At 36.1% G+C, this 63,297-nt stretch overlaps 2 protein-coding genes and 3 pseudogenes across 2 annotated transcripts in view; 2 read left to right on the top strand and 3 right to left on the bottom strand.

Moving 5' to 3' along the window:
• Positions 1 to 2,565: 2,565 nt before the first annotated feature.
• Positions 2,566 to 14,102, bottom strand: LOC113099546 (neuronal membrane glycoprotein M6-a-like; annotated as a pseudogene).
• Positions 14,103 to 20,816: 6,714 nt separating this feature from the next.
• On the bottom strand, positions 20,817 to 26,366 carry LOC113099549 (spermatogenesis-associated protein 4-like; annotated as a pseudogene).
• A 254-nt stretch (positions 26,367 to 26,620) lies between these two features.
• On the bottom strand, positions 26,621 to 32,298 carry LOC113099552 (ankyrin repeat and SOCS box protein 5-like). Its single transcript, XM_026264414.1, has 7 exons — positions 32,079 to 32,298; positions 30,243 to 30,322; positions 29,879 to 29,986; positions 28,624 to 28,777; positions 28,377 to 28,511; positions 27,039 to 27,230; positions 26,621 to 26,960 (listed from the first exon to the last, which is right to left on the bottom strand). Exons 1-7 carry the CDS (start codon positions 32,275 to 32,277, stop codon positions 26,833 to 26,835), a joined length of 996 nt encoding a protein of 331 aa, XP_026120199.1. The 5' UTR covers positions 32,278 to 32,298; the 3' UTR covers positions 26,621 to 26,832.
• A 1,488-nt stretch (positions 32,299 to 33,786) lies between these two features.
• LOC113099536 (endonuclease 8-like 3) lies at positions 33,787 to 38,992 on the top strand (annotated as a pseudogene).
• Positions 38,993 to 62,766: 23,774 nt separating this feature from the next.
• LOC113099542 (teneurin-3-like) overlaps positions 62,767 to 63,297 on the top strand; it is a 97,090-nt gene continuing 96,559 nt past the window's right edge. The window contains exon 1 of the mRNA XM_026264402.1: positions 62,767 to 62,791. The gene's annotated coding sequence lies outside the window, so the exon portion shown is untranslated. The remainder of the gene's footprint in view (positions 62,792 to 63,297) is intronic.

The following is a 63,297-nucleotide window of genomic DNA, read 5'->3' as shown; positions in this document are numbered from 1 at the left end:
ACAGCAAGAAAATTATTCATACATTTGTATGTCTATATAATTTGTAGTTCACTGAAAAAAAAAAAATGTTTATTAAACATTACATCTGAGATTTCTGCTGTGAAACCATATGGGAAAAAAAATGACAAGACCTTAAATTTATAAGGACTTTTCAAGTTATACAATAGTCTAAGACAAGAGAGATGTCCTTTTGAAGCCTGCCACCTTGTGGTCTGAGTAAAAATAACAGCTGTAGAAACAACACCTTTCAAAAGTTTGGGGTCAGTAAGATTTATTTATTTATTTTCAATAAATGAATATCTTTATTCAGCAATGACGCACTGAGTTGTTTAAAAATTACACTGAAGACTGGATTAATGGCTACTGAAATAAATTACCTTTTAAAATATAAAAATACAGAAAATAGTTATTCTAAATTTTAATAATATTTCAGAATATTACTGTATTTTTGATTAAATAATTGTAGCCTTGTTCTGCATACGAGTAAAAAAAAAAAGTTGCAAATACTGTTTTCTAATTAGACCTTTACAAATTACTTTGTGCATCCTCTTTAGTTAGGAGTAAAAACAATTAATTTAGGTCTTGCCACATAAATATAAATGAACAAAACATTTTTAGAGTGTGTGTGTGAAGTGAATAATTTGAACATGATACACATACTGTTAAGAACAACAACCGTAGAGTATTTATTAACAAGTACACCAGTGTAGTTTATTTACGCAAGCAGTTTGTCCCTACAGACCAGAAAAGCCACTGTCAAGCGCTTGGCACATTTATGTACAAAACAAATTAATGGTACGGCTTGCTACTAAGCATTATTTAGTGGGAGTACAAAAAGATTAGTAGACGAGGATAAAGAGAGTGAGCCAGAGTAAGAGAGAGAGAGAGAGAGAGAGAGAGAGAGAGAGAGAGAGGGTGAGGGTTCAGAGAAGGGCTCAATTAGGAATAGTATAGAAAGGTGAGAGGGGGACTCAGAGGAGTTAGAGAGAACACCACAAAGTAAACAGGCACAAATCAAACACTACCATCTAAGAGTAGGAGTTTCAGCAATGTATTCAGCATAGGATTCAAATTACTGCACATTATGAAGAAGGGAACGACCCAGCAAGACAGTCGCATATAACAAACTCATAAAAATGATGAAATGAAAACAGTTTTTCTTGTTTTATCCATTATTTTTTATCATCCTTTTTTATTTTTTTATTTTTTTTGATCCGGTAAAAACGATTACCACTGAATGCATGACCATGCCACAGATAACACTTAGGTTCACAGTCTTTACCTAACATTACAGGGGTTGACATTGCAGCCGGGAGCCCAATGCACTTACACCGAGAAAGAGCTCACAAAATGGTCAAATAAGTGCACGAGACTAGCTCTTAAAAACACTGACAGAACATGATTTGCAAGGCATTAAAAGAATGAAAAGACATTTCCATTGTCCAATATAATAATGACTTATTAGCAAGACAACGAGTAACTGTCATCGAGATAATAGTATAAGCTCTTTAAATATTTGTTTTCATCGTGATATTCCCCTTTGAAAAGAAAAAACCCACGGAAAGAAAGTGATCCGTCACAAAATATTACCCCGTCGCCTGGATTTTTCTTCTCCTCCAAACTTTTTTCTTGAGTTTTTAGAGGAACAAACTCTCTCCGCCCACCCTGTCCAGTCATGGAATGTGTTTTTCAATCTAATATGTGTTCACCTGAAATATAAGTGCTAATGTACAGTACATACATTTACAGAATGACTATGTACAAAAGATAAAAATCAAAAACGTCAAATAAAATCCCTGTCAGCTTAACTGTGTCTATATCTATTTGTATAGGAAAATAAAAAGAGGGGGTCATAACGCTGAAGGCTTGTGCATGTGTCGCTTGCTTCCAGTAAAGGGAGAGTTGCATTGTTGCTGAAGAGGGGGTCGTTGACACTGTAGGAAGATTTAAATGCTTCTCAGAGAAGTTACAACGCAATCTACTTTCACGATGTGGTCTGAAAACTGGACTAGCACAGCAAGCAAATAATAGCCATTTTGTCTTTTTGTAATCATCTTGATAAGTTACGCAATGACATCTGTAGAAAAATAATAAATAAACACTTTATGGTACATCTGTTATATCTTAATTTTGTTTTTTTTTTCTTTCCTGTCTCAGTTTCTGAGTTTTCTTTTACCAAAATAAAGCAGAATGAACGAGCCATCTGCTGGTCTTGGGCTTCATATCTTCTGATGACTAAAAAAAGAAGGACAGAAAGATAGGGAGAGGGAGAGAGAGAGAGAGAGAGAGAGAGAGAGATTTTTTTTTCCAAAATGTTTTTCATGCTTTAAGTCCTTGATAATGCGACCTTAAAAGACAGACACAAATGACCGACCCTCTACATAAGAGTGATTCATGTACTGATACTAAAAGGTGTTTAAAAAGAGAGAGAGAGAAAAAATATATATATGTATATATATATATATATATATATATATATATATATATATATATATATATATATATATATATATATATATTTCTCTTTAAAAACACCTTTTAAACACAAAGAAGCAGCAAAATCAAAAAAAAAAAAAAATGTAATACAATAATGTGAAAAAACTAAAACACTACTGCTAGCACTAATAATAATAATATTAATGTTTGTGTGAGAGGTAATGGGTTGGCCATGGGGTTGATCATACGACACACCACCTGGACTGCACCAGTGCCAAAACTCCCTTCAACAGGAAGTGAAAGCACTCTCGCCCTCACTGCTGCTTCCTGTCTTATGTGTAGGCATTGAGCCGTTCCTTGGAGCGTGTAGAGTGGATGTCATGCAGCTCCTGCTCCTCCTTGGACTTGCAGTCCTCGTATTTCTGCATTTTACAAGCATCCTTCACATAGGCCCAGTTGGCAGACAGCACCATCAGGTAGTGGATCTGAAGCAACACAGTATAATATTAAAAAGCAGCAACAGAGAGTCAACTAAATTATTCTATTATTATTCAACTATTATTTTTCAGTGCAAATTTATTATTATTATTATTATTATTATTATTATTATTATTTAACTAATTTCGAACTGGAAAGAAAGGTTTGCGAGTTGACAGCGGTCTGTGGTGATGACGCATGTTTGTCACTCTAATTTTAGCAGTGACACCAGCAGGAGGCAGCATTGTAAAGCAGCCAGAGTCCGCTCATAGGTGTGCTGGCAGCCTGCCTTGCTTAGGAGGAAATTCTACAGTCTACTTCAGATATGCATGAAAAACTCATCGATGAAGGCAAAGGTTTTACATGTGTGAATGAAAACAATATGTAATGGGTTATCTCACAAAAATACAGTGTGTTGGGTAATAAGCAGCTACTGTCTTGATATTATCTCAATTAAACACACACACACACACACACACACACACACTTATATATATATGTTAAGAGTTAATTATTGTCCTGCATGAGAGCATACACTATATGTTGTTCAGTGCATTATTAATCAAATCAGATTGACATTATGCATGCTGATTTAAATAGGGACACACCCTGATTTTCTCATCTTGACAAACGAAAAGCATGGTTATTATTACCCATCCCAGAGAGTGTGAGGACAAATTGTGTTTAACAATCAGTTACATTTGCTCTTTCCACAGCAGGGGACAGAAAAGCTCTTTCAATAATGTGCTACATCATCCCAGGCTAACAAGCACATTCTCTTTTTCAGAAAATGGTTCCTCGTAAATGACTGAGTGTGTTTGCTTCAAGCTCTAGGGCCTTTCTTCTCCCAGTTTCCATGACAACAAAATGGCATGCCCAGTGTCTCTCCGTGTATGTGTGTGAGAGAGAGAGAGAGAGAGAGAGAGAGGGAAACCGAAAACAGACACAAAGATAAAAGGAGGATTTAAAAAAAAAGGAGCTGAAGCAGGTGATGTCATTAATTCAGCTGGCATCATCATCATCATCATCATCATCATCATCACCCAAATAACATACCATTGGCAGTTTAAAAGAAGGAATTTCAAATTTGTTCACACCACAATTTGTCTAGTATCTTTGGTCAGCTTTTTCTTCTTTTAGTCATATATAATACGCTTTTCATTCAAAAATGAATTTTCCCCTTTTTCCATAAAAGAATGGTTCAAGACAAAAAACAACGGTCCCCTTTCAGCACTGCACCCATAAGTACAACCTCTTCTCTAAGTTGCATTGTATGAATTAATAATTGCATTATATTAATCAAAACTCACCATGGCAATGACTGCAGCTCCAGCCCCAGCCAACGCACACACAAACAAATGGAAAGTCATATCCAGCTTTCAGAAAACAAATATTGAGAGAGAAATTAGTCTTGGCTTTGATTTTCATTGTGGATATGACCTATACAATCATTTGCTAACACGGTTTACGTACCTCATTCGATTCGCACATTTTGTAGAACTTCTCTGATCCTGCACATACTGTCTTCTCCTCTCCAATGGGCACGACACCTAAAATTTATAGTTTTTGTGATTGCACAATCTGTGTTTTTAGGATATATGATGTCTGACTCTAAACATACCAAACTGGCGCGGGTCAAGACATAAACTTGCTCCCTCCAGAACGGTCATGTTTTGGCAAATGGTCCAGATGTTGAAATACATGAAGACAGGCAACGAAGTGAATGCTGTCACACCCAGCCAAGCCAACATGAAGATGTACGTCAACATGATGAACTGAAGAAAAAGATATCCAAATATCAAATCAAGAAATAAAAGATAAAATCATTAAGGATAAATCCGATTTAAAATAAGGAAAATTGTAAGCATTATAAATTGATATAAGTGTTATAAATTAATTACAGTAATTGCAACCACACAATATATTTCATGTTTCACTTGGCACAAATGAGAGGGAAATAACTTGCAGAGTTCATTATGTAGTGTAATCTTTTATAGCCTATAAACGGATGCCATATTTATGTGCGGCAGTTTCTCTTAGTGGCTTTGCTGTTGCCCTTTTCTAAATTACAATGTATGAAGCACTCCCAGTGATTTCTCACCCATGCACTGACACAGCGCCCACAGGTGGTGATCTTGAAGTCTCCATACAGGTCCTTGATGGCCCCCACTGGTAAAGAAGCCTTCGACCATCAGAAGAATGCCATAGACGAAGAATGCAGAGGCAATGCCATAGATCACATACTTGATAATGTCAATGCTGTGGAAAATGGAGGTAATAAACAGACACATTCCCGTTTGCTTAATTAAATAATTCCTTTGTAAAAGCCAACACACACCCATGATGCATAACAACAACGTTAAAAAAACACTTATTGCTTGTGGTGTGACAAAAATATATTTATTGTATATAAAATGTTTTTAATACATGTATATAATTGAAAATCTCAGTATAGTGAAAAATGTGTTGTTCGATATGTTGCTTACACTTACATTGTAAACACATCCAGACCATCTCCAGGTCCCTTGATCACCTCAAAGTAGTTCTGGAGGATGGTGACCGTTCCAGAAAGAGCTTCATGTCCACATCCACAGAAGAGCGCCACTCCAGCATACAGCAGGATGGTGGCAATCAGGGATGGATAAGGGATTCCTCCTAAACATTTCAGACAACACTCCGCACATCCTGAGAGGAGGATAAAAAAAGAGGTCATGTGAAAAGCTCATTCATCTGAAAGCTACGGCCGGGAAAAACAAGATGCGTTTTAATCATCGAGATCTTTAATATGTATCTTTAATTTTATGTGTCTGTATTTTTATCTATTGCTTTGGTTTTGTGGTTTAGGTTTTTCTGCATTTATTAAGTTTAACAGAGCAGTATTCTTACACAGAAAGCAAAGCTAGTGTAAGTAGTCTTCTGTGCTCTTCTTAGAGCGTAGCCTCTGCCTGACAAGACTAACAAGTACCCAGGAAGTAAATCTTCAATCCACTCACTCTGAGGGTCCAGTTGATTCTGTCTCCAATCTCCAATGATGTGCAAAATTGTCCCTGTGGCAGACTATTTACAATTCTCCCCTTGGCATCATATACTGTATCAGAGTGAATCATAACAGTATGATTCATGAATAAAAAAATGAATGGTAGTATAAGAGGAAGGAGTTTGACACTTAGTCATACTGATTTAGTTTTTTTCCTAATAATTGCCTTCATGTCTTTCATTATAGGACTATTTTAACTTTAGATTTCATATCTCTGCAACAGATGAGACAAGTGCATTATGTAAAAACTGTTTTGTTGTTGTTACATAGTTCTCACACTTATCAGTTATGAAATGTTTAAATGTTATGGTACAGTGACAATATTTCAGAATTATGAGCTAAATAAATATATATATATATATATATATATATATATATATATATATATATATTTTACATATATTTAATATTTGTAAATATGATATTTCACATTATTTAATAATTATTTATAATTATAATAATTATTTATAAATCATTATTTAAATTCATATAAGGAATATTAAATCAATATACATTTTCAGCATTAAAAGATCATTCCTATGTTATACTTACAGTAGAACACATGAACGCATAATAATTACTTTTTTTTTATTACTAAATTTTACAGTAAATTTACATGCATTGTCTTTTTTAACATTATAGCATTTATCACTTACAGTTAATTAATTAACTGTTTTTTACTGTAGCATTTCTATGCCATCGCTCTAAAATGCATTTCTGCATTGTGGGAAATTTGGCATATGTTCCCACTCAGTGTTTGTTTCCCAGTCCTTATAAAACAACAAAACAACTGCTGGAACTCGCATGATTTACACTGTGCAAGAGTTATGAGTATGGTTTGGTGGAGGCTCTGTTTCATGCCTTTGTATGTGAATTATTGAATACTGCCAAACACCACTATGATGATGCCGTAATGAACCTCAGACCTGGCTTTGGCAAGGGATCGACCTGTTGCTGTAGCAACTGCTGTGGATTGCAAGGAGTGAGAATACAGACTGATCTGATTCTTTGTACTGCTTTATAGATCTATAAGTTTTCTATGTCCAGCATAAGAAGAAAAAAAAATGTTGTGTTAAAAATGTTGCATTTAAATTTTTTAAAAAACACTGCTATTTTTTTTTTGTTATATTACTTTACTAATAATATATTTATATATTTTATTTCAAGTATAACTTAAATGTGTGTTTGTATAATTCTAAATAATAAATGTTCATATTATTATAATTATACTCAGCTACATAAAAATATTAGCATTTACACAATAGTACTTGCCCTTTTGATCCTGTTATGAGATTATTTGCACTGTGGAAACCACTGCATGACTCCTGGTTGGCTGAGAGAAATCATATGTACTGAATCCGCCACAAATTGCATTACATTACAATGCAGCCTTGAATTAATCCCTTAAGGGTGTTAGACCATGAAATGGCATTAGAAATAAATGCAGATTGCACACTTTGTTAAGGCACTGAATCTTATTTATGAAATAAATTCTCACAGGATAGCCTCTGTGGCAAGATTCACATGCAGACAAAATGTTGCAATCTCTTATATAGTGCAGCCAAAAGCAGAAATGGTTTAATGTACCAATGCATTAATGAAACCAAATATTAACCATTAAATCAGTGCAAACATTCTTGAATAGAAATGGCTAATGTCTAGCTGAAAACTTCCTTTCTTTCTTTTTAACAATACCAGCTACAACTCTGCATGTATTTTCTGATAGACATTTATCTCAATATGTATATGCATTCCAAAAAAAAAAAAAAAAAAAAATATATATATATATATATATATATATATATATATATAAATGTATTTTATTTTATTACGGGATGAAAAACTGATAAGCTTAATCTTCACAGTTCAACATTAACAGTTTGAGGAGCCAGTCTGACGCTTAATGAAATATACTAAACAATCTGATAAAATTTTCCTGATTAACTTTAAGCATTAAGTTGTTACTGTTAACTAAAACTTGATGTAAAACTGTTTAAAATTGTTTTTATTAACTATATATATAGGGGAAGTCGTGGCCTAGTGGCTAGAGAGTTTGACCCCTATCCCTAGCGTTGTGGGTTCGAATCTCGGGCCGGCAAAACCACGATTTAGGTGCCCTTGAGCAAGGCACTGAACCTTCAACTGCTCCCCAGGCGCCGCAGCATAAATGGCTGCCCACTGCTCCAGGTGTTTGTTCACAGTGTGTGTGTGTGTGTTCACTGCTCTGTGTGTGTGTACTTTGGATGGGTTAAATGCAGAGCACAAATTCTGAGTATGGGTCACCATACTTGGCTGAATGTCAAATCACTTTCACTTTTCACTTTCATATCTATAAAACATTTCTAAATATTTCTTATTTATTACAGCTTAAGCTAAAATTAAAATAAAATTAAACAAATTACAAACAAATAAAAGCTCATTCAGAATATTAATAAATAATAATATATAACAATAAAATAACAATGGCATTTGGAAATTGTTTTCAGGTGTTAAACCAAACATTATGCACGTAAAAGACAGGCCTAACCCTAACAACATAAACAAAAGCAATACCCTGGAGGGTCCTCTAATGATAAAGCAATCGCTGCTCCCACCCTCTCGCCCCTACACCTCCCCCCATGTCCCTCAATCACTCCACCCAATGCCCATCTGTCAGTCTGACAGACACAGTGCAACTCCCGCCTCGACTCGCCCCACCCCCAACCTCCAATCAATCCCTGGGACTGCGGGGTCACTGCGAACCAGTGGTCACCCTGATATCCACACATGTTCGGTGAGGAAACGTTCTCACAGGACTCTGACAAAGACTTTGCAACAAAACGCTAATCCGCACCACAGAAGGGAGAGAGAGAAAGGGAGAGTGAAGGGATAAGATGTTGCGACAGATGAATGAAAAAGACAGTGGGAGTCAGAGAGACAGTCAGATGGAGAGGAAAACAGATAAAAGTGCTGGTTAATATGTAGTGAAATGATTATTATTATTATTATTTTACCTTTTAAGACCCACTGTTAAACCCTCTCCATTCATAACCAGCTCACTCGGGCCCTCTTTGGCCTTTGTTTTAATAGGATTTGAATAATTTGTAATTTTAAAGTGATTAGCATTACATTACCCTGAATGCCATTTTTTCTGTCCAAAAAAAAGAGAAAGAATTCAAATTCAATTGAACACAATCACATCAAGCGGCTACATGAGGGGCGCTGTGTCACTATCTCCGGCCCCTCCCTGAAAGCGCGCGGTTTTTCATCACCGCACGTCTGTGTGACGAATCTGCACGTTTCATCAACCAGCTGGGTTGCTGCGGTGATGGAGGTGCAGGCCCTGAGAATGGGCCGGGCCTGTGCGTGCACCATGACCCACTTACAGCGCCGTGTGTCTACACATTCAGCAGCAAACGGACTGAATGGGAGACACATTTACAAGGATTACAGGGAGGAAAAGAGTCCAGCACCCACGCAGCATGAACGGCAAAGACTTCACCCAACCCTGCTGCTTATGCTGGGGCTGCTAGAAGATTCTAACACATCCCACAATCATCTGTAAAGGAACCCATTTAGACTCCTTAGTATTTTGTTTGTTTTTATCTGGATTTGAAATACACTGCATATGGCATTCTTGTAAATCTCTCTATACCATGGACATTTTGGACAAATATTTCCCCATGGAAGTTATTAAGGAGTTGTTTTTAGCAGTATTTTGAATCATATTACACTGTGATGTGTTTAAGGGTTAAACGAAATGTCTTTAAACTACCTTAAGAATCTGTTTCTTGTTCGACTGTCTGTTCGTATTGTCATTTGGCGTGTCAGAAACACTAGGGTGAACAATACTGCACAGAATTCACTTTCTATGAATAGCCGTGATTCAGTTTAGAAGACAATTAGTGAAACTTCAGTGTCCCTGAGAGGTTTGACTAGAGTGTGGGAACAATAGGAGTGTCCTGATTACAGGGTTGCCTCTGCATCACACAAGGTTGGGTAAATGAAAAAAAAATAAAAACAGGAAGGATGTGGGATTGCAAGATAACTTGCATCCCACAGAGGAATAGAATTCAATCATGCTTTCATTTGCTTTACAGATCCATCACACAGCTTAGAGAAAAAGAGGAGTACATTTGCACCACAGGATCAAAAACTGATGGGAATATTCAAACAAGTGCTTATAATCCTAGTGTAATGCATCAAGCAATCACAGTTTGCATTGGATTTGAATAACGAAACGGGTTCGTTACATATACTGGGCAGCTAAAAGTAGTATGAGAGGCATAACACCATGCAATGGTGGGCACAAAAATCTCTTATAAATGAGTTTGTATACATGCACAGCAGAACTAAATATAGTTAACTATTAAAAATCAGCTCAATACATTTTACATAGCAGAAAACGTTAACATAAGATTTTAAAATTGCTGAGTTTCTGACATCAGAACGTAAACAGACGGAAGACACAAGCACATTGAATTGGCAAGCAAAACAGCAGTGAGGTAATTGTCAAAAATCTTTGAGCTAATCCGTGTATCAACAATGCAGTTTTTAAAGGATGTCGATTGTTACACACATGTTAATGCCCTCACACTTTTTATATAAGCACACAATGCCGAAAATAAACTTTATGAACATCTCAAAATCTTTTCAGTGGATGATGTTACACAGTCAGTAGGGATTGATATGAGCTCATCTAACAGACTGAACTCTGTCAACAGTGGCACTGACAGAAATTTGCAGGAAAAGCCATAAATAAAAGATGGGGAGTGGGATGGAATCTGTGTTAACAGCCTAATGTCTTCTAATCCAATAATCATGAGAGGTAATGAAATGTCCATTCTCCCATCAGGCCGCTTAGTTTCCCACTCCATCATAGTGCGATAGGGTCAGCACAACAGTCAATATGTGAATACTACAGCTGGTTATGGTTTTCTTAAGAAAATTCCACTGCAGTCATTGACTCATTAGTAAGCATTGTGTGTTAGGTCTAATGGCACTGAATTAGGGAATTACGCATTATATGCATTGCAAAGTATTCCTGTAGCTAAAGTTCTCCCAAATGCAAAAATTTTAATATGTTAGTCACCTCAAATGTTTTACAATAAACATTTTCATTAAGTCTTGCTTTTTGGGATTCTTACGGACCAATTTGGAAATCTCACTCAGTACATTATATATAGAGAGAGACATACATCTTATCTTGGATTTGCATTCTTATCAACAATTTATTTAGGTACACTTTACGGACAATAAGCATTTCCTATATAAACAACACAATCAAAACATCGATTTATATGCAAAACAACTTAAAAATACAGACAAATTAATAACAGGAAAGATAAATGAATAACATGCTTTCTGCATTTCTATAATGTATTCCTGTAGTTAAATGTGAAGCATTCGTATATTTTTTTTTATTTTCTTTATGCATGTATAGGTAAATATTTATATATAGTATATTTACAGTATAGTCGAAACCTGTCAGTAGGTTAGTTGTTTATAGGTTTATACAGACGTGCAGTCTACCAATTACATCAGAGCGACAGCAGTAGAAACGCCCACAAGCGTCTTCTAGCGACACACAGCGAAAAAGTCGCTGGCAGTGTAAACGGGCTTGAGTCGTATTCTGCTGAAGTTAAACTTGAAGGAAATTGCTCTAAGTGACGCCCTGGCCATATTTATGCTCTATTATGCAGTGTAAGCTGTGTTTGCCTAGAGAGACCAAATAGCAGCTTATAACCTTCTTATAACCTACTTGCATCATTGCATTGGTGGTTAAAATTAAGGTTTACATTTTAGGAAAAGATTTTGCACAAATTAGGCAAAATAGTAGCATGTGTGATATATATTGTATGAAATAATATCATAATTGTTGATTTGCAATTTGACATTATTGGTATTTAGTCAAAAACAAACAAAAAAAAAACACTCATATAAAGTGTTGTGAGGTGTAGATTAGACTAGTGTGCGCATTTAGAGTGTGTTCTTGAATCACTGTGTGATTCAGTCTGTTAAAATGCATTTAGAAAGATCACAAAATTATAGGATATAGGGGCAGAAAATTCATAAATTCACATCATTTCACATAATAAAACTTAATAAAAGTTTTTTCCTCCAAAAATCAGCAATATTACATAGATATTTTTTTTTCTTTTTTACAACAGTTCAATAAACAACAAGTTAATCAAGAGCCTTGCTTTGAAAAAAACACCATATTTCCTGTTTTTGCTCTATTTCGACAAGAAAAAAATAATTCCAAGCACAGCCATCTGCGTAAATGACGGTGTTTCGTTCTTGAATAAATCCACCGTTTAAATGATTTGGTTCAATTGCAATGACTCACTTATTAACAGTGACTGTGACTTGCTGACACCACAGTACAGTACATTTAAATTATCTTTTGATTTATTTATTTATTTTCATATAATTCTAAATTAGTATTTACCATTTTAAGTCTAATATATCAAAACATTATTTCTGCATTTTCATGTTTGCAACTTTCATGTCCTACATTAAACAGGGTGTAAATACATCTAAATGCCACTTCAGTTGAAGCTTCTGTGCTTCTTCTGCAGTAAAAATATACATTTTGTTGATACTGTTTTTTTAATTTGCCTGGTAACAGCCAAAATGTCTTATTATTCTAAATAACCGATTCCTTTAATTAAAAAACAACTAATTTGAGATTTATAGGCCTATTTCAGGGGTGTCTTGGAGGGTCGCAGCCCTGCAGAGTTCAGTTATAGCCCTGCTCCAACACACATACCATGTCGTTTTCAAATAAGCCTAAAAAAATAGTTTAGCTGGATCAGATGTGTTTAATTAGGGTTATATCTAAACTATTCAGGGATGTGGCCCTCCAGGAACTGAGTTTGACACCCTTGGCCAATCCCATTTTTGCCTCCCTCCCACTGTTAAAATGTTATTAAGTAATTTTTACTCTGAGTAAATTTTAAATGAGCTACTATTTACTTTTACTTGAGACTGGTACTTTTACAAGTACTTAAGTAAAATTTCATTAATGTAATGATACTTTAGTAGAATATTTTCATACTCTTTCCACCTCTGGCTTAATATCACACAAGCACACTGACAGTTCAAGCACAGCAGACCTGACATGGCTGCTATCATCACACTGCTTTAGAAGGGAGGAGGGGAAATCGCTGGAGGAAGAGAGAGTTCTGAAGGCTATTATTTTGAGTATTTGTATTCTCTTTCTTTCGGCTCCTCACCATGCAGTCATGTCCAAATATTTTCTCTATAGTCCACCAAAGAAGAAAAAAGACACACAGTGATTTCCACCCTGAGCTTGAAACCTCAGCCCCTGCAAATGGTGGTATTATAAATAGCAAACTCCCTCTCACACAAAGAAACAAATGCTCCTGCACACAAATGAAAGAGCAAGCCAAGAAAATGAAAGGAAGGGAAACAATGGCTAAATTAGGATTTAGGATGAATATTTAAATATTCAGTGCATGCAGAAGATGGTTCTCCCATCTGTCTCAGCCTCCCTCAGACAGACTGACAGAAATGCGCGGCAAACAAAGACAGACCCATCAGATTGTTCACACACACACACACACACACACACACACACGTGTGCTCACACGGGATCCATCCCCTGCACACACCCCTCTATTGAAAATATGAAAATATTTTTTTTTTAAGAATGTAAGCATAATATGTGCTAAGCCAAGTTAATTGCATGTATTCAAGAACTAAAAATTAATGCACTGCAACACAGTTTCTGCATGAAATACATCAATGGGAATTCATAAATTGGATTTGAAAATTTGGCAGAATATGCTGCTTCTTCAATGGAAAAAAAATAATAATAACTTATATTTTGACAGTTTTCATAACCTCATTTTATAATCCACAAGATCAGACATAAATGAAAAGCAGTGAGGGATTAGGCACAAAGGTAAACAACACACTCGTAAAGATGGATGAGAGAAAAATGGAGAAAGAAGCATTCCATTACCCTTCTGGGTCTGTCCCTCATCCATGTCCTCCTCCATACTGCCTTGTCCTCTGATTTCGGGGGTCTCTACAGTGGTGACCAGAGTTGCGGCTGTGGGTTTAAAGTCCTCTGCTTAAACGCCTTCCTTTGCTTGCTTACCACAACAGAGGCTGAGGCTGCCTTTCAATGCACAAGTCTCTCTCTCCCCCTCTCTCTCCCTCTCTCAGACTCTCACTCCCTCCTCCCACTCCTCACTCTCTCGCTCCTGCTACCCTGTTCCTCACAGAGGAGAGCGGCTGTCAAGACCGATTTTTTTCAGTTGACTTCTCTTGTGTGAGGAGGTTGAGTGTGGCATCTCAGCACGGGCTCGTGCAAACCAGTGAGTGTTAAGACATTCAGACCTCTATATACTTCTATATATGTGTTTATACGAGGTAACACAAGCTCAAGTGTGGAATACAAAAACAACAAATCCACAACCACCCAAAACATGGAGCAGCACACTGGGTGAACAGAGAGAGGTGGGGTTTCAGTGGAGTCAAGCACTAAGCCAGTAAAAGCCTCCAAAGTGCACCCCTTCTCTAAAAAAAATGGTTAATGCTGGTTACATCTCTGCTGCATTGAACTCGAGATAAAAACAAGAAAAAATCAACAATTTACATTCTGTCTGGTAATAACCTCATACAAATTGTAGATATGCTGAGGCTACTTTTTAAGGAGACAGAACCCCAGTGATATTAGAAAGCTTATTAAAGATATGGGCAAAGTCTTTTTTCAAACCATGAATACATAAATGTATATTTTTTTGACATTTTGTGTACATACATACTCAGGTTCCTTTGGTACAACATTGCTAAAGCTCACTTTAGCATTTCTCGTAATTTTCATTACACATTTCCAAGTGTTATAGCAAGAGAAGCAGCTTTGCGATCAGTGGAGCTATCGCTTGTCACAGCTCATTCTAGGGTGGTCAGTGATAAATAAAGTACTTTGTATGCATTCTACGCAATTATTGACATTTACATATCAGCATTGGATGTATGTTTCATAGCATAATGTGAAAGGTATCTCTCCTACAGAATTATTGCTAATGTTTTCAGAGACACACATACTATACTTGTAGTAATAAGTCGAAGGGGTTGAAATATAATGATGACATCATCCTGAGTAGGTTTTTACAGCTTTGCTGCTTCGTGCGCAATATGGATGAAATATGAATGTATGTGATGAATATAACATCATATGGTGTGCTCATCTGATTCTTTATGTGTGTGTGTGTGTGTGTGTGTGTGTGTGTGCTGAAATATATTTATTGTCTGTCATTCCAGTGAGTGACAAAAACATAAAAGGCATAAAAAGGCAGTTTATTTGTAGTCTTATTCAGCCACTTATTGTTAACCTTCAATCTCGTACAGGTGCTATTAACATTTGATAACGATTATTGGGCTGTTTCACAAAAAGAACATCCTTCAACCTTTTTTTTACTATTGGACGAATTATGAATTTAGTTTCAATTACTTTTTTAATGCTTTTAGATAAATGTTTTTAGTCCATTTTACATTTATTTGAATCTTCAACAAAGAACATAATTTTCGAGCTGATGCACACTTTACAATTGCTGCTTGCCGGATTGTATAAGCATTAAGAAATCTACGACAGACTGTAGTACCAAAAACCTCAGATAAACCAAGATTGTGCACTCATATTGCTATAAATGAGAGAAAGGGCAACGCACAATATGGCCAACCTTTTAAATGAAAAAGCCAATCGCTAATTGGTAAAGTAATCCTGTCACTGCAGCTGCTGTTAGAAGCTCAGGTTAATACAGAAACAGTTAGTGTGTTGAGACACACACTAGGAATGGCTGGTTCAGCCTGAAGTAAATCTTTAAAATCTGAAGCAAGACTTTAAAATCCGCATGAATTCAGAATTGACAGTGTTGACTTTGTTATTGCACCTTGAGGCAAACAATTAATTCAAGATAATGCACAGAAAATAAAAATGTTTGTCTTTGTAATCTTTAATCAAAATCCGAACATTCACTTTCTCTCTGGAATAGCATTCCTTCTGTGAAGACATTAGTTTGGCGGCTTGGGTAGAACTTTCTTAACCTTCCCTCCAAGCGTTAGTTTGCTGTGAGTGAGAGATGGAGAGGAGGAGAGATAAAATAAAACACTGCCCTCTATTTAATATCCAATTTCAGTTGGTCACAAAATATGTCACAATATTGAAGCAAAGTAGGCAGCAACTTCTGGTTTACACATACTTTATATATGGTATTTATGTGCGGCAAGCCTTTTTTGACATTTCAGTATTTCCTACATCAAGCAGATTGGTCTTGGATGGCCAAAATAGCTGCCCGTAGGCATTGCAAATATGGCCACTCAAGTGAACAGACTTTCCTTGAAAGGGAAATTGGCGGGGGTAATTGGCTGTCTGTGACCATGTCTGCCAATTGTTTCTATGATTAAATAATAATAATAAACATTTTAACTCGAAATTAAGAAAACAGTCGTCTTCAATTCTATACAAGTATGTTTGACTACAATGAGTATGCATATCTAATTGCCTGCTTATAAAGCTCCATCATGTAATCATAATTGTACAAAATATTAATCACTAGATAATGTATTTAAAACAGCTTTTTTAAAGGGGGCATGAACTGAGAAACCAAATTCATTTGATTGTGTATTCTTTGCAAACATACTTTAACAAAAAGATACGGATAAACTGACAGTAATGCCACAACTTGTAAGTAATCATGTTAATTCTAATCATATACAGTCAGAGTTCTTTATGGCAAAATTATTTTTGCTGTTTACGAGTCAGTGAATCAAACCAGTGACTAAACAGTCAACTATTCCTCTTAGCAGCATGGAAATCATCTGTTATTAAATTGTGATCAAATTATGCACAGAAAGCACTCCTGTTATAATTGCTGGAACTGTCAATCACTTCAAGTTAAAGTATTCACGAGAGCGCAGAAATCGAGTTGCAGTGCATGGGACTTGATCTACAATGCTATAATCAACACTTTCAAGATTCGTTTATGTTGTAAGCTATGAAGATACAAATGTTGTAAAAGTTTTTTTGAAAGTTTAAGTTCAACAAACAATAAATAGCAGTGGGCATCCACATGAAATTTTGAGAGATGACAAATCAGAGGACTAAAAAGAAAATCTAATATATAAATTCTAATAGAGCAATGCCAGGCAATCATTATGGATATTTACCTGCAATATGGATATATTTATCAAGTTTTTGCTGACCCCATTACTTCAAAACTACTGGCTTATGATCTGCTGACACTTTGAAAGATGCATCAACATGTCCTGGATAAAATGCTGACAGATTTACTTTCGACCAGCAATTTTAAGTTCTAAAATTATTGTGAAGGCCGAACTGCTTTCTTATTTAGAATCCGAGAATAGCATCTAGCATGCTACTGAAAGTGTGTTAGGGGCCACTCACACAGGACACATTCTGTATGAACAGCCCCTAACTCTACCCCCAAAATGACTGCATGTCCTCTGACAATAACAATTTGTCTGATGTGTTGATATACTACTATGCCGTTTAACATTCCTTCCCTGATAGGGCTCTATTTCAGGAACAGCATCACTACACAGACATAAAACACCAAATGCAGACTAACATTTGACAATAGCATACAAGGCATTCTGTATTCTCACAGGGTGTTTAAGACAGTGTTTCCCAACCCTGTTCCTGGAGGCACACCAACAGTACACGTTTTCAAACTCAAACCCACCTGATTCAACTCAAGAGCTCGGTGGGGGACTCCAAGACCTCAAACGGATGAATCAGAAAGAGACATCCAAAAATCTGTACTGTTGGTGTGCCTCCAAGAACAGGGTTGGGATACAATAGTTTAAAGAACAGGCGGAAACACTTTATTTTACAGTCTCGTTGTTACACATCAAGTAAAAATACATGAAACTAACCTTACAGTAAGTACATGTTGCTAATTAATATTACTTAGTACTTAAATCTATAATTACACTTTAACAAGACAGCTTAAAGTGTAACCAAACATTCAGAATTGGCTGTCTGAAAAATGTAAATATATTTTTTTCAGTGTCAAATTATACTATCTATCTATCTATCTATCTATCTATCTATCTATACAATTATCTAATATATATATATATATATATATATATATATATATATATATATATATGTATTAATATGATTTATTACATGAAAATATCAAAAAGGTATTTAATATACAAAACTAAATATTTTCATAAATAACTAATATAGTAATAATAACTAAATGATGTAACAGTAATAACAACATACATTCGATAACATTATACATACAATTATACATAATTAATAATAATGTTATAGACATAACTGAATAATAGCAAATTAAATATACAGTTATGTTTACTTCGTTACATGAAATAGCTGATTAAATGTATTTACATTTACAGTACACTATTATTTCTAAAGAATATATTATATAACTTGTAAGTCAATAGTAAACATTTGCTGTCAATTAATTCTAACATTAATTTTGTATAAATTATTCCAAATTAATGTCAGAATTAACTGACAGCAAATGTGTTTATTATTGACTTAAAAGTTGTAAATAAATATTATTTAGATACTTCATTATTTAATAATATGATTTAATCATAGCGAATTATATTCATGTCATTTGCATATACAGAAGGAAAATGATCTCCAATGTGATTGCCACATGTCATGGAGTCTGTGCAGGCACAAACACAGCCACACCCCAGTCCCTGATGATGCTGCTTTTCTGGGAAGGTGGTGGGAGAGAGACGTTGGCTCTTGCTGCCAAGTGTGTGTGTGTTGTTCGTATGTGCAAGTGTTAATGTGTGATGCACAGGCAATGAGTATGGGGTGGGTTTTGGAGAGGAAATCCAAAGTTAATGAGCGATACTTTAACACCCAATCCCCCTTCTGGCTAATCATGTTTCTGTCTGGATTAAATAAATGAATCCGAACACCCCTCCTCTATCTCTTAAATACATACATCCTCACTATTTTACGCTGAAGGCCCAGATGACAAAAAACACACAACAGATGGCTTAGCAGCCTCTACAAGGGCATCTAGCCGTCTACATGCAGTTAGTTGGCAATGGAAAGCATTGCACAAAGTGTGTCCCAGTGTGCATGTATTCTGAACTGCTTGCAGTGAGTGCTACCATCGCTCACTCGATTGTAGCTCTAGATGACTTGTTACCATGGAAACACACTTTAGATGTCGCCTGTCCAGGAGGCAACACATGCACACATACCGTACATGTATACACTGAGCACACAATGTGCACAGAGCATGAAACACCATTTTTTATAAGCAAGCTAACACAAAATAACTCATGACAGGGTTATCTTTCTTGTCAGGGTCTTTTGTCACCCTGAAGTGGTTTATTGTATGATAACGACTGGATTACTGTAAATATTGAACAGCAACTTACCAAATAAAACAATTCATGGACATGGATTTATATACACAAATTTAAGATTATTACATTATCTTACTTGTAGATAAGCCTAAAGCCTTTGCTAAAGAAATATAATCCATTAAAATGTAGAATGAAATATCAGCCCAACAAGAAAAACACTGCAAGCAACAGTGATAAGAATCCAAAATCCAAACTGTTCAAAAGTTTGCGGTCAGTAAGATTTTATTTTAAATCTTTTGTTGCTGTTTTTGAAGTAATACTTGCATTACATTGATTTGATCAAAAGTGAAAGTTTACATAGTTACAAAAATACATATTTTAAATAAATGCTGTTCTTTTGTGGAATCCTGAAAAAAAAACAAAAACAAACAAACATTGTTTTCACAAAAATATTAAGCAGCAAAATGTTTTCAACTGTAATAATAATGCACAATGTTTCTTGATCAGCATGTTCAAATGATTTCTGAAGGGTCATGTGACACCGAAGGCTGGAGTAATGACATAATCAATACATTTAAAATATATTCAAATAAAAAACACTTAAAATAAAATAAAAAATCTATTGTAATAGCAAATTATAATTTGACAGTTTTTACTCTATTTAATCAAATGGATGCAGTTCCTGAGCTTCTAGCCATTCTTTAAAGGCTCACTATAAAATTAATACAGAAATCCCACCAAGGTGATTTTTACAACAATGTAACTAATCTGAATGAAGAATTCAAGAGAGCCAGTTACTATATGGATGTAATGCATTTACAAATGCTGGTCACGTAGTGGTCACAATGGCATTTTCTGCCTTACTTCCCACCAGGAATAGTTCATACAAAATGATTGTACTTTTTTGTTCCACAGAAGAAGTTTGGAACAACATGAGGGTGAGTAAGCAATGACTCTTTTAATGAAATAAACTTTGTATTTTTGGATGAACTGTCTCTTTAAAACATTTCAGAAAAATAAATAATGATTTAACAGAATAATATTTTTCCTACTTTCATTTGCTTTTATTGTTGACCATAAAAATGACAGAGTTTGTCATTTTGTGAAATCAAAAGAGCAGACACTTATTTCAATAACATTTCAGCTATGCTAATGATTAAATAACCCTGTTCAGGGTCATACCATTCGCAAATCATGACATTTTATTCTGCACAAAGCCTATTCGTTTATTTATTTATTTATTTTAATGCCCATTTCAGACAGATAAGAGCATGAGCATGTAATAGGGAGGAGGGTGAGAAAAACAGAGGGAGTGTGAGAGAGACGAGGTGGCATAAACAGTTATTTTCTGGGCACAATGATGGAAAGCATTATGCTTGCTTTATATATCCATGGCAACCTTATGCTATGAATTGAGTCTGAAAGTTGCATGGTAGCACAACAGATACGCTCTTTTTATTTGACAGTGGCATTGAGCATGTGAGAGTGTTTGCCTGTCTGTGAGACTGAAAGAAACTGTGTGACACTATGTGTTTGTGTGTGTACAAGGGGGGAGAAAAGCAGAGTAAAAGAGGCAGCGGGGTCAACAAGGACCTGGGTAACTTGCCTAAATCCTGCCTGTCTCACAGTGAGTTTGCTAAATGAATGTCTAATTTGCAGAGGGTCTTAGGTGGAGCAGAGAAGAGAACATGCTGCGCCTTTCAATGAAACACAGCCATCTCAATACAGCGATAACAGAGATGCAACAACAGGCCGAAGAAGGCCTAACAGCTAACTCAGATGACGTTCCAAACCTAAATTATTATTTTTTTCGTCCATGGAGATTGTGAGGAAAATGTCAAGACTGCTTTTTTTTAAAAAGAAAGAAAAGACCCAAGCTGTACTGATGTGTATGCTTGTTATTTTCATTTTAAATCTAAATACAAATCTTCTGAATTTCTGAATTTCTCATTTTAAAATGTTCTTTGATGAAAATGCTCTTTGGTCTGTTTAAATTAAGTATTTAGACTGTTAGCTTACATAGGTCTCGTCCTCTTGTTGGAGGGTATGGCCAAGAACTTAACAAGCTGCTTGACTGGTGTTCATCTGCAGGTTTGACTCGCTCTGGTGGGCTAATAGCGGAGGCAATCTGACAGCATGCTCTCCAAGAGTGGCCTTTACATTGAATCATTCTACGAAGAAGTCAAGGAAAAATACTCAAAAGGGAAAAAGGCAGTAAAACATCCTTCCCCAACACATACAGATATTAATGAAAATAGAAAGGATTCATGGTGTGTTACTCACTTGGGTCTTGTGTTCTCTCCTCTTTTCTCTGTTCTATGTGCCTGTGATCGTAAGGACCTTGCGCTGGTTGGCGATGAGGTTCGGTTCAGCTATAACCTCACTGAGACTCAAGTTGCTCTTTATAGCCACGGAAGCTGGCTCGAGCCACCATGGTCAACTGGTCTTGATAAGCCTTATCTGTGAAGTCTTGTTCCACCCTCTGGACGCTCTGGATTCTACAAGACTCATAAAACATGACAAATGAAGACAAAGTGTGAGATTAATTAGCCCTTAACCTTTGAGTTAAGCATATGTGGCTCATTATGAAATCATGGCTGCAAGCCAATGTATATATTTATATTACAAAGCATGCACATTGCAGGTAAACTACATATCCTGCAAAACGTATCCTCTCTTTCATTTGAACATAATTTTATCTTTTGGAAATGAACTGTATCGTGAAAAGTGGGCTTTATATACCAGAACAGAGAAAAATAAAATGTGAGTATTCGAAAAACAATGCCTGTTTGGCTAATGTTTGATTTAGATAATCTGATGGGAATGGAAAATGTATGAAGTGAATATGAAAGCTCACCTTCTGTTGGTGAGAACGGTGTAAATCTCTTGCACAAGAAGCTCTGCAGCTCCAGGTTTACAGTGGATCGTGCCATCGAAGACCTCTTTCAGACTGATGTTTTGCTTCACAAAAAAACTTTTAAACAGCCAAAGGGGTCATTCTCACGAAACAGTTGAAACACCATGTCACTAGTGATTTTAGATATTAAACATGCAATTTAGTAATATATAAAAACACCATAATAAAGACAATACTGTTCTCTACCTTGCACAAAGAGTAATTTCAACATAGGAATTAATTATTTTTGCATTTTATTTCATTTTCTGCTGAAATTCTCATTACCGCAATGCGTCCAGCTGTATCTTAACTTATGTTATGTTGTAATTTAAACAAATTACAATTAAAATATTCTGAAAAAAGTAAATGGATATTCTTCTATAATTTTTCACATGACAGAAAAATGACAGACTGAATATTCATGTATAATAATAATGATACAATAGTGGAAATATAAAGTGTCCATGACTAATGTTCTCATCCTCCGCAATATTTTTTGAGGGTCATTTACGCACACAAATTTTTTTTAATATAAATCTTGATTTTAAATTAAGCAACACATGAGGCAGAACCTTCGAAATACCAACAAGGTAGGCAGATATATCCATATTGTTCCAGTTAAAAATGTAAAATTCTCTTGTCAGAACGTGTACACGACAAATTGATTATCATCACCGAAACGGGTAGTTTTCCACATTTAGAAAAATATTAGATTACAAATTTTCTATGAAAATATACTTCATTAATGACTGATTATATACACAGAGTAAACATTTAGCTAAATCATCATGGCTTCTCTGTTGTTAGCAAAACATGCTAAGGCACCTCATCCTCCGCAACACCATTTTCACTCACCGCAACAATTTAAGGCCAGTTGCGGTAGAGAGAACCTCTTTTTTTCGGTAATGAGAATTTAATCATACAGACTATTGTTAAATGTATATAATGAGTTATTAAATTAAATATTATTTAATAACAAAACAAAAAAGCTTAAGCAAAGGCTAGGGTGACCAATTTCAGAGAAAACGTTTATACCAACCCACCAAATCCCAGGAAGGAGAGAGACATTATGGGTTAGAGGTTACAGCAGGAGTAGTTATCAAAAATTGTTGGGAAGCCTACACAAATGTTGGTGCATCTATCATTATGAGGACTTTCTATAAGTGTAATGATTTTTATACTGAGCAACAGAACTTTGTGTGTGTGTGTGTGTTCACTGCTGTGTGTGTGTGTGCACTTTGGATGGGTTAAATGCAGAGCATAAATTCTGAGTATGGGTCACCATACTTGGCTGTATGTCATAGAATAATTTCTAAAGGATCATTTGACACTGAAACCTGGAGTAATGATGCTGAAAATTCAGCTTTGTCACCACAGAAATAAAATTCTGGTTTAAAGTATATTAAAAAGATAACAATCACTTTATCATAATATTACTGTTTTTACTGTAGTTCTGATCAAATAAATGCATCCTTGATGAGGAGAAGAGGCTTTAAAAAAACTTTTTTTATTTTTTATTATTGATGCTAAACTTTTGAATGGCAGCGTATTTAAATATGAAAAAATGCAGCAGTTTTAAATTCTAATTCAAAAACAATTATTATAGAATGGTTAGGGTTAAATTGAATGAGAACATCTTTAAGGAAAAAATAAAAATATATTGTGAATCATCTTTTTAGGAATGAGCGATTTTGGAAAAAAGTTAGGTTCACACTTGGGTATACTCTTTACCAGAACCAACTCTTTCAGTAGAAAGAAAAAATCCACTTGAGTTATCAAAGACTACATTCCCACTGTCAATGACTATTAATAAATAGTTATTACATAATTATATGATTATTACATAAAATATAAAATAAAATAAGAAACATTATTTTGTAATGTATTGTGAATAATTTTTTAATAATAAAACTAAAATTACAAAACTAATATTAGTCTTCTTTGTTTTCTAACATTACACTATTAAGTATTTATTTTTGTGGAAAACCACAGGGTGCCCTTTAAACTGCTTCTCATAAAACCTATTCATAAAGCAGCTGTGACAGAATTTTACTAAGGAATGGGGAGAAATCTTAAGCTAAGAAAAAGAGTGAGGATGACCTTTTTGGTATGGATGATGTCAGCATGATTACTAACTACAACCACAGTGATTGGCTGATAAGGGATGGGTCTCTGTCAGTTATTTTATAATAGAAATATTGTAGAATGAGATATCATGTTGCCATAATCAAATAAAGATTTCAAAATAAAAATGTTGCAATATTCAAATAAAGTTTGAACTAGAGTGTCACTAATTAAACAAGCATATGTTCAGCTAATTGTCAGCTTCTACATGTCTGCATCTTATAAATAATTGTTATATGTATAAGCAGCCTTTTAAATAACAGACTAGAATTATTATGGCTGATATGACAGTAAGATTTAGTACAAAGGTAAAAGAAATCCAAACTGGATTGCTGTGGAAACAGCCATTTTAGGATTGTTTAGGATTTGGTCTTTGTGATTTAGGTGTCCTCTTGACTACCACTAACTTTTCACAGATTTAAGAGCTGATTTTTACATAAAAACACTTTATGAAGTACTCGAAGAAGAGTCGAAGAGTCTTAAAGATGTGGAGTTAGGAGCAACATTTAGTTTCACTTAAAATATTTTGTGAAAATGGCCCCTGGTGTTTATACCCTATGTTATCTAGTTATGAAGCACTGCAGAATAATTTATGCCAATATTATCTCATTTATTTTCTACATTAAATATTATTTGTTTGACTATACCACATACTTAATATGCCTATTATCATTACCGAAATCATGAACCTCATTTTCGTAACCTATGTATCATTACCGCAACATGTGTTCTTTTAAGATTTATTTAAGAAATTGAAAAATAATAGTCTGCTTTTAAATGTATGTGCAGAATCTATACATTATGTTCTTTCAGGTTTGCAACATCATTTTGAAAATATTTCAGTTTTTACTGAAAAAAAAAATAAAAAAAATGGCTGCAAAATGCAGAAGGTGTTGCGGTAATGAGAGAAATAATTGAAAATCACATAAAAATGTTATTATAAAAATATATTTTATTCCAGAGTTTCAAGTAACTATGCATGACTGTTACTAAACCATTTTTAAAAATGTGAAAATGTATTATTTTTCCCCACATCACTGGACTTTTCAGAGTGTTACGGTAATGAGATTTTTAAGGACATGTTTTGGAAAATATGTTCAAAAAGTTGTTAAATTGTCAGTAAAACTTTTTTTAATTCATAGTCACTGACACTTCAGACCCGGCTCTTAATGCTTAAAAAGAAAATTTGTTGATACAAACATTTTTTTAAATGTCATATGAAATCTTCGATTTCGTGAGAATCACCCAAAGGTGTATTACAGAGAAGATCTTTATTAAACAGCTAGATCTTTATTTAACTGGCATAGTTTAAGAAAAAATTTAAAATAAAAAGTCACAATAAACATATCAAGAAACCAAATTATTATTTCATGTCACTATTATTATTTCTGCAGGATATCAAAACTCAGTCTCTCCATCTGGGACCAGTTGGACTGTTTGGCAGCCAATGAAGCTCCATGCTCCATTATCATACAAGTGCATATGTAAATCCCTTGGGAAGTAACTTACAAGGAAAATATTTCCGCCACTGTACCCATTGGAAAAGTCTCTTTAGTCCAAAAAGACAGCAAGGTAAGTATAAGCACATTGATATATATATATATATATGAAAATGTATTTTTGATCACAATTTGTCATATTTTTCATGAAACTAGATGATCAATCGCCGGATGTTGACAAAGTAGCGAAACAGAGTCCTCTTTAGGAAACTGGAAATTAATGCTTATTGTTGTACTGCTGGAAACCTTACTCACTAGCTATATATAGCATTTTTAAGCCTTTATACACGCAAATGTATTAAGATACACGAAAAACTGTCTCAGGTTTATGGGGCTTCAGAAATGCTGTTATCTTCTCTAACGTTACTCACCTGCGCACGTTTTTTGGGAAAAGCGATAAATCGAGACTTTGCAACCATTTCAAAGCCTCTCGTGGTAGACCAGCCTTCTAGTCGGACTGTGAATAGGCCATTTCTAACTATACATAACGTCAGAAACGACGAGCAGCCACACGTTTGTTTGATGAAGAGGATAAACCTCCTTTGGTTCATTGTGTACAGTCGCATGGAAACAAGCTCGACGTCACATGCTGCAGACAGTTGATGTGCTGCCGCCTGCTGGCAGATCAAATAGTGACTCATTGTCCCTTTAAAGGGATATCACACAAAAAATACAATTCTCTCATGATTTCCTCACCTTCAAGACGAATGTTTGTAACCAGTTCAAAATAGTTGACGGAAGCCAGTGACTTCAATAGCAAGGGAAAAATATCCAGATAAAATTAGTATGTTTGATGTATAAAATATAATCAAAATGGGGTACCATTCACAAGTTTATTTATAGACCAAAAGACATCAGTGGCCAATGGTAAATCAGGCCACAGAAATGGGAGACAATTATTATTGTTAAATGGATAAATGTAAAACTGATTTTATTATTTAAAATGATTAGTTATACTAAGTCAAACTATAAGTTAATAATACTAAGATAGCCTGCCAGCAAACATAATGATGTTATCTATATTGTAGAAAGTTCTTCATAGCTTTGGGGAGGGGCAAATGTGAAAGAAGATGCAGTCGGGAACGTCCCAAACTCTCCCTGATTCGCTGACGGCAGAGCTGACGCAGAGAACGGGGCGTCGCTGTAAAAGGAACAAAACTGATAAAGGCTGATGCAGTAAAGCATGTAAATCTATCATGCTGCTGCACATGTAACCCACCTTCATAAATCAATAGGAATCCTTCTGTAAGGCTCCCTGGAGGAGCAACCTCTGCGGGACGCTTATACTCCAGGTTGCGTGCATTTACATCTGCCCCAAATTCCAGCAGGAGCTTCACTATGCTTGTACAGTCTTTATGGGCTGCTGCATGAAGAGGAGTCTCCAAATGTGCACCTCTCTGCACATTTGCACCTGTGATGATGAAAACTTAGTAACATAATAACACATAGAGTAGTTATTTTCCAAATATTAAACATAATTTTAAGTGTTGCCTACCTGTAAGAGTGGTTGATATATCAGTTAAAATACTAAATTGGTCGAAATTGAATAACTGGTATAGTGCCATGATACATCGAATCATATTACAATTCCTGCTTTTTAAATTTCTTTATTTTTTTTTTCTTTAGTCTGGTTCCTATGCAGTGTTTTACAGATCTATGATTCTAGTATGAATGTTGATTTTATTTATTAAAATCATTTTCATTCATTTCTATTGTATTTTGTTTGATAAATATTACATTTTATGTTTCATTCTAACATTTTACTGTTTTATTATAAACTATTTTATTTTCATAACTTGTTTGTGTCAGTTGCTAATTTGAGCCTGTAAAGCACAATGAATTATTGCATTGGATTTGCTGAAAGGTGAGCTTGGTTAAAATAAAGTTTGATTAACTGAACCCGAACTGTGAACATGACTTATTATGTGATGAGATGAAAAGAGTAATTTGAGTAAATTATTTTTGTTAACTGTTTTAAAGGGATACTCCACCTCAAAATGAAAGAGACTGTTGACAAAGGAATTGTTGAATAAAGTTGTTATTTTAGTTTTCTTCACTTACAAAAAGTATTCTTGTCGCTTCATAACGTTACGGTTGAACCACTGATGGCAGATGGACTATTCTGACGATGCTTTTCATACGTTTTTCTGGACCTTGACAGTGTTACTTACTTCGCAGTTTATGGGACAGTCACAAGCCTCCCGGTTTTCATCCAAAATATCTTAAATTGTGTTGCGAAGAGGAATGAAGCTTTTACGGGTTTGGAACGACATGGGGGTAAGTGATTAATGTCAAAATTTTCTTTTTGGGGTGGAGTATCCCTTTAAGTGCTTTAAATCAGTCTGACACTGAATGAACTCACTTAATCTGTCAGAGCATTTACAGAATCAACATTTAATGAACTCCCCCTTATTGTAATTTTCAGCGTTGTCCACCTCAAAATGAATCTACTTTTTTAGGCTTGTTAAACTTTACTTAAGTTAGACTGTCATAAAACTACTGTTTGTTTGTCCGCACTTGTCAGCACAGTTAGTGTTGTGAATTTTGACTTGTTTACCTCCATCAAGCAGCTTGCGGGCACAAAAGAACTCCTTACATCGACAAGCACTGTAGAGAGGAGTGCCCATGTGAGGGATTTCATAGTCCACATCAACAGCCCACGCAATCAGTGCCTCCACACACTTACTGTGACCTTTGAATGAGACCATAAAACCATGTCATATTGAAAACTTACAGAGTCTATTGGCAAGTCAGCAAAGTAGGGCTAATTTTGATTTGAGTTAGGACTATGGTCTTTTACCCACCCCTGCTGACTGCCTCATGGATAGGTGAAGGCTGGCATATAGCCAGGGCCTGTGGTCTGGCGTCACACTGCAAGAGCAGCTCTAGACATTCCAAACTGCCAGCTGAGCAGGAATTAAACAATGGCGTCACTCCATCTATAGTTGTCACATTAACCTGAACACAAAGACATAGAATACAAGGCAAAAGAACAACATGTTTCATGACATTTTATGAGAAAAGCAACAGCGGAGCACAAATCTTTATAAAATGCTGAATGTTTTATCGCGTTTTATGGCTTAAGTGTTTACCAAATTATAATGGTTTGCTGTTACTCATATATTCGAATAGACAAACAAAATATATAATAATAAGAAAAATTATATAATATAACAATGATTAAATAAATTATATAGATTATATGTAGATTATATAAAAATCAAAAATAAAGATACAATTTCCAAAGCTGTAAATTGAACAAAGATAATTGGAGTATTATTCATTGGTAATTGGATATAATTGGACCCCAGAAAAAAAGGATTCTTTAAGTAAATATCAAAGTTATGATCACGTATTTCCCATCATTATATATGATATGATTAATAATTAACCTTAATTTAAGTTAGGTTTTTACTGTTTTCGAGTGGTATTTACACTCTTATGGTTGCTTTTGTTGTAAGGTTTAGTAAATGACTGTTTTGTGACATCTGGAGTTAATTTTCTATTCAAAATGACCCGTTCACACTCAAACACTATTCACAGATTGCTACCGTCATTGTGTATGGTGTACCAAGTATTGAGCTCTCTGAGTTCAGTTGTATAATAGTTATTTTGAATGGACATTTTATTTTAAAGAGGCAACAATCTGTCTGCTTGATACTTTTTAATTCAGTATTTAAGTTTTGCTTAAAAAGAAATGTGTGCAAAACTTACAAAAGAAAAAGTAAGTAAATCTTTTTTTTTTTTCAGTGTGTTCAATTACTGTTATTTTACTGAATACTTTTTTTTTTTTTTTTTTTGTTAACAATCATAAGCATTACTTAAGTAAAATGTAGAAATTTAAGGGTCAAAAATCTATACTGGGAATTCCCAAGTAAGCTTATCTTAAACATTTCTATTTAAAGGTATTTTTTGTAAATTAACTAGCCTTTTCTGAGTGATACATTTCCCAAGCTTTTTTCTAAATCCTACTCCACATTTTTTTTTTTTTTTCAGTGTAGGCTGCCTATCAAGACCTGTGAAATGAAAGTGTTACCAATCAGCCCTGCAGAGACTAACGTTGGCTCCAGCATCTATCAGGGCTCTGGCACAGTTAACATGGCCCCCTATGCACGCCTCATGAAGAGGGCTAACGTGGTCTATTGTCAGCACATTCACGCTGTGGCCCTGAGGACAGATAAAGTGAAATGTGCAAGATTAAGTTCATTACAATCTGTAGGATTTATTTATTCCAGATGGTGGCAGCAATGACCTTCAATAGGGTCCATTATGGTTACAGCATTCACCTCTACACCAAATGTGTATTACATTACTTATCCAGTAGAGTGCATGTGACTACAATATATAAATACTACACATATTAATACATAGGTGTATTTATTATCTTACAGTTCAGTTTAAGGTAATTTAAATGAGAAATTACCTGTGCAATAAGGGTCTTGAGAGCCAGCAAACGTCCTTGGCTGGCAGCATCATGAAGAGCAGAGCGGTCAGCCCAAGACCCTGGAGGAGAATAAAAACAGTGATTTGTTAAACCGCTAATTTTGGAATTTTAAAATATGAATATCACCTTATACATATACATACATACATACAACCTAAGTAAAGTGTAAATCTTTCAATTTTGAATTTTTCTAATTTATTAGAAAATATATGTTTTAAATGTTTGATTAATTATTTAACCAATAATGTTATACATTGAAAAATATTTTATCTTTTCAATTATGAATTCTATAGAAATGTTTTTTTATTTTTTATTATTATATATTCAACTATAGTTAGTTGTAATTTAGCTGTTAAAACATATGTGTCATTCTATTTTGCATTAATTTATTTTTCTAATTTAATTCAGATTTTTATAATTTCATGTCAAAATTGTACTATCATAAAATAATATTAAATATTTTGTATTTTCCTTCTTATTCCTCCTATCTTATTATGTTTGTTTGTTTATAAAAAAATCAAAGTGCAATAACTTTCATAATGTTTATTATCAGATGTAAATGGGATTTCTGTCCCAGATTTTCACTGCACGCATAAAGTACCATCACAAAAGCTGCTATTCCAGTATACACACCTGAGTCAATATCCAGAATAACTGCTGATGCATTCCACACGTCATCATCATCATCGTCACCTCCCTTCATCACTCACTCAAATATAGTATAATGTAATCATTCAAGTTCAAAACATAAATAGGGCCAGCTCTCTGTTGACACGGTTTGAACTGCCTCACAAATCGGTATCTTTCGATTTTCCTTCGTAGCCTCACATTCAAGAATACATTCAACCATACATTCAAGAACACTTCACACAATTCACTTTTGCCCTCAGGGTATTCTAAGTCGGTCCACGTACACACGAAACATATCAAAGCACCAACCTTGACTGGTTAACCAGCTCAGCAAGACTTCCACTTTGACAGAGCTTGTGTCCCTTCAGGAAAATGTTTCCTCCTCATATAATTTTCTTCAAAAAATGATTTAAAAGAGTCATTGAAGCTGTCTGGTGTTTTTATCTACATTGCCCTACTTAAGTTGCTTAGTAAATGCCAGACTATGTCAATCCCCTGTGACTATCGCCCGTCTCTGTTCCTCTCTGCCTGATCTTAAACTTGGAAAAGCTGTTTTCTGAGGTGCTCTGCGACACAACTTGTTTACACCAAAAGCCCTGACTTCTGTTTATTCGGCCCGACTTCACTGCTCAAAATCCAGCAGACAAGCGTCTGGCTGCACATGTGCTTGATAGACTGAAGATGACTGCATTTCTTGTATAGTCAATGGGGAGGGGGGTGCATGGCCTCAATTCTATTAATACAACACAGTAAACAGCAGTCTGGTAGCCATTCCTGGGCTCAGCGTCGCAGGCACACTTAGTAAACTTCCATGAGCTTGATGTTTAGGATCTGTGGTCATGTGATCATAAGTACCCTGATGTAAAGCACACAAATAAGAATCTTAACAATGTGCTTTGGAATGTAGATATAGCACTTTTTTAATTGTATAGAGTTTAAAAAAAGCATATCTAAAACAACGAAATGTAAAACTGAACTCCCTGTTGTGGTCATCATCACATGCAATGACAGCTATTATAAATAAAGCTGCAGGAAAACCATTGTGCAATAGTAATATTCCCCATGTTCCATATATATCCATGCAAATGGGCCATCATAAAGGGCAAAGTACTGGCAACAGGAAATTAAATCCACACTCCTGGCGCCCATGTGGTGAGCAGTGATGTAAGTGCGCGCTCTACTTACCATGCCCTTGACCATTATCATAGAACTCAGCTGAAATCCGGGCAGCCTCCTTATGGTTGCCTTTGATGATGTAGAAGTGCGTGAGTAGATTAAGGGTAATTCTAACAAAAAGTTTAAAGCAGAAAAGGGCTAGGATGGTAAGGTAAACATTGGACAGCTGTGCTGCGAATGGCCTGTATCCCTCAGTGGTCTCTCTCATGGCTGTGTTAAGAATGTTTTGTGGTAGGACAAGCAGAGTGCACTGCTCTATGCCACCCCAACAGCACCCCCCATGCACTTGGGTCCTTACTGCATCTCAAGTTAGAGTTGGATATCATTCGTTTTAAAGGAAAGGTTTGGCCAAAATGAAAATTCTGTGTGGTTTTACACCTGTATGTTGTATTTTGTCTAGTCTATGCAGTATGACTAGTGTAAATAAAATAATGCAAATGACCACACTTTAATATATGCATACATGTGTATTTATGCTCTTGTTTTTTTTTTTTTTTTTAGACGTGTCTTATGCTAACCAAGTCTGCATTTATTTGATTAAAAATACAGTAAAAACAGCAGGCCAAGCTTGTTAAATATTATTGAAATTTTAAATTACTTTTCTAATTAAATAAATGTAACATTTTAATTGTGATGGCAATGCTGAAAATATATACTCCAATCTTTTCTTATTCATATATATATATATATATATATATTTTTTTTTTTAAGGAATTTTTTGACATCACATCACACTTCATCTTCTCATAAAATCTTCTGACCAATCAAATGCTCTCTAGAATCCGAAGCTCCTGCCCCCTGCACTATAAATAGACGCTGAAGCTCCGGCTGAGGTGAGGTCAGACACTTCTTGTCCACAGTGTAATATTTCCTGTGAAGTGAATGCCTCGTAGTGCACAGTGTATGTGATATGGTACAATTCAGACATTGTAAATATGCTTTCAATTGGTGTAAATGAGGTCTGGTTTCACCAGGGGCATCATACACTCATGATTTTTGATAGGGCACGAGTGGTGGGGGTGGGGGATGTGGGCTCATGCTGGTCACGTGACACAGAAGCCACAATGGCAATGTATAACTGATAATCTTAAATAATGTTAACTATCAGGTAATATCTTGATAAATGTGTAAGTAAATATGTTAATAACTGACATAGACTTATGTTTTATTTTTATTTATTTTTTTCATTTGTATTCAAAATATTTCCAAACTTGTTAACTACTGATGGGCAGAGTGATAGTGTAAATAATGTAATGATGCCTGCATCTGTTCAGTTCTTTGTCATAAATGCAGTTTAATGTGATGCAGTTTAATGTTTCCCATCATTGGAGTGGAGTTAGGCTATTTCGTTCATATAAATAAAATTGACACTCTCTCCCCAGAACTTTTTGTTATGCTTCTTTCCTGCCCCTAGACTAGAAAGTGGGGATGTAACAAGTGGGGGCTCGTCTGGGATCGTAACATCCTCATTTGTAAGTTCCTAATGATAAAAGCGTCTGATAAATGATTAAATGTTAATGGCCAGTTTCACAGACAAGGTTAAAGCCCAGACTAAAATGCATGCTCTCTTAACTGAAAGCCACTTTTTAACTGACATGTCATATGATATAATAACTTAATTTCCAGGCTGAACGTAAAAAAATGGGGGACACGCGTGTCTCCCGGAGCCAATCCGAAGACTACTTTGCATCAGACATTTAGCCAATTGTCCGTGGGCATGTTGTCTGAGGCTGAGACTAGGACCAGGAGGTCTTTCCAGTGCTTTATGGGCTGTGCGTTTACAGGGGTGGAGACCCTGGGGAAATGAGCTTTTTATGTATTTTGGCTAAATAGCTCCGAGGTTTGTTGGAAAAATGCAAATCAATTAAATAAGGGTAGATCAATAAGTGCAATTTAGGGTTTCTGTTTTAGTTTTTCATTGTATGTAGTGATTTTGTTAGAAGCTGTGGACCAAATGTAAGTTTCTTTCCCCATGAAGGCAGATTAAGACTTCCTGGCTTGTTTCCAAGAGCCCGGTTTAGATTTGAAAAGAGTTGAAGTCATGAAATTACATTCTGATTTATGATTATATTATGTTGCTGTTTGTGATCATTGCATTTTTTTGGATATCCTGAAGGGCAACTGACAGTATAAAGTCGATTTAATGTGAAGGTGATGTCATTAAGATATGTAGGGTTGCAAATGTAAAATATTTACAAAAAAATGTTTGTACGATTACAGTATATATTTATAGGTGCATCTCAATAAATTAGTATGTCATTGAAAGTTCATTTCAGTAATTTAACTCTCAAATTGTGAAACTTGTGTATTAAAAAATTCAATGCACACAGATTGAAGTAGTTTAAGTCTTTGGTTCTTTTAATTTGTGATTTTTGCTCACATTTAACAAAAATGTGCTCTTGATTTTACCGGTTGACGTACATTACTACTCTCACCTATGGCTGTGGGTCATGACCAAAAGGACAAGATCCCGGATAAAGACGGCCGAAATTTGCTTTCTCCATAGGGTGGCTGGGCACTCCCTTAGAGATAGTGTGAGGAGCTCTGCCACTCGGGAGGTACTCAGCGTAGAGCCGCTGCTCCTCCACATTGAGAGGAGCCAGCTGAGGTGGCTTGGGCATCTGTTCCGGATGCCTCCTGGACGCCTTCCTGGGGAGGTGTTCCGGGCATGTCCCACCAGGAGGATGCCCCAGGGAAGACCTAGGACATGCTGGAGGGACTGTGTTTCTCGGGGTCTGGGAACGCCTCGGTATCCCCCCGGAAGAGTTAGAGGAAGTGTCTATGGAGAGGGAAGTCTGGGTGTCTCTGCTCAGACTGCTGCCCCCGTGACCAGGCCCTGATAAGTGGAAGAAGATGGATGGATGGATGGATTTAACAAAAATCCACCAATTCACCATCTCAACAAATTAGAATACTTCATAAGACCAATAAAAAAACTTATTTTGTGAATTGTTGGCTCTGCAAGGTTGTTATGCAAGGTATCTTCATTTACTGTACTCAGTACTTGGTAGGGGCTCCTTTTGCTTTAATTACTGCCTCAATTTGGCATGGCATGAAGGTGATCAGTTTGTGGCACTGCTGAGGTGGTATGGAAGCCCAGGTTTCTTTGACCATGGCCTTCAGCTCATCTGCAGCTTATTTTTTGGTCTCTTGTTTCCATTTTCCTCTTTGCAATATCCCATAGATTCTCTGTGGGGTTCAGGTCTGGTGAGTTTGCTGGCCAGTCAAGCACACCAACACCATGGTCATTTAACCAACTTTTGGTGCTTTTGGCAGTGTGGGCAGGCGCCAAATCCTGCTGGAAAATGAAATCAGCATCTTCAAAAAGCTGGTCAGCAGAAGGAAGCATGAAGTGCTCCTACATTTCTTGGTGACTTTGGTTCTCAAAAACAGTGGACCAACACCAGCAGATGACATTGCACCCCAAATCATCACAGACCGTGGAAACTTAACACTGGGCTTCAAGCAACTTGGGCTATGAGCTTCTCCAGACTCTAGGACCTTGGTTTCCAAATGAAATGCAAAACTTGCTCTCATCTGAAAAGAGGACTTTGGACCACTAGGCAAAAGTCCAGTTGTTTTTCTTAGCCCAGGTTAGACACCTCTGACATTGTCTGTGGATCAGCAAATTCCTTGACACATCTCTTTGTGGTGGCTTTGTATGCCTTGACCCCAGCCTCAGTCCATTTCTTGTGGAGTTCACTCAAATTCTTGAATCGATTTAGCTTGACAATCCTCATAGGGCTCCAGTTCTCTCAGTTGGTTGTGCATCTTTTTCTTCCACACTTTTTCCTCCACTCAACTTTCTGTTAACATGCTTGGATACAGCACTCTGTGATCAGCCAGCTTCTTTGGCAATGAATGTTTGTGGCTTACCCTCCTTGTGAAGGGTGTCAATGATTGTCTTCTGGACAACTGTCAGATTAGCAGTCTTTCCGATGATTGTGTAGCCTAGTAAACCAAACTGAGGCTACATCCACACGAAGCCGGAGCTAACCCCAATCTGATCTTTTTTTTTTTTTATCATCTCAAGAAATATCTGCGTTCACACAAAACCACAAAACAATGTAGTATACATGCCAGACCAGTATGTGGCGCTGTAATTCTGCTACAGAGATACAATAAAAACAGAAGACATGGACTGTGTGCATAAATCTTGCACGTGGTACACAAACAAACATGGAACAATACATTTATTAATATGTGTTAATGTTAGTTAATGTTAGTAAAAAGACAATAATTCAGTGTGTGTTCATGTTTTTGTTGCTGTTACGTGACGTAGAGGTGTCTGACTAGAGGTGAGATGGGGGCTGATGATGTCATAGTTTCAGAAAATATACAGATTCGCTGTCCACACGAAAACACAAAGGCGGCTATTTTCAAATTTATCCACTCTGGGACACAGTTTAAAAAAATATTGGTTTCACTCTCCCAAATGCCGGATCTGTGTGGATGAAACGCCTATTATACAAAATGTTATCCGTCTCCGTGTGGACGGGGCCTGAGAGACTATTTTGAAGGCTCAGGAAACCTTTGCAGGTGTTTTTAGTTGATTAGCTTTTTGGCATGTCACCATATTCTAATTTGGTGAAATAGTGAATTGATTGTTTTTTGTTAAATGTGAGCCAAAATCATCACAATTAAAAGAACCAAAGACTTAAACTACTTCATTCTGTCTGCATTGAATTTATTTAATACACGAGTTTGACAATTTCATTTAAATTACTGAAACAAATTAACTTTTCCATGACATTCTAATTTTAGATGCACCTGTATATATGTGTGTGTTCCAGCTATGTTTGTGCTTTAAAATATATAATGAGCTAGATATTGTTTATTGTGTAGGAGTAGAGATTTCTCTTTAGCAAGCCAGCATGATTAGCATCAGTCTGTCCTTTGAGAAGAACTGTCTTCGTGATTGATAAAGTGGCAAATGCTTCTAGCTAATATCTTTTTCCATATGGGGCTCAAAGTGGTATTCAAATCTATAAATGACTGGTACTTGAAATAAAAATGAAATTCCAGAACAGGTATCTCTGTAAATCCTTATCCAGCAATCACAAATGACTGGAAAGGTCATTAAAACGTCCTTGGTAAAAAGTAGGGAAATCATTTTAACTGCACTTTAAATCCGTTTTGCACTTCGGCATGAATGGTTCCTTGAGGATAAACCCCCTAGATGAAGACTTGAAAGGAAAACCCCAGTGCTGGTTATTCAGCTTACAAATGATATTTCTTTGACATAACTGTAGAAATCAGGTAATTTTTTTTTTTTATTGTAATAATTCTGATTATGGTTATATACTATATATTTCATTCCTAAATAGTCTAGGATAATTAATACATTTAATCCCGGATCAGATCAGGATCTTCATCGAAATTCCTTAAAAGACAAGCACTTTATCTTAATGTACAACTGAGAGATCAGCTCATTAATGCAGGTCTTAGGCAGCATCCCTGTCACAGAAACGCTCGCTATGCTGGATTAAATTCCTGGTTATCATAATTTAGCATGATCCAGGCAGCCAGACTTTTTTTCATTTTTACATTGAGCCTTTAAAGATTCCTCAGGGAATAGTAATAATAATTCTGTTTGCTTCCCCTAGACTCTCAGAGGACTGTGAACAGAGAGCAAGAGCCATTGAGGCTCTCGATATCTGTTCGTCCAAGTTTAGTTTCTCTCAGGCGGTGGAAGCTGTAGAGGGTGAGAGAATGCTGTGTGATGTTCGGTTGGATTAGATGTCTTACCTGGTGTAGGAAACATAATTAAAAACGAAGTGCTCTTTGACAGTGGCCTTGATCCGGCTGTCAAGGTACAATTTGCTGTGTGCAGTACCAACACAAAAAAAGTCAATATCTCTGTCACATGACACAGTTGAATGGATGTTTTACACATTTTTTAAAAAATCTTAAGTGTTAATTTTCAAATTATTCTTCTTTACTTTTAAAGGTCAACAAGTTCACCATCTTGTGAGAGTTCAACAGGATTTCACACTCCAGTTTTATAATGTATTTTATAGTCTCTCCATTTTTCTAGACTATAAATTAACAATTTAAATTTTGTCAGATCTGCATTAAACAAATTAATTACTGTGCTTTTCAAAACAGTGTAGAATAAATGGACCCCTTTACAAGTATTACAAGGTGAATAAACCTCCAGACTGTGGCCAGTGCATTGGAACTGTCACTGTCTCTCGATTGGGAGACAACAGTAGGATGGCATAGCACTGTCAGCACCGTCAAACAGGAGATCCATGTGAAGGGAACATCAGGTGAGCTGCATCTCCTCTCATAGCTACAAATTCCTATACACACATTTACACACGAGAATCCAATCTAGTTGCTGACTTTTCAATTTGACAGTAAACTCCCAACTCGGTAATAGTCTGATTGGATAGGCTTATGAAGGAGGAACGAGCAGTAACCAGAAGGTAGGTTTCAGACACACTTATTAGTCAAGAAAGTGAACATTTTTTGAATGTAGTTCATATCTAACTCGCTCTCTCGTGTCTCAGTACCCAAAGAGCCCACAACGCTGGAACATTCATCATTGAGTCGCTACCTGATCCGCTAGCCCTGCAACAGTTTTAGCAAACCCCTGCAGGAAATAAAGATAAATCGCAAGACTGCATTTGGGACCACTACTCTAGTCCTAACCAACCTCAGTACAAAACCTGACTCTGCTTCAAGTCCCACCATTAACCACGCACACACACTAGAGACAATGAGTGGTTCTGTCAGAGCATGCACAGCACATGGAAGTGGAAGAGTCCTAGTAATGGCATGATTGGGATGCAATTCAAAGGCAATGAGCCTATAAGAGAGAATCTCCAGCGGACCACACTTAGCCTAACAAGAGAATGAAAACCCTGAATGGAGCACTTTCTGGAGAAAGCATGCAGCACATTAGATATTCAAGGTGATCGAGTACAGTTAGTGTTTCACCTATGATGAGACATATTAATGAAATACTAATGGTTTCATTCAATAATATATTCTGTAACCAAAGGATATCTGTAAGTATAGCAATATTTTTACTATTACAGCTGTCGAGATTAACGAATTGTGGAAGTGTGGATTATATAAAAAAAATTCAGATCTTTTCCCATCACATGAAAGGCTGCAGTGATGAGCATTGAGTAGACAGAGTCTGTTTATCACGTGAATGCAGTGATCTCGTCATTATTGCAACACGTAATCTCACAATATGCTTTCACCACAGCTAACAGCAAACACATAATTACAGTAAGAGCTCCGTTGTGCAGCATAACAGCGTCATTCATTGTAACGGCAGTTTGGGCAAGTGTGCAGATATACTCGCGATGTGTGACAGCTCCGGAAAAAAGTGAGCTTCCTTTGATCGCTCTCTGTAGTTAAATCACAATTTAAATAACAGATTTGTTTCATGCTACTAAGAGAAACAACGCTGATGCATAAACAGTATTAAACGATTTAGAAAGAAAGTCTGTGTGAACTTGAATGATTAGCTACCCATCAGAAATCACTGATCACAGATCAGGCATTAATGAACACTGTTACTCACTGTTTGTGCCGGTGCCGTCGAATCCATATCATAAAAGTCTGTTTGTAACGCCTGTGCTGACATTGCGACTGAATTATATGTAAATATTTGGGCGGGCAAAGCAGGGAAAGGGGAGGTAACAATTCTCGTTGCAACGTCACAACGAGGAGATTCAAGATCAGCCCGTTTGAGCTTCCATTTTCTCAAAGGCAGAGAAAGATAGAAAAATCTCGATTTACACCGATTCAAATTTCTAGAAACTTGGGGACCATATACAGGCTAGGGGAACTCATATTAATGTTAAAAAACCTCAGAAAGTGAAATTTTCATGTCATAGGACCTTTAAGTAGTGCAAAGTGAACATTAATCTTAAGGCATATAACAGTCAATAACTGATTAATAAACTTTAAAAAGCATTTAAAAATAAAACAAAATGGTTGTAGTTTAAAAGCAGACCACCTTCTGCAACTGTGATTGGTTTGTTTGTGGTAAATATGACGATGCTTCTCACTGTACACTTTATAAGATTCGTAATGCACAGAGAATTCTGATTCTAACCATAACACTGATTTTATTCTATTACTGATTATTCTAATAATGAGGAAGTTTCAAATTTAATTTTTTTTTAGAATATGACATATCAGATGTTTAAACTGAGAAAATGTATCATTTTGAGGCAAAAGTAAGTTGATTTTAAATTGCATGACATCAACACATCTCAAAAAATTTGGGACAAGGCCATGTTTACCACTGTGTGGCATCCCCTCTTCTTTTTATAACAGTATGCAAACGTCTTGCTTATTGAGGAGACCAGTTGCTCAAGTTTAGGAATAGGAATGTTGTCCCATTATTTTCTAATACAGGCTTCTAGTTGCTCAACTGTCTTAGGTCTTCTTTGTCGCAGGTCTTTATGATGTGCCAAATGTTTTCGATGGGTGAAAGATCTGGACTGCAAGCTGTCCATTTCAGTACCCGGATCCTTCTTCTACGCAGCCATGATGTTGTAATTGATGCAGTATGTGGTCTGGCATTGTCATGTTGGAAAATGCAAGGTCTTCCCTGAAAGAGACGACGTCTGGATGGGAGCATATGTAGTTCTAGAACTTGGATATACCTTTCAGCATTGATGGTGCCTTTCCAGATGTGTAAGCTGCCCATGCCACATGCCATACCATACATGAAACTGAACGCTGATAACAACTTGGGTTGTCCTTGTCCTCTTTAGTCTGGATGACATGGCATCCCAGTTATCCCCAAAAAACTTCACATTTTCAGAACTTCACATCGTCTGACCACAGAACAGTTTTTCCACTTTGACACAGTCCATTTAAAATAACCCTTGGCCCAGAGAAAACGCCTGTGTTCTGTGTTCTGGAAGTATTCCTGAGCCCATGTTGTGATTTCCATTACAGTAGCATTCCTGTATGTGATGCAGTGCCGTCTAAGGGCCCAAAGATCATGAGCATCCAGTATGGTTTTCCGGCCTTGATCCTTACGCACAGGGATTGTTCGAGATTCTCTGAATCTTTGGATGATATTATGCACTGTAGATGATGATAACTTCAAACTCTTTGCATTTTTTTCTCTGAGTAACTCCTTTCTGATATTGCTCCACTATTTTTTCTGTTAAAGTTTTATATGAGAATATTACGCAAAATGCTGATCCTTTAAAAAAAAAGCACTGGCGCAAAAATGCACACCTTATGGACAATTTAGCAGCATTTCTCGACTGCCACAAATACTGCCTTAACAAATACAAATTTTGTGCACTTTTTACAGTACCAGTATTTTAAGTTGTCCTTTGAACTTAGCTTTATTGCATGGCAAAAAAAAAAAAAAAAAAAAAAAAGTTAGTGTTGAAGTAGCCATATCAGGGAGATGCTGTGTCATACAGTTAAGTCAGCTGTCTGTGGCTTGTGTACACATATGAGCTTCATCACTGTGTCAGTCACACCACTCTGTTCCTCTTTCAGGCTTGAACTGATGGTAAAAATAAGCACATTATAAATTAACTGCCTTTACATTTATTAAGACGCATAGCGATTATGGAAAAGGGTGTTATATTTCCAACGTGTTCTTGCGGTGTTCAATCAAAAAAAAAAAAAAAAAAAAGAATATAGATACCGAAAACGCGGTCCGTTTTTTACTTGAACTTTCTGGTGAATTAACTGAGATTAGGTTCACCATAACTCTGTTGTCCAATGTTTGCACGTTGCTTTTGTGATATACATTGGCTCGCCTTCCTGTTTAAAAACAAATATTTACAATATTGGCACACTTTTGCCCTTTTAACTGCTCAATTTTGCTCAAACTGCTCAAACCAATACTACAATTTCTGTATTTCTGATCAAATAAATGCAAAAACATTACAAATCTTACTAATCCCAAACTTTTGAACAGCAGTGTATATATATATATATATATATATATATACACACACACACACACACACACGTTTGTTTTTGTGAAAATAAAGGAAACTTTGTGCATTTTTACTTTCTCAAAAAAAAAACTCATTCTGTATGATTTATAAGCGTTTTGAAAAATGGGGATATGGGTTATGTCCTCATAAGTCACCCTCTCCTTGTAATACCTGTGTCAGACCCATGTCATTATACAGAGTTGTGTCCTGATATGTCACAAAACTTGCCCGCACACACATATTAGAAAAATATTCAAATTGCTCTGAGGAATACTGTATACATAATATTTAGAATATTTTGGAATATTTGAAAGATTCAGGATTATTTTTCAAGACAAAAACATTTAAAGCAATGCATTGAACATAACATTACACAAAATAGATGTCAACATGACTAATTCTAGGATGTTTAACAACAAACTTGTAGCATAATGTAAAATTAAATATGCTTTACAGGGAAAACGCATGCATCTAAAGCCATTTTGACATCAATATATACAGTGTCTTTATGCAACAATTACCATGCCTGTCAGCACTTAATTCAGCAAATCCTGTACGTTTCAAAGGAGACTCTACAGTACAGTTGAAATTAGATTATGTTACTTGGGTATTACATGGAATTCACATAAAAAACTTTGGTCTGAAAAAATGTAGTATTTTTTCAAGTAAATAATCCTGCGAGAAATGGAATATTAGTTTATACAGTGTATATATATATATATATATATATATATATATATATATATATATATATATATATATATATATATATATATTATATGTGTGTGTGTGTGTGTGTGTGAGTGTCTATGTATCCCTAGAAATGTGAGAGATAAAATGTGTATTCATTCTTATTCAGATCATGATTCTGAACCAGTGTTCACAACTGGGAGATGTGGATAGCATCAAAAACTTTAAGAAGTTGCAAAAAAAAATAATTAAAAAAAATGTATTAAAATAATATTTAATTTAAAATAAGTGAGAAGGAAACTTTTAATCCAGTATGTGCTGGTGGATAAAATGAAAAATGGACAAAAATAATAGTAAAAAGACAAACAAAAACAACAATATATTCATGAGAAATGATGCTCTTGTATTTTCCCACAGATGTCCAGTATGAGCAGACAGGTGCAGTCTGCCTGCAGCAGCTTTAAATTCATCCGGTGAAGAGCGTCTAAACCTCTGGGACAGTTCAAGCCTCTTAGATGACGTGAAGGTCAGTCACTGAAGCTATTGCATCAGTGATGCCACATATATAGTCACCCTGTCTTGTCTTGTCCGTGTCAGCTGTCCAGTCAGGGACTGTGATTTTTGCTTTGAACAGGAAGCAAACCCTGGAGCAGCTTCATTTTTTCAGCTGTATATCTATGTCCATTCCTGCCCAACTCCCAGCAACTACCATTAATGTGGAATGAATGCCTCCGGCAAAACTTGAGCTGCCAGAATTATGGGTCTGAGTTTACCAGCATGCATCCATCTCTGCTGCATAAGTAGAAAAAAAAGAAAGACTTCCAGGACATAGCACAGAGGCTGCAGATGGTTTTATTGAATTTAAGCATCACTACAAAATACTTTGTCTTCTCTGAAAAAAAAAAAAAAAAAAAAAAAAAAACTCACACTGGTGAAAATATAATTTTATTTTCTTTCTTTCCTTTTCCCCCCAAAGTATATTTCCCTGTCTGAAGACACAACAATTAAATCATATTGCTAAATTGTTTTAAAGGTTGTGAGAAACAAATGCATTTTTAAGAGGCTTTTAATTTCAAACCATAGCTTCTATTCAAAATATGAGTCCCAAATGAGTTCCACTTGCTCCAGTGGAATCCCGTTGTTCCATCACATTAAAAGCCATCAACATATTTGTATAAAACAGTTTTTACTTGGTGCTTAAATTTGATCTTAATGGTTTTGTTTCTTATAAACACAGCTTTTCACTTCACAAGACATTAATGGATGTACTAAAGTTGTGTGGATTGCTCAAGGATTATTATGTTGTTTTAATCAGCTGTCTGAACTCTCATTCTGACGGCACCCATTTACTGCAGTGGATCCACTGGTGAGCAAGTGATGTAATGCGAAATTTCTCCAAATTTGTTTGATGAAGAAAAATACTCTTCTACATCTTGAATGGCCTGCAGTGAGTACATTTTACATTTGAGGTGAACTATTCTTTTAAGTTCAATTCACATGCATTTACATGCATATTTATTTTGCTGTGTTGTCTTATTCTAAAACCTTCAATCAAAATCCAAGAAAAATCTTCTTTGATGATTTTCAAAATATTCCAGTCACAGTTCCAGACACATATTTATAGATAGAGAAGAAAAAAAAAATGTTTGATGTCCTTATTCAATTTAATAGCCTAAGGAGAGAGAGAGTCCTAATAATTCATGTTCAACTATATAGAAGAACATTTAAAGCAACAGGCAACTTACATTTTTGGTATATATCTTATTTACAATCTGATTAGGAATATTACGAAATATCTGCTAACTAGTTTTCTATAAAGTGTCCTATGTTTGTGCTATTGCTCAAAGATGCAAAAAAATTAATAAATAAAATAAAATTCATTTTTTAAAATGTAGTAATACTTTTATTATAATAATAAAATAAATGTAATAATAATAACAATCTATTATTATTGTTATTAGTAGTAGTAGTAATATTATACTTATTAAGCCAGACCATTTTACTTCTAATATGAGATGGATGAGAATTAACTGTTCTTATATCTCACTAGTCTTTTTTAATTTTCAATTTAAACTTAATTTTTTACTTTTTTGTACTAGTTGATGGGGCTGTAGAATCACAGTGAAATATGTAATTAATATAATTGTTCTAATCAGTGCTTCAGGGTTGCATTGTGATTACTTTGAAAAAAAATAGTTAATTATAGAGACGTGTTCATTGCTTCCTTTGAACAATATATTGCTGGCAAACAGGATAATTTGTATTTGTAAGTAATCTGCTGCAGTGGTGTTTGTATTTTTTAAGGTGTATTCTATCTCAAACAGAAGAAAACACAAGGGCCTGTGGTGTTTGTGATCGTACTTGAAGGGCTGACTTATTCCCCGCTGCTGCACTCTCTTGCACCTTTCTGTCTGCTCAGTGCAGATAAGGCTGGTGTTATAAAGGCTGTATTATGTTGTATCTGAGGTTAAGGTTAGATATCGTATAAATAATCCCCAGGAGGCTTTGAAAAGCTGTGTTATTCTTGTCATTCTCTTGTTGTCTAACTTCTAAGGGCTACTTGCCATTTACAATGAATAATGAGTAGCATTATAATTAAAGCAAATTAAAGCAAGGATACTTGTTTCATGTTTGTGATTTGCTTTATGATAATTTCCTTTTATTAAGTTTAGGTTGCCCTTGAAAATCTAGGGGGGAATTCAATTCATTTTAAAATAGGCCTATAATGGGGAAAAAATAACATATCCATCAAACAGCTCACACTCAGACCATCCAAGATGTAGATGAGTTCGTTTCATCATCAAAACAGAATTTTAGATATTAAGCATTACATTAATCGCCAATAGATCAATAGATGAATCGGTGCCGTCAAAATGGGAGTCCAATCAGCTGTTAAAACAGCATAATAATCCACAAGTTCTCCACACAACTGCAGTCCATCAGTCTTGAGTAGTGAAAACTTTGTTTGTAATAAACAAATCATTACAATGTTATTAACTTTAAACCAACACTTTTGGCCAAAATATGTGTCCATGATCCATAATAACGCTTCCTCCACCCCCTGACGTCGTCTCACATCAAAATCCACTGATACATTTCTTTAGAAGTGTTTCAGACTTTTTTCACTCAGAAAGGGTTCTGTATCTGTGCATATTTCTCTCCTGATTAAGGCGAGACAACTTTTTCAGTGGAGAAAGAAATGTTATGGATAGAGGACTCATGTTTTAGCCAGAGGCATTGGTTTGATGTTAAAACATATGCATTTTGAATAGATGTATGACAGACATATTGTTCAATTTTTGGGTGACCAGGACTCCCTTTAAGAAGGGATTCTATATCCCAATGTGACCTTCCTGGTAAAAGAAAGGACAATAAATTTATAAAACGGTTATTTTGAGGATGCATCTATATATTATTCTTTGTGTTTTATTTGACCACCTTTCCTTTTTTGTTTTCCTCAGCGAACTGATTTGGCTAAATGAAGCTCTGTTGTCAACTGACAAAACGTTATCGTCATGACTCGTTCTTGGTGCTGCGTTTCACATTAGCATGTAGTGAGTGAGGTGCCGCCCAGAAATCAACAGGATTATATGCATCTGTGGCTCACTGGCCGCATCCTCTCTTGTGAATTTTGCCAAGCTGGCATCTCTTCTGCAGTGTAATTTAATGCTTCTCCATCTCTAAGAACAAGCCTTCCTTACTCAACCAAAATAGCGTGTTTTTCTGCCCCCCACTGTGATATGAACACTGTTCAGCTCAAAGGCAGAAATAAATGGCAAAATCCCATGTGATGACATGGTGTCTCGTATTACATGGGATTGTTTAAAGCCATCTGTGAGAATAGATGCTTCTGGTGTGTGTTAATTTCCTCATGAAAAGCTCATCCTCATATATTTAATTAGTTAAAGAAGATTTAGTTAATAATAGTTGATGGTGAAACCCCAAGGATGTCTGATATTAAAATGGCTGTCCTCAGTGAGGTATTCATTTTTCTTCCATTTAGTATTTTCCCCTTTGGGCTTATAGTCCAATATCACATTTTACAGTGAACCTTTCAAGCTGTGGGGGGTTCACTGAAGACAGTCTTGGTGTCTGATAAGAATTTCAATCACACAACATCTAATATTTGCTGCAGATTGCTGCGTTGATCCAGGATTTTTTTTTTTTTTTGGAGAGAGATAAATCATTGAACAAGCTCTTGAATACTTTTTATAATCAGTTATTCTCTCTCTCTCTCTCTCTCTCTCTCTATATATATATATATATATATGTGTGTGTGTGTGTGTGTGTGTGTGTGTGTGTGTTCAGTATATGAACTTTTGAATTGCTATTGATGGAATAACATGCTGTAATAATTAATTCGTTATGGCATAATGGTCAAACTTTGAACCTCTGGGCTGGGACTCTAATAAACAGAGCAATGTTTTGAAAGCACTACAGAATTATATTTATTTATTCGAGGAACTCAACCTAAAAATGGCTTGCTTACTGCTGTCTTTGAATCGCTGAGAAAGGACAAGTATTATAACATCAATCAAATTACACACCATCTTTAGTATTTCAAATGGGTGAAAGGTCATGAACAACTTTCATCTGGCCTCATCCCCTTCCTCTCCCTCACTCTTTTCATATTTGTAGCACGTTCTTCAAGAGTGAACAACAGAATGAGTTTACATAACAGACAGCTTTTTGTCTTTGATATGGTACAGATCGTCTCAGGATAAGGTTTTAGTCGTGGAACAGTAGCGCAGATGAACAGCGGGGGGTCTGTGAGATCTGCGCCATCTTTGAGCGCCGCTGACTTTGAACATTCCTCATCTAAAGCTACAATGCAAATCAAACTGTAATCTCAACAAGGCGAACTTTGAAACACAAAAGCCCTTCGCTGATTTCGTAGCCTGATACAGAACACGTAGTTCCATGAGTGAATACAGGTAAATGAGATGCTGGAAATATATATATATATATATATTGTTATATTATGTTATTAGAAAAAAGCTGCAGTTCCCGTTTTGATTTCACTGCAAAAAAAAATAAAAAATGCTTACCCTCACAAAGGCTGCATGTCGATTAAAAACGCAGTAAAGCAGTCATATTATTACAATTTAAGATGACTATTTTATATATAAAAGTATAATTTATTTTGTGATGGCAAAGCTGAATTACTCCAGTCTTCAGTGTCACATGAACTTCTTTTTATGTAAGTTTTTTCTTCAAGATATATTAGGAATAGAACATTCAAAAAAACAACATTTATTTAAAACCAAAATATTTTGTAACATTATAAACGTCTTCACTGTCACTTTGATCAATACAATGACAATTGACTAAATAAAAATAATTACCGACCCCAGACTTTTGAACGGTAGTGTATGTAGTGTATAAATAGACTTGCAAATGTGGTGAAATCAAAATATAAAATAGTTGTTTGTTGTTGTCTATTAACAGCACAAATACCACGTGATGTGTGAAGACAGTCATGCACCCTGGAAAAAAAATAAAAAAAAAACTCTCCCTGCTGTGCAACAAATATGTTCCCTGAAGGTGATTAATTAGCATTAAGCTGAGGCATGCAAAATGTATGATGGACACGCTTTAACAGGGTAAAACAACTGGTAGATAAGGGACAGTTTTGGCCATAAAAGAGGTTTTGCTGTGTTAAGATATGAACATGTCATTTTGTGATCAAAGTCTTTAAATAAATATTGCCAAATGTGTAATTTTCGATGTCAGCGGATTTGTCACACAACAGGGTGGTCTGTATATCTGTGCAGAGAAAATGTATTGCATGGCCTTAGTACTTCCATTGAAATCAACCAATTTTCTTTTCTTTCTGGTTTCCTGAAACCATCTGTTAAGTCAATATGTTTAGAATTTACCAGATCTTTTGCAGAAAACTTCAGTCGCCATGGGGAGAACCTTTTGTCCTGGTGTCTATAGCTGCAAAACATTTCACATAGCCATATGCATTCCCTGGCTTAATACCATTGTAATTGTTTAGTAAATAGATTGGCTTATGTTTCATTGGTTCATAAAAAGCAGTGGGTATTTGATTCAGCATGCTGTTCATTTGTTCAAAGTAGCTGACATCTGTTCCATATTTTAGTAATGCCTCTAGGATGCTTTGTGGTCTTCTCCGTCTGATTCTTGAAAGCCGATCCTGAATAGTTCCGAGACTGTGCTGCTCTCTCTGAGGCTGCAGATGCTCCAGCTATAATATTTTGCAATGATTTAGAAGAATCTTATGATGCCTACTAGCAACATATGTCACACATAAAACTCTAAAACAAGTCAGCATTGAATTATGTGGCTTATGTTTGTTTGGATAGTGTAAGTGGATGAGAAACAAGGTATTTTAAGGATTGTTTTGAGTAGAACAAAAAACCATGCTGTTCTTTCATTTTCAGTTTCTTTTCACGAGGTGTGCATTTTGGGAATCATTGATTGCACATCCATCCATCTTTTCAAATCCTTTAAAACTTTGCTTTTCTTTTTCAAAATGTAAAGGATATAGGCCTATATTTATTTCTCTGAATTTCAGTTCATTTTATATAAAATACTGTAAATACTGTTCAGTTTCTTGCACAGTCCGATCGTTTTGTGTCTTTACACATCAGTGTATCTTCACGAGCCGCAGGGTTTAGTGTGGTTTGTTTGTGTGTGTGTGTGTGTGTGTGTGTATATATATATATATATATATATATATATATATATATATATTAGGGGTGTAACGGTACGCAAAAATCACGGTTCGGTACGTACCTTGGTTTTAAAGTCATGGTTCGGTTCATTTTCGGTACAGTAAGGGAAAGAAATGCAAACATTAAACTGCAGGTTGTTTATTACTATGCATTTTTTAAATATACATTTTAATAAAATATATATAAAATAAAAAAGAATAAGAAATAAAATACTGCTGCAAAGTTCTCCACTAAATAAAATACTCTCAGTCTCAAACCAGTATCATATAATAAAATATGATGAAAAATATAAATAAATAACTATGATTACAGTGCAGCATTACCAATCCCAGCTTGTAGGCCTGCTTCACCAGAAGCGAGACCGCTGACAGACCAGGCTCTTGTCTTCATGACAACAATATCTATACTTCATGTTGAGCATAAATATAAAGCCTACTGATAAAGGACACCGTCAACAGTATTGACGGCAAAATAGACTATGTTTGGTTCTATTTCTAGCATGCACGCGTTGTATGTTTTATCTGTGACTCCCATCCACTTACATTATAAGACTGACAGACTGCAACTATTTCAAAAAAAAAAAATCTCAGTTTGTGTTTACTGAAGAAACAAAGTCACCTACCTCTTGGATGCTGTGGGGGTAAGCAGATAAACATAAAATTTTGGGGTGAACTATCCCTTTAAGCTTATAAAATATATAAAAAGTAACAAACTACATTTCTGTAGGTGACATTCATCCATCCATACGATTTTAACCCTGTGATGTATGTGGTACACAAATAGATAAATACAGACCGACTATTAGCAAACTCCCTTTAAGTCAAATAAGTTCACTCAGCAGGTCGGCTTGTAGACGCCTGCAGGCAGCTAGTATAGCGTCTTCTTCTTTAATGGAAAACTGTTTGTCAAGATTATGTTTCAAATGCCACATCAGAAATAAAATCTGACAACAGTAGTATCCTACATTGTGTATTTTCAGCACAAATAATGCTGTAACAACATTTTTTAAGGTGCATTTCCAGCAAATCTACATGCATATTCTAAAGTACATTGAACAAGGTGGGACTTACATTTCTACAGCCAGATGTTGAGTGTTTTTATTTTTCCCATTTATTTTTCTTTGAATGAAATCGCCTTTAATTGACTGTGCTATAGCAGAGGCTATAAAACAAGGTATAGAAGACAAAAAGAAGTTTGTGCTTTTCTATTCTCCAATTTTTTTTATTTTTTTGTGCCTTTGTTCATCAGGAAGAATGTTTTCCATGACCTTCAGCATCTATGCAGCCTGAGGTTAGAGATGTGATTTACCTGGTGTACTAAAAGATTATAGCTACTGAATACCAGCCCCTCGTCATGCCTTTGTCACTGCATTTGTTAATAAGCCACAGGACTATTAGTCTTACCTGAGTTAGGTAATCATTTATAAACCAATTTAATTTTTGTGCTGGAGAAATTATGGGCAAGGAGAGAACTGCGCAGGCAGAGATGAATCTGAATTCCACTTATGTAATGAAATGTGTGTGGAATATTGATCCCTAAGGTTGTTTTCCAGGTGCCATGCACTAGTGTCTGCTCTGCAATAAAGTAATGGCTTTATAATTTGGCATTTGTCTCCCTCCTTCTTCCCCAGATAGATGCATTTTCAGCTAATATAATATGTTACACATGCAAATGCACATTTCTTTTACGTTTGTGAGGTGTCTATAAAGCACTGTCTTAAAGCACTGGTTCTCAACCTTTTTTACTTGAAAGCCATTGTACAATGCAATATTCAAGGCTTCCTGACATAGGCTATTTCTCTCTCTCTCTCTCTCTCTGTCTTGGCTGCAATTATTGTAGTTAAGGTTGCTTGTTTTCTTTTTTATTAACTTTTTTTAATTAACAAACACTATAATTATTGATATATTAAAAGTAATTAACCATAATTAATTTGATGATTCAGAAGTTTCAAGAACTGCAAACAACAGTTATTTTATTTTATATTTTTAATTATTATACTGTATATATACATAGCCTTTTGTTTTCAAACTGTTATTAACAGACAGTGGAAGTCTTGATATAATAAAATTAGTTCATTTGGTAATTTCTCACCTTGATGTTGTTGCATGAGTCCAAACTACATTGACTTAAATTGAAATGTTTTTAAACAACATTCTTATGTTTTCTGCAGAAGCAAGAACATTATACAGGTTTGGAAGGAGGTAAGGGTGAATAAAGTGATGACTCTATCTTTGCTAATGAATTAGAATTTTTGGATGAACTACCCCTTTAGGCAGAAAAGACAGGGATGGAGAGGATTCTCATTTAAGAATGATTTTTGTGAACTCTGTGTGCACTGTTAGAGTTTATTTGCACACTTGTTTTAGTGCATGGTTCACTAAATGAACTATGTAAATCAGATAATGGTGCAAAAGTGGCCCCAAAATCTCAATTGAACACAATTTTTAAATCCAATCTTGCAAGCATTCGTCTGTGCATCTATACAGTATGCATTTATTCTGAACTGCATATCAACTTATTATCTGAATCTAAATCAAAAAGACTATTGTTTATTTATTTCTTAATTTGTTCAGTTCAGTTCAGTTGTAACCCAAGCAATTTCAATAATTGACTAGGCTTAAAGAAACAGAAATGAAAGAAGGCAGATGCTCTATTTTATTTTAGTAAGAAAGAGCAGAAACTTGACTATGCATCCATATGAGATGAAAGCCTAATTATTATTCACAAACGGAGGAAGAAAAGAACAAGTTTAATTGGGCTGAGAATGAATCTGTGCAGGGAGAATGCAAGTATTGTGATAGATGGCATGTGTATCTCCTTAGACACTGCAGAGGGAATTATAATGTTGGGGGTGTATGCTGGGTGCCAGCTACTGTGATTTACAGTTGCTTGGTCAGAAAAAAGAGAAAATGACAGAGGGAGAAACCTAAAGAGAGAGATACAATCAGCCAGTTAATCTTTAAGGTTGTGCCCAGCAGGAAGTCTTAACTGAACCACACTTAAATCTTCCTCACCGTTCACTATATAGACAGCTACATAATTATTGAGTCCACATTGAAGACATTATTTCACTGTCAAACCTGTTAAAAAAAAAAAAAAAAAAAAAAAAAAAAAACAAGTTGAGAACAAAGCAGCTTTTTCAACTCATGTTTTGAAAAGAACAAATAATCACTTCTAGGGAAATCAGTAGAAAAAAAAGAAAGAAATTGAAATGGAACCCACTGTAACTATTATATTAAATGTAACTAAATTAAAAATTAAATTAACTTTATGTTCACTAGAGATTAGCATGTATGTAATAGTATCAGACTGTTTTAATGACAGGCTCTGACTAATTTCATTTCAGAAAGACCATAATCAAAAGACACAATAGTTTTTTGATGTGCATTTACTGTAGGAATTTATTCAGTAAATTCTTTTTCGATGTACTTTATGTAACTTTTCCCAATATTTGCTATGTTGGAAACCCAGACTGTTGGGCACCAACAGTACCAATATACTATGTGTCAGTTTATGTGAAAATTATTAATGAATGACATTCTGATGAAAGAATGAATTGAACTAATAGCAAGCCTCCAAAATCATAGCCATCAGTTTACAATGGGTAATAAAAAATTCAAAGGGGGTTTAATGCTACAGCACCAAACTAATACAAATCAAAATGGTTCTTACATTATTTAGAAGGAAGATATCTACTCTTCCTTAACCCTGCAGATATAACCTTTAGCCTTTAAAAGCTAAAATGTACTGTGCAACTCTGACAACCGCACAATGAGCCATTACAGCTCAGAGGAAAGAGCCACTGCCATCAGAGTGTAATTTGGACTCAATTAAATAAACTCCCTGCTGTTAAGGTCCTCAGTATTGCTCTATCAGAGGGCTCCAGAAGGTCTCTGTCCTCACATCTCAAAGCAGATATGGACATAATTATTTCCTTAATTGCAAACTTCACTTTTGCCTCCTATTAAACGGCCATCTTGAGATGGTTTTCCACTACTGGAGGATGATGGGGGATTTTGGATTGAATGGATGCAGAACATAAATTCTTCCTTCATACTGACAAATACAAGTACACACATTCACAGAGGCATCAGACAGCTCCTGTATTGGCAGCTTGTCTTGTCATTTCAAGATGAGAATCTATATCGCGTGTGTCCCGCTGTCACAAGATGTGAGAGGCACATCTGGACCTCTATGTGTGCACATTTCAGATGAGGGGAATTCAATATGGCCCTGTTATAATTCCCCACTCAATTAAATAAAAGTGCCTGTGGAATCCTCATATGTACACTTCATTTATCAAAATAACACAGACATGGAGTAGACATCTGATATGTGTATTTAAACAGTCGGAAAACAAATACCTAGGTTATGCTCTCTCTCTGCTTTGTTTACCTAGTCTGGTGTATTATCCCAAGCCTTTATTAAGTATTGATCAAGCTCTGTTTATAGAAGGATTACATGATCAGAGAGACGACAGTGGAATGAGCCTGACTTTTTCTTTAATTAAACATATCAGGAATAATTGAATGACACACTGTTGATGGGTCATTCTGTCACTCTAATGCCATTGATGGTTAGAGTGTCTCATTGTTTTGAACAGTTCTGTTGCTTAATTGAACGTGTAAAGACTGCTGTATCATCAGCATGGATTCGCTTAATTCAGTAGTAGTTTGTTATATTGTTAGATTTTACAGACCAAAGCCAGGGGTTTACCCTTACGAAAGGAAAATATATTTACCAATATATTTCTTAAAATATATTGTGATATATTGTAATATATTATTTTCCCTTTTATTTTCTAATATTTTATATATTTGAATACATTTAATAATATATTGATGATACATATATTATGTAATATATTGCAAAATATACAAATGATTGCCGCTTTCAATATATTACAATATATTGGAAAAAAATAAATATATATATAAGAATATATGCCTAATATATTACATGATATTTTCCAATATACTGCAATATATTTTTGTTTCATAAGGGTACTGTGCATTTTATTACGCTTTTTACATTTTTTTTTTGTTTTAAGAAATTAATACAAATATAGTAATAAAATGTTTTTGATAACAAGAAATGTTTCTTCACAAAATCAGGATGTGAGAATGATATCTGAATGATCATGTGTCACTGAAGACTGGAAAAGTGAGATCCAGTCAAATGAGTCATATCTGATTTGTTTAGATGTAGTGGGTTGACTGTTGTCCTTGGCACATTGTTGTGTGATTTCAAGTTAATTTTAGTATTATTATAGTTTTTGGGGAATGAAAAATAAGATACTAAGTTTGTGTATCATGTTACTGAGCTTTTTAATCTCTCTCTCTCTCTTTCTCTCTCTCCCCCCCCCCCCCCCCCATATCTTTCTCTACATAGAGATGCACATCATCAATCGTTGTGCTTCTCCTGGCTCTCCATTAGACTGTCATTGTGTAGCCAAACTGCAAGACTAAAACCAAAAATTCCAGAAATTAATCTCTGACAGCCAAAAACCTTTGTACAGCCAGTGCAAAGTGCACATGTGTAAAAATATAGTGTTTTAAGCAAAGAAATGATTTACTCAAACATACTCTCTTAATCTTTTCTATCTGGTTTACATCTCAGTTTCCCTTGTTCTTTCATACACTTGATCTCTTAATCATTCACTCACTCACTCGCTCACTTACCCGCTCGTCCAGTTACTCATCTACGCACATATACACAAACTGGGCAAAAGAGGCTGGATATAATCAATCATTTTGGAGAAAATCACAGCACGCAATCTCCTCTGCTCAAACCTGCATAAATGTGGTATTAGGGACACGAGTGACATTGGCTTGATGAATCACCAGAAGACTAACGATTATGGTGATCACTATTGACTGCTCATTCATCTCCATGGCTTTCAGATTCATGCTTGGAGATCGTGGCATAGACACAAGCATTCTCTGCCTTTATTTCTGTAAGCTATTCTTTCACGTGTCCTGGTTGGATGATGTTAGGTGATTGCACATAAAGAAGTTTTTACATAGGTGTCTTTTATGTTGCATATGATTGGGATTTTAAATCTGTAGGGATAATTCTTCCAATTTCCCCAAAGTTGGACATTTAATAGACTTGGCGCTTCATCTAATTAGAATCTACAGTTTCACAGTCAACAAAATAAGCCTCAACAGAAAGTAGCTCATCAGTGGCCAAGTTTTCGAAAACACTGTCACTTCAGATGAAACAATTATTCTTGTTAACCACACTATATTCGGAAGGTTACTCTGTGCAATGGAGAGTCTTTGGAAGTCGTCTAAAGACATCAGACTTAATTATGAAACACTTATTCTGTAAAATGCCACCTCAAGGTCACTGTAGAATGTGTATTTTCAAATATGTAATTGTTTTTTTTTTATCTGCTTCTGTAAATAACTGTGTAACCTAGTTTTTTATTTTTGCAATCTTAAAATAGACTACTGCCCTTCTTATCAAACAAAGGTTTTTGTTACACTTTTTATGATTGTGAAGTGAATGTTGAAATATTTTCAAACGTAGTGGCACAATGTTTTTTTCTTCTTTTTTAATGTACAATTTATCAAAACTACATCAGAAAACAGGAAGTATATACTGGATATTATGGCGGGAGGAGCAAACGACAGACACAGTGATTGGAGGTGGCGTCAGGCCCCGGAGAAGCTTTTATTAATAGAAAATATCAAAACACTGGGAAATAAAGTCTCCAAAAGGGAAGAGTGTCCAAAATAAACAGGGAATCTGGTGTCCTGGTCATGCTGCGGGGTTCGTGTAGGTGGGGCAGTGTTCAGGAAGGAAGGGTCCAGGTAAGGACTGGAGCCAGGCAGATGCATGCTTCCCTCCCCTCCGGCGGCTTCTTCCAGAGGTTGCATCCTTCTCCTTGGCCGCGGCGATTGAAGGGACTAGACAGCCGTGCAACGAGTGTGGTTCTCGTCCGGGCCATGGGTCCGGCAGCACATGTCTCTAGCGGCGCAGCAGTCCCTCTACACATCCTTCCTGGACCCACGAGAACACCAGCATGAATGCACGAGAGGAAGAGACCGGTCTCCAGAGGAGAGGCACGCTCGGCATTTAAACAGCGGCGGTAATGGGGCTCCATTTGCGTCAGGAGTGTACCATCACACACTGCCAGGCCTGGCTCTTACAGTCGCCCTCCTCTGTCACACACCCACTCCTGTCGGGAGCCTGGTGAAGGGCGGTGATTAAGGGACAATGATAATTAGGGGGGAGGCAGCCAACTCGTCACATTACATACATGAATACAACTTTATTCCATTGATCTATGCATTCATCAAATAATTTGTTGTACTCTAAAATGTTTGTGGGCAGTGGATTTTTGTGTGTTTTTTAATGACATGAATACAATACTTTTACAGGAGGCAGCTGTGGCTTAATGGTTAGAGAATCGGACATGTAACTCAAAGGTAGCAGGTTCACGTCTCAGTGCTGGCAGGAGTTGTAGGTGGGGGAGTGAATGAACAGCACTCTCTTCCACCCTCAATACCCAAGCCTGAAGTGCACTAAACCCCCAATTGTTCCCTGGGTGCTGGAGCAAAAAACTCCCAACTGCTCTGGGATACCATGCTTGGGAAATGTACACATACAAATAAATGCTGTACTTTTGAACTAATCAAATAATACAGAATTATTTTCACAAAATATTAATAAACAACATTGATAAAAATGTTTCTTGAACAGCAAATCAGGTATAACATCTCGGGTTACACATGTAAACTTGGTTCTCTGACTGGAAACAAGACGCTGCATCCTCTAGCTGACACTATGTGGACTGCCACCAGCTGGACCTCTTTCTGAAGTGTATGTGAAACGTCTCCAATTCCATTGGCCCACGTAGCCCTTAACGTCACAGATGGTCACCCCTGAAGTATAAGAGGGCGCATGCTGAATACGTCACCAACTTAGTTGTCTGAAGGGTACATGAAAACAGGCAAGCCTTGGGCATGGCAAGGGGATGCAGCCTCTCGTTCCCTCTTGGGCAAACATGGTTACATGCTTAACCTAAGACGTTCCCCTTCTAGGGAACTCACGTTGCATCCTCTATTGGACACTATGGGGAACGGAATGCCCATGAAGCCATGCCCACCACATGCCAGGTTTAAGAGGAAGACCTGGGATGGTGGGGAATTAACTTTCTGAAAGCAGCGGACTATGCCTTCACCTCCCTGAACTTTGAAGTAGCCACCATTTCTGCCAATGCACGGCCAATAGCAGCAGCAGTCTGTTTAGTGGCATGAAGAGCCAAGTTTGTCACAGTTCCTCAACATGCTTGTAAGCTTGTAGCACAGCCACTGTATGCAAGGCTCCATCAGCTTGACCTGCTGCCATATACACCCTGCTATTCAGATGCAAGGTGGACTGGCCTGCAAAGGAGGGGTCTTTAAAGAAGACGACTTACCCTGGGAGATATAGTTTGCAAGCATCTACTCTACAGGGGGCATCTTTGCATAACCATGCTCAGCCAAACCCTCAACATTAGTGTAATCTGCATACAGAAAAAGATGCAGCCGAGCCAAATATGGTCTGACCCATGATCTCACTAATTCTGTGTGCTCTCACTAACTAATGAGGCTGAAAAGAAAGGGGAGACTCCTGGGGGAGGGGAGGACATGACTGGCCAGAAAGCGGTTGACCAATCTGCCATGGGGGGCTACTTCCTTTCACGTGACCAGACTAAATCAAGCCTCTTAGTGGCACTCGCCATTACCTCTAGTATTTCCCCTTATGCAAGACTGGAGTTAGGTTTGGAAGATTCAGTGCTCACACTTTCATCACCATCACCAACCACAACAACATCCTAATTCTCAATTGATGACCCAAATGTAACGCTATCTGCTGAATCAGAGAGAAAGTGTGCCTGGATCCCTCTGAACTATCGAGCTTGCAGCGGAAGCTTTTGAAAGGTCCATACCGTTATCAAACTTTTCTGCAAACTCAACCTGCAAACCCCACTATTTGAGTCTTCACCGTGCCTCGGTAGCAGTGGGACCCGAAACACGGGACATAGACGATTGTCCCTCATCCCTCGAGAACAGGGACAAATGCTTCTCATTGCAAATGCTCCTCACCAAGACACATGTGCTCCTCACCAAACTCTGTGTTTCCTCAGGTGTCAGAAACCTTGGACACAAAGGCACAGACATTCTAAAATGCTCAGTTGCCATGGTTTTCTCCATAACATCTTCACATGCACTGATAAATGGTTCTTATACTTCTGGACACCCACCTGTGACGTCACGGGCTACATGGGCCAATGAGTTTGGAGTTATTTTACATGCTTCAGACACTGGTCCTGTTGACGACAGTCCCCATAGTGTTCGCTAGAGGACACAGCGCAAGGTCCCAGGTGAAATTACATTTTAAAATGTATTAAAATATAAAAATGGCTTTCACAATATAAATATTTCACAATATTACTATTTTTTTATGTACAATTAAATACAGCCTTTGTGAGCATAAGAGATTTCTTTCAAAATCATAAAAAAAAAAAAAAAAAAAAATATTTCAGATGTATTATTTGGATCTGGTCGAATGTGATCTTAAAGCTGCAGTAGGTAACTTTTGTAAAAATATATTTTTTTACATATTTGTTAAACCTGTCATTATGTCCTGACAGTGGAATATGAGACAGATAATCTGTGAAAAAAATCAAGCTCCTCTGGCTCCTCCCAGTGGTCCTATTGCCATTTGCAGAAATTCATCCGCTCCCGGTAAGAAACAACCAATCAGAGCTGCGGTCCGTAACTTTGTTTGTGTTCAAAATGTAGAAAAATGTATATAATAAGCGAGTACACCATGAATCCATTTTTCAAACCGTGTTTTAGCTTGTCCTGAATCACTAGGGTGCACCTATAATAAGTGTTTATATTCTGACTATTTTAGATTGCTTCGGGGGTACCGCAGCGGAGTAACCCAGTACCTTTGTGATTCTTCATAGACATAAACAGAGAGAAGTAGTTCCGGCTACGATGTTCTTCCGCAAGACGCAAGCAGTTCTGTTTATTTACTGCTAGAGCGTCAAAAGTTACCTACCGCAGCTTTAGTACAACCAGATAAGTATATGCTGCTACCACAGCAACAGTGAATACAAAAGTAAGAGTAAAATAAGCTAATCTCTTTTAGCAGTTAAATTTGTTATATTCCTCTTCTGAAAGTATAACCTGAACAGAGTACAGCTCCTCATTTTCCCTCATGGACCATAACTCTTTGCCCTTACAATCGCTTCGCTATTTACCACTGCAGATACTGTTGTATGTTGAAATAGAAGATGACATACATAGTAAGATTCATTGTCAAACTCAATTAAGTTGACGGGTGACCATCCATTCACATGGATCCAGGCAGGATGTTGATGTTGCTACTATTCGGAGCCAAATGTGATGATGCATATATTTTGATTAAATGCTTATAAAAGTGGGCAATTTTGATATAGTATTTTGAATCAGTAAACAGTCATTCATAATTAGTGAATGACTGTTTTCATAATTAGTATATATTCATAATTAGTATATCATATACTAATTATATTCATAATTAGTATATCATATACCTTCTTTGTTATGACTGAAAATGGGAGATTGTTATGTGTATATCAAAGAACAGCTACTTTGTGTTTTTAGGAAAACCCTTATATTATGATCAAAACAGTTTTTGGTTTGAATTCTGATTCCATGCTCAAATTTTATTTTTTTAAACAGATGTGCATCTACTGTAATAAGATACATTACACTGTTACTTATCCCCACTAGAGGGTACAGATGAGTCCAGCAGTGCTAAGGTAATGGGTTAACTGGAAAGAGGGATATATAGTACTGCCCCAGAACTTGTGTTTCAAGGATTTGGGCAGACTGTATTCAGAACAATGTTTGCAGAATATCTGTTAAAGAATTAAAGTTTGATGTGAGCAACCACTTTTTACAATGCTTCAGGTAGTTTCATTAAAAAATCCTGTAAGTTTTTAACATGTCATGTTATTGTGAGATATTTACTGCCGATAAGAAGGGAAGCATATTTCAATCACAGTCAAATTTCTGACAAAGCCAAATACTAGTACAGTATATTGTTTTACATGATTCACATTGCAAATATATAAAACATCCTTCAACACGGTATATTTCAAAATTAGGGGTATGTAATTCCTAATAATAACTTTTGAGCAAAAATGTTCCATTGCCATGGTGAAAAATGACATACTTGCATAATGAGTATAAAATGATAACAATTCGGGCCAGCTCAGCTCCTCTGCAATGTAAAGTATCACTTTTCTGTTGTTGTCCTTCAGTTGAAGTATAAGGCAGAGTACTGATCAAGCTAGCTTTCATGCAGATAAGAGCACTTCCTGTTGGGAGTAAGTTTGATGTGCTGGTGTTTGGCATGGAGACTTGGATGCAAAGCTCTGGTGAGTGGAACAGCTTGCCTTGAGAGATAACTCCATCTCAGCATGAGGTCTGAGGGCTTGGGATGCAGGAGGAGGGTGAGGAGAGCAGTACTGTTCCCTGTTCTCTCTGGACTCCATGACATGTAAAGGGCGAGTGAAGATAAAAGAGTAATTCAGAGAAAGAATGAAGAGATAAAAGTGGGGTTTGTATTGGAAAAGAATATGAGGACAGAGGAGAAAGAAGAATGAATATGAGAAAAAGACGGCTAGACGGGTGTGGGGAATGAGAAATGGGGGCGACTGAAGGGAAAACAAGAGATATTGGAAGAGAGAGAAAAATAGAGGAGGGCAAATGGAACGACAGATGCCTCAAGCTCTCTTTCGAGTGGGATTAAGTAACTGGGCCTTTTGTAATTAATGATCTTCATTCTTCACACAGATACTATGAGAGCTGTCATTTCACAGCCGTCAAAATGCATTTCATATGCCATGTGCTCTTCACATCAGCTCCTTGACGAAAGCTAAAAGCCCCCCTGATGTCCTCTAAGCAGGGACAACTACATGAAAAATGCCACTGCAGGCCAATCTTTGGGGAGATGATGCCATGTAGAAACCTCACCATCTGTACATCTAATTAACTGATTCACTACATAAAACAATGACCAAATCACATATCACAGTCTCCATCTCACATGCAATATTACAATCTACATCTCAAAACAGTGGGATTTTTACAGTATTGTTGAATGGTTCTTAATGGGAAGTTCTGTAACTCATGCTCAGTCTGGGTTCTGACAGATGCCCAAGGCTACTTTGCTAGCTTGCAAAATATACTTAGCATTCAAGCATCAGACTGTTAGAACTGGTAATAAAGAAACTTTCAACTTGATAACATGCCTCAATTGGCCTCCATGAATGGTTCATTACTTATGTCTGGGGTTTCAGAGACCCATATAAAATATGAATGTGGTGAGTTTTCACATAATATTATTTGACTGTGTATGCACTGTAAAAGGCATTCAAGCCACTGTGTTTATTTTTCATTTTATTTTTCTGCTATATATTTTTGTAGCGACAAGGTTACTAAAATAGCTATGATGATTGATTAATAGTATAGGCTATAAGTTTGAAGCATTTTAAGGCAAAGGGACATAGCATTAAAAAAAGGAAATTATATATGTAATATTGTTATATATACAAGCACAAAACAATAAATCTCAAAATAATAAAACAAGTATTATATTACAAGTGTTAATAAAACAAATACATTACATCTCTTTCATTAGACGTTTTTGATAGAATAGGCTGAAAGTTTCCATCCATTTATGAAGATTCATTATTTGTGTAGCCGCATTTATGATAAGCTTATTTGTTATTTGTGGAAAACGCACACATAGCTACACTCTAAAAACTCCTGGGTTATTTATTTAACCCATTTTCTGGGTTATTGGTGTTGGGTTGTTTGTGACCCAGGAGTTTTTAGTGTGTGTGTGTGTGTATATGTTCAGTTATTGTCGCATTCAGCGATGCTCTGGGTCTTCGTGCTGTTGATAACACTGCCTCACTAGTATCGCGTGGATCCCGCGCAAACGACCCGTCCTCTCCTCAGCACCGCAGCGCGTGCACACACACACAGGGAGAACAGAGGAGTGGTACAGTCCTTGGCTCCATCACATGTGTTTCTGATACAGCTAGAACTAATGTTTTTGGTCTTTGTGCCTCTGGGTTCGCCGGATCCAGGTCGTGGTCTCGTAGTTTAGACAGTGCGTGTGGCCGGTCTTTGGCGGGGGAATTTTACCCGCTCGAAGGCACTTTCGAGTGTGTGAGAGATGCGGTAAGGTGTGACTGCGGGAAATTAATCATCCTAACCGTTATTTTACCTCACTTCACAGCTGCTGCTTTTAATAAGTTTGGATACCTACTGCAAAGTTTTTATTCATGTCGTTCCACTACAATGGGATCTAAGCCGAATTTTACGAGGTAAGAAATTATATGAGAAACATAGTCTCGGGTCACTTTTGTTTAATGTTGTCTTGACTTGTTATGCAGTTGGTTAACGTGTGCCAGTATGCTAGGGAATTATATATGATATATAAACGTACAGCCTTTCAAGTAGGCTAGAGTATTTTATTTAGCCGTTTGCAGCTGTAGTTTGCAAGATGAATACTCTGTGTCCTCGTACAGTTTAATGGCATTGAATTCCTCCCAGCTGCACGGAAATAGCGGGACATAAATTTACAGCATTTTGCAACCTTGGGATTGGCATTATGATGGAAACCGTGAATAGTTGGGTTTAGGAGAGGACAGAGGACCTGTCCTACGTCCCACAGCCTCTTTGAAAAGGTTTGCAAATGTAGGCTAATTGAGAACAAACAGGTAGTTAACCATTTATCTTCAGTGCATAAAACCATGGTGCGGATGGTTGGGGTCTTTCAGTGCTTGAATTTACCCAAAGGAAGCCAAAAGAAAAGGTTGGGGTCGTGTCT

This window comes from Carassius auratus, unplaced genomic scaffold (genome assembly GCF_003368295.1).
Source record: "Carassius auratus strain Wakin unplaced genomic scaffold, ASM336829v1 scaf_tig00216959, whole genome shotgun sequence".
Lineage (NCBI taxonomy): Eukaryota > Metazoa > Chordata > Actinopteri > Cypriniformes > Cyprinidae > Carassius > Carassius auratus.
Note: the sequence above shows the minus strand (reverse complement) of the source record. Positions and strands in the feature narration are given on the sequence as shown.

Coding starts and splice junctions, on each gene's coding strand:
- LOC113099552 (XM_026264414.1), bottom strand. CDS start 32,277: ATGAGAGAGACCACTGAGGGATACAGGCCATTCGCAGCACAGCTGTCC. Junction 28,778..29,878: donor TGATAGATGCTGGAGCCAAC/GTTAGTCTCTGC, acceptor CTTTGTGTTCAG/GTTAATGTGACAACTATAGA. Junction 28,512..28,623: donor CCATGAGGCAGTCAGCAGGG/GTGGGTAAAAGA, acceptor TCTCATTCAAAG/GTCACAGTAAGTGTGTGGAG.